The sequence below is a fragment of the Salvia splendens genome, chromosome 5 (genome assembly GCF_004379255.2).
Source record: "Salvia splendens isolate huo1 chromosome 5, SspV2, whole genome shotgun sequence".
NCBI lineage: Eukaryota > Viridiplantae > Streptophyta > Magnoliopsida > Lamiales > Lamiaceae > Salvia > Salvia splendens.
This window is the reverse complement of record NC_056036.1, coordinates 22,243,556-22,315,000: the sequence shown is the minus strand read 5'-3', so window position 1 is coordinate 22,315,000 and position 71,445 is coordinate 22,243,556. Positions and strand designations below refer to the sequence as shown.

At 38.9% G+C, this 71,445-nt stretch overlaps 4 protein-coding genes, 1 long non-coding RNA gene and 1 pseudogene across 8 annotated transcripts; 3 read left to right on the top strand and 3 right to left on the bottom strand.

Annotated features, from left to right (window-relative positions):
• Positions 1-10,876: 10,876 nt before the first annotated feature.
• Positions 10,877-11,820, bottom strand: LOC121803973 (annotated as a pseudogene).
• A 9,073-nt stretch (positions 11,821-20,893) lies between these two features.
• LOC121802312 (pyruvate dehydrogenase E1 component subunit alpha-3, chloroplastic-like) lies at positions 20,894-23,880 on the top strand. Its single transcript, XM_042201946.1, has 3 exons — positions 20,894-21,299; positions 22,091-22,868; positions 23,333-23,880. Exons 1-3 carry the CDS (start codon positions 21,057-21,059, stop codon positions 23,608-23,610), a joined length of 1,299 nt encoding a protein of 432 aa, XP_042057880.1. The 5' UTR covers positions 20,894-21,056; the 3' UTR covers positions 23,611-23,880.
• Positions 23,881-24,960: 1,080 nt separating this feature from the next.
• On the top strand, positions 24,961-28,686 carry LOC121802263. Of its 2 annotated transcripts, XR_006050757.1 has the most exons (6): positions 24,963-25,755; positions 26,486-26,599; positions 26,954-27,478; positions 27,579-27,804; positions 27,919-28,360; positions 28,461-28,686. It is a non-coding gene; the product is annotated as an uncharacterized LOC121802263 (long non-coding RNA). The 2 variants fall into 2 exon arrangements; XR_006050756.1 differs by having other exon boundaries at positions 24,961-25,755; positions 27,579-28,360.
• A 23,328-nt stretch (positions 28,687-52,014) lies between these two features.
• LOC121805076 (eukaryotic translation initiation factor 3 subunit C-like) lies at positions 52,015-56,054 on the top strand. 2 transcript variants are annotated; one of them, XM_042204833.1, is made up of 4 exons: positions 52,015-52,088; positions 52,327-52,393; positions 52,812-54,578; positions 54,876-56,054. In XM_042204833.1, the coding sequence occupies exons 2-4, from the start codon at positions 52,370-52,372 to the stop codon at positions 55,830-55,832; spliced, it is 2,748 nt and encodes a 915-aa protein (XP_042060767.1). In that variant the 5' UTR covers positions 52,015-52,088; positions 52,327-52,369; the 3' UTR covers positions 55,833-56,054. The 2 variants fall into 2 exon arrangements, with proteins under 2 accessions (XP_042060767.1, XP_042060766.1); XM_042204832.1 differs by lacking the exon at positions 52,015-52,088 and adding an exon at positions 52,114-52,248.
• Positions 56,055-56,893: 839 nt separating this feature from the next.
• LOC121802262 (U3 small nucleolar ribonucleoprotein protein MPP10-like) lies at positions 56,894-62,057 on the bottom strand. 2 transcript variants are annotated; one of them, XM_042201888.1, is made up of 14 exons: positions 61,354-62,057; positions 61,185-61,234; positions 60,484-60,607; positions 60,214-60,303; positions 59,880-59,990; positions 59,578-59,715; positions 58,836-58,904; positions 58,715-58,756; positions 58,505-58,573; positions 58,216-58,287; positions 58,082-58,135; positions 57,862-58,003; positions 57,418-57,480; positions 56,894-57,290 (listed from the first exon to the last, which is right to left on the bottom strand). In XM_042201888.1, the coding sequence occupies exons 1-14, from the start codon at positions 61,987-61,989 to the stop codon at positions 57,277-57,279; spliced, it is 1,674 nt and encodes a 557-aa protein (XP_042057822.1). In that variant the 5' UTR covers positions 61,990-62,057; the 3' UTR covers positions 56,894-57,276. The 2 variants fall into 2 exon arrangements, with proteins under 2 accessions (XP_042057822.1, XP_042057821.1); XM_042201887.1 differs by having other exon boundaries at positions 56,894-57,296; positions 61,354-62,056.
• Positions 62,058-66,965: 4,908 nt separating this feature from the next.
• LOC121802563 (cytochrome P450 71A1-like) lies at positions 66,966-69,507 on the bottom strand. The gene is made up of 2 exons (XM_042202249.1): positions 68,491-69,507; positions 66,966-67,648 (listed from the first exon to the last, which is right to left on the bottom strand). Exons 1-2 carry the CDS (start codon positions 69,376-69,378, stop codon positions 67,043-67,045), a joined length of 1,494 nt encoding a protein of 497 aa, XP_042058183.1. The 5' UTR covers positions 69,379-69,507; the 3' UTR covers positions 66,966-67,042.
• Positions 69,508-71,445: the final 1,938 nt, after the last annotated feature.

Sequence of the window (71,445 nt, the reverse complement as noted above, 5' to 3'; positions counted from 1 at the left end):
GATTCCCAAAGCTAGCAGTTTAAGAACCTCCTTCAGAACTTCCTCTCTCTTATTAGGATTCAACTTTCTCTGTTGCTTACCGTGGGCCTTGACACCTTCTTCTAGATGAATATGATGCATGCAGAGATCAGGACTGATGCCCACTAGGTCTGACAAAGTCCACCCTATAGCCTTCTGATTTCTTCTTAACACTTCCAGCAATTCCTCTTCTTGTTTCTCGGTCAACCAGCTGTTGATGATTACTAGAAGTGTCTCTTCATCTCCCAGATAAGTATACTTCAAATCTGTAGGCAATGTCTTCAACTCCTTCTTAGGTGAGATCGCCTCTTGAGGTAGTGGGTTCTTTTCCATGTTCTCTGCTGCAAGTTCTCCAAAATCAGGCAATTTCTCCAGACTGCTCAGTTGGGCGAGGTCACTTGATCTAGTAGAATTTGGTTTCTGACAAAACCCCATTATTGCATTATTTATCTCCTCATCAGTCAAGTTCTGTGTCATCATTGTCTCGCACCACTCAGCGACTTCCCCTTTAATTGAGTCGCTCAGTTCAGCAGCTGCAAGCTGCTCCTGTAAAAGTTCAGTCTCAAGAAATTCTTGGACTAAATTACATCCAAGGAATGCAGATTTTCAGTATCCAATGGTTTCTTCATAGCTTCATCAATATTGAAAGTGAATTTCTCCCCATGACAGTTAAAGCAAATTGTACCATCGCTTACATCAATTATAGTTTTTGCAGTCCGCAAGAATGGTCTCCCCAATAATACTCCACTTGACTCAACGGCTTCAGACTCATTCATACGAATCACATACAAATCTGCAGGGTAGAGGAAATCATGTACCTCCACTATCACATTCTCCAATACTCCTTCGGGATTGATGCATGACCTATCTGCGAGCTGAATGACCATTTGTATCCACTAATCTGACTCTAGTCAATCTCTTGTAAACTAAGTAAGGCAGCACATTAATGGAAGCTCCCAGATCACACATGGCATGCTCAATTTTAACATCTCCGATGATGATGGGTAGCGTGAACATCCTGGGATCAGTCCTCTTGGAAGGAAGTCTTTTCTTCTGGATTACAGCCGACACACTTTCTCCGATCACAATCTTCCCATCAGCCTTAGGTTTTCCAGCTATGAAGTTTTTGATAAACCTGCTAAACAGGGGTAGCTTCAGTGCTTGTAGAAAAGGCAGATTGATCTCAAGCTTGCCAAAAATCTCCATGAAGTCGGTCGGATCCTCCTTCTGGCTCTTGACCTCCCCTCTATAAGGGTATGGTTTAGTACGCTTGACCGCATTGCTAGATCCTTCATTGGAGGTTTCACCCTCACGCCTTTTTGTTTCTTCAACTGGCTCATCCTCTTCTTGATCAATAGGTAGAGGGTCAACTAACTGAGGCAGTAGTTTTCCCGCCTCATTCAGAGGATTCTCTTCATGGTTCTCTCTTCCATTTCCTTCCGGGATTAGCTCTTCGCTTCTTCTTTCTGCCCTTCCCAAGGGTTCAACATAATCTTTCCCTGATCGCAGAGTGATTTTGCTAATGTTGGCTCTGTCAGGCATTTTTACAGTTGCAGGGATCCGACCATCATGTCCACGTATCTCATTCAACGTTATGGCCATCTGAGAGAGCTGTTTAGTAAGCATATCCATAGCCTGACCCTGAAAAAAAAACTTTTGTTTAAGCAGGGCAGGAAATGATGTAACCTGACCCTGCAGTAGAAAGAATAGAGAAATAAGGCCAAAATGGCCAAGGGGTATTGTTAAGTTTTGGAAAGTCTAAAAGTGTAATAGGGAGACTGCTCCACTTTTGTTCCTAAGCTCACATGTCCTTAGTCGTTTTTCAAGATTGTTATAAACTTAGGACCCATGGGACCCTACCTATCTACATCATAACCCCTAGCCCCATTACAACCTTAATAAAAGACCTTAAGGAACTAGTCTGTGCTTATGAAACTCAAGCATCAGTGGTATGGCAAAATGAATAAGAGAATGGTCCTAACATCTTTGGTGAGAAATGAGTTACCTAGTAAATGCAACAATTGGCTGGAGTAGGGGCTATATTGACAAACTGATATCCTAATCAGTCTGAACCAAAGGGGAGGGAGGAATTTGAGACTGCAAAATATTTGGAATGACCTTAAGCATGTGGGGAATATTGCTGGAAGTTGAGCCAATTTCAAACATGGAGAAGTAATTTTTGTTTTAAGTGTTGTTTTTTAGTCAGTTATGTGAATATCTCTGAGTCTGTTTGTTTTTAGGAGTCAGTCAGGGACCCATGCATGTAACTTGCCCTGTTCTTGTTGTTCTTTCATACTTGAGGACAAGCATGGTTTAAGTGTGAGCAGTTTGATAGGGCTCGTTACAAGCATGGTTTTATAGAGTTTATTACACTAACATGGCTGATAATGTGCGAAAAGAATGGTGAAATTGAGTGTGCAGGGGCTATAAAGTGTAGAAGCGGCAAGTGCGGGATCAACTTGATCAACTCGGGAAAAGAGCAAAAAATTGACTAGAAATGAAGCTAAGTTGATCAGTTGCGAAGTCTGCGTAGCCGACAAGTTAATCAAGTGGAGTTCACCACAAGAAGTGATGAGTCAGAGGAGAGAGAAGAAAATATGCCATCTCAAGGGGATAAATGTCAAGATAGGATGGGCTTGCCCTATGGATTTTGGCCTAACATTGTCCTATAATATGGAGAGAGTGCACACAAGAGTGAGAGAGCATCATCACCTTCAGTCACCTCATTTTCTCTTTAGTTTCAAGTATGGAGTAGGAAGTTAGCTAGTTGTAGCAGGAGTCGCCGTTTCCACCTCAGTGTTCATCTCTTCTTCCTCGTCTAGGAAGGAGGGACCCGGATCTGCGTAGAAGCTTTCGTAGTCTAATTGGAGTATCCGAGAAGTAGCCACCCCGGTCGTTACTAGATCTGGACTGTACTCGGGAGGGCCATCTAATACAAGCTCATAAGAGGAGGAAGATCAGAACCCGTTTGTATTGAGTTCAATTTTACGTTCATTAAATTGTGTAGAAGTGATTGTGTATAAATTGTTTTCCATAATACCACGACAGATATAATAACCATCTTTCTTAATAACGCAATTGTCATTAAAAGAAATCGAATATCCATCAAAAATTAATTTAGAAACTGAAATTAAATTTCTTCTAAAAGAACTAAAAGAAGGTATCAACAAAACATTATTCAAAATCAAAATTCTATCACTACTAAAACGCAAATAAACGTCTCCCACTACAACGGCCGCCATGTTTGTAGCGTCGCCTAGCTGGACCTCGATCTCACGATCATATAGACGCCTTGTCACCTGCATTAAGTCAGGATCAAAACATATATGATCAGTAGCTCCTGTGTCAATAACCCAAGTATGAGATGATATTGAGGCCAAACATGACTCGACAACTAGAGCTTGGTGCCTACCTGTCGCCTTGGCCCTTTTAGGGCAGTCTGGCTTCCAATGCCCCTTCTCTCCACACTTGAAACACTTTCCTGTTTGCTTCTAGTTTGGCTTCCTCTTCTTCTTTCCCTTAGCATCCTTAGCAGCGACATGGTTCGTCACTTTCTTCCTTCGTGCACCAGGCCTAGGGCCAGAGGAACGATGTGTCGAACTAACCATCGTTGTCTTAGGTTGGATCATCAGATCCTCCACCGACTGAAGTTCAGTCAACAATTCAGCCAAGGTGTAGTTCCTTTTGTTCATCTCAAAGTTGAGCTTAAACTACTGAAAGCTAGGGGGTAGACTTTGAAGGATGATAGTCACTTGGGACTCGGGATCGATCGTCCCTCCCAAAACCTCAATTTGATTGAGGTGGCTCATCATCTCGAGGACGTGGTCTCGCACAGAAGAGCCTTCCTTCATAGTCTTCGTCATGATACTCCGAAAGACTTGAGACATATTCGTTCGATTCTGAGTACCAAAAAGATTCATGAGATTTTATATAATCTCGGCGGCAGTCGCCATGGCAGCATGCTAATGCTGTTGACATGGAGGCCAACATATAACACTTAGCCATCTCATTTTCCTTATGCCACGGTTTACGGTTATCTCGTATTGCCTGCGCGGCATTAGCAGCCGGCACTAGAGGCCGTGGAGTAGTGAGCACAAACTTGTACTCATCAGCCGTGAGAACGATGTCCAAATTTCGTTTCCATCCTATGACATTTTGGCCCTCGAGTTTGTTTTCTTTAAGAATTGCAGATAGAGGATTGAGTGACATTGTGACGGTTTAGGTTGCACTGCAAAACAGAAGATTTACTATTTGTCATAAACTTATGTAATGAAATTGAAGAGATAAATCATAGAACTTTTCAAAATATTACAACTGTAAAAATTAAAATTTTGTACCCTCAAGCAGATGTCAATACGCATTAAAATTTGAACATTTTTACTGGACACAACACCGACGAATAGTCCAGACACCGCAGCACGACATGGCCGCCAAATTTTTCCTAAGCACGACCATCAGATTTAGCATTACAAAATCTCGTTTCTATAACACACTCCCATAACAATGCTCATGAGTTGATAACAAGCCAAGCTATCTCGCAAATTCTGTTTGGACTTCTGAAACTCGTAATTCTTAGGATTATTGTCCGCACAGCAAGAGTGGCGATAATATTGGAAACTACTTTCTAGTCCATACTATTCACATTTGAGAAGTCCGCGTATACGAACACGCTATTTCTTAAGATTATTGTCCCCATAGCATGGGTGGCGATAATATTCAGAAAATGGCTTCATAAGTTGTGGACCAATCGATGGAGACCATATTGATACGCCCAGATTTTGCACGGTTTTAAGGCCATTATTTAGTCCGTTTTGAATATCAAAGTTGCATTACATGTCTATTATTTGCATATTTTATATATTTTGGTATTTTGACATGTTTTGTTAGAAATATGCATATTTGATCTTAAAAATGTAGTCAAAACGCGAAGTTAGAAATCTGGAGTTTCTGGGAGCGACCAGCGACCGCCGCAACACTTCCGGCGACCGCCATATCTGTAGCGGTCCGTTTCGGAAAATTTGTGCATAGAATGAAGACACGCCTAGTGACCACCGGGCAAGGCGTGGCGACCTCCACCCAAGAGTCAGAAGCCTAGGATCAATGCATGGCGACAGGTGGCCAAGGTGCAGCGGTCCGCCACATAAGAGTGGCGAGCAGATTTGCCCTAATTTTCTCTCAAAGATTTACCATATTTTACAACGTTTTTCCTTATTTGAGAAGGGGCGATTTTTCCCCTATAAATACCCCTCAAGCTTCATCATTAGATATCCTCTTTTTGCAACATATTTCCTAGAGATTAAAAGTTAGAGTGCTTAATTGTGCAAGGAGTTGAAGAAGGATTCAAGAGCATCAAAGCTACAAGGATTCAACCTTTGGGTTTTATTTCCTTTAGTTTTATGTTCCAATTATTTTCCCTTCAATATATGTCTTTAGATTATTCTATCATGTGTAACTAAATTTATAGGATTCTAGGGATGTGTTAGTAACAACTTTGGTTATACAATTCCTTTTCTATTTCATATCCATTTTGTTCTTACTTTGTTTCTTCCTTAATTTATTGGATAATGCTTCACGTTTGAGTGATACATTCTGTGATGATTTAATATAACTTGCTACATAATCGTGAAAGGAGGTTGGCGAGTTAGATCCACTTAATAGACACTAGAATTAGCTTCCTTTAAAACGGCACTATTAATTGAGAGTGAGGATTGACAACCCTAATGTTTGTAACCAACATTTGCATCGCATGAACATAAACTAGGTGACTCGTTCTATCAAAGTAAGAACTGTGCTAGGCTATTGTAGTTGGAATTTGTATAACCATAACTGTGAATACACATCCCTGGAATTCCCTTATCTCTATACTTGTATCTTTGTGATTTATCTGCAATTAGTTGTTTATTGCTTTCAAATTGTTCTGTGTTTTCAAAAATTCAAAAAAATCTTTCGGTTCTCCAAATAGTAATGAGTTTTAGTAGAAGATAGTCAGTTTGTGTCTATTTTCCCCATAATCGATATCCAGTACTAACCTTTAGCTATACTATACCTACTTTGTATACTTGAAGGTATTTATAGTGCTAATAAAAAGTGCATCACATATACAAAACATAGTTTGTAATTATGGCTTAGATATTTTAGTTATGGTTTTTCATTAATTATCCTTAGCCTTAAGGCAGAAAAAGGTTTAATTAAATTCTGTTGGCATTTAATTGACTGGATAATTAAAACTTTTATTATCTTTTAATATCTTATTCAAGGAAGATATATATCAATTACTAAAGTTAAATCCATATTCATGCCTTCTATAAGATGTATCTAAAATAAATTAAATTATTTATATCTTGGACTGTCATGAATAATTAAACTTAAATTAATTTCCTTATCCAAGATTAGGAAGAGAATAATCTTATTATTTAATGTATTTCTACATATCTATCCTTATTAGGATTCTAGATATATATAATAATTAAGAAACTATTAAATTATTCTTGTGCATATCATCTAGGAGTAAATAAATATATTTATTTCTATAGATATAGTCAATAATCAAAATATTCCTAAGATCTAGGGAAATCATCCCAAAATATTTTATTTCCATTAAATAATAATATTTTAACGATTTATTTTAATTTCCAGAATTAAATTATCATAAAATAATATTTCATCGTTATCTTGTCGACCGAGGTTCGCACGATCAACGACGACAAAAATCATCGGTGAAGAGCTCTCCGGAACGACAGTAGGCCGTCCAGCTTTTGTCTCCCTTTCCGGTGTAAGTCACCGTTCAACTCGACGATGCGCATGGCAACATTCGCTCCCTCCGTTGTCGTCGCCCAGTGCAGCCTGCGCAACGCAACTCTGGGCGACTTCCCTCTGCCGCCGGCGACGTCGCCTGAACCTGTAGCAACCGCACATGGTGGTGCTGCTCTCGGTTTAGCGTCACAAGACCTAGGGTTCGACTAGAGTTAGGGTTCCATTTTTAGGGTTAAGGTTTCCCGACGGCAACTCCTGCCGTTTCCCTCGTCGATGACATCACTGCCGGAGACACACCGGTATCACGATCATAAATGCGGCAAGCCCTCTTCTAGTATTAACGTCGCCGCATGTTCGATGTCTCGTGCTCCCACTGATCGGCGATAGTTTCCGTAGAAATCCAGAATCGGTGACGTCGCCGCGTGATCACTTCCTTGCTCCCCCTACATCGACATCCCTTCTTCGATTACATGTCGCGCGATCTGTCTTGGCGCAAGCGCCGACTGATCGCTCGTCTCATATACTCAAATAATTCAAGTTCTTTGATTCGATAGTTCATGAGTTCATCATGCATAAAATAATAACAATTAAATACAAGAACATGCTTTGAAATAAAAAAAAATGCATGCATACATGAATTTCGCGAAATTTAAATCCAAATAATCAGAGCCAAAGACTGGCTCTGATACCAATTGAAGGGGTTGGCAGCGGAAGCGTGCATACAAATAAATCAGATAAAGAAAGCGATCTATTTAGCAGATTATTTAGATCATGTATCATGCTCATAACTCAAATAAATTATGCTTTAAGAATAATTGAAACCTAAAACATGCTTTTCTACGGATTTTTACCTTGATGATTATCCAAAGAATCGAAAATAGATAGTGTCTTCTCCACGTGAAGATCTTGAGTACTAAACCACGGATCTTCTGACTGGTTCCCAGACTGTATATTGATATCAGGGTGGGCTGGTCTCACAAGAATACTAGGACTTAAATAAAGATGACATAAACTGATCTCACTGAGGAGAGCTGGAGAGAATTTTCGTCCTCTTCAGAGAAGGAGAGGGGGAAGAAATTTTTATGAATAAAATTGTGTTATTTTTGTCTCCTTTATTCTCCTATTTATATTAAGTCACATATTGGGCCCAGACAGGGATCTATGGAAGGTTTTGGATATGACCTCCCCCAATTAGCTTTTTACTAATTAAGTTGAACCCACAATTTAATATGAGCTTATATTGGAATATTACAAGCAGCCACTACAGAAGTAATATTACACTGCCCATCCAAATCTGAAATTATAAGTAATCCAGGTTTCCATTGTTTGTCATTTATTTCCCGCTCTTAAGATAGAAACATCCATTAATTAATTAGTGTCTGCTATAGACTTAATTAATTAACATCTTATTTAATTCCAAGAGTGGACTCAGCAAGAAACGCTTAATTATTATTCATACAGTGATCAAACTCTAACTAGCTAGGTTCCGAATAATAAAGCCTTATTTCGAGCTCCTCTTGAGGACGTTATCAAACGAGACTCACCTCGCGCACGATTCAACATAATAGAAATCCTAGCACCGCTAGATATTATTCACCACTACCCAATGTACCAGGATTATTGGGTTGCGAAAAACCCGCACCATTTGGTAAGTCAAAGTAGTGCATAATCAATACCGTATGCTCAATGCTAACGTACATTGATTAAGAAACTAATAATTATCATGACCTCGTATTTAAGTAGATAGCATAAAGACTTGTCTTGCTGTTAGATCCAATTCAGTGCTCTACCACACAAATGTCATCTTATTTCAGTAAGACTTAGAAATATACGGACTGACTTTGCAACCTTTTACGATAGGTTGTCTAAGCCTATTTGGGTTGTGAAATTCTTATTTTTCTTTGTTCAGAACTGACCGTGTTACCTTAAAGTGGACGACACCCACAACCGGTTTACTAAAACAATGACTTAGACTTTGTTAAGTTACTTATACATTTAAACATGCAATAAACATCCATTAAATGTAAAACATAACAACATTATGACAAAAATAATCTTTTTTATACCTTGGAAAATAAAATAAGAGTTTTTACTGTATTCAATCACTCGAAAGGTGATTTCTAGTATACAAACTCTAACAGATCCTCCTCTCCTTCAGATCTTGTATTTGATGGTGCCCTTGTGTTCAACCCAGATCTGGTGATGAACGGATTGGCTACTTCTCTGATTCTCCAATTGGACTCTGTATCTCTCCAGTTGGTTGTGTTATTCCAGCGCCCGAAATTCAGGCCTCGGTGCATAAACTGAAAACGAAAATAAAAGAATTAAAAATATGTAGACCAAGTATCTCAAACACATGCACATATAACGCCATCCATCCCCGACAACAGCGCCATTTCAAAGTCGCTTAGGTCTCAAAATCTAAAGTTCGTATGCAGATCAAATAAAGCACATAGAGTTCACGTACTTGATCAAGTTAAACAGCCAATGGATCAAGCAAGCTACTATCTAGTCGTTGGTTATGCAAACGGAGAGACTTAGGGCTTTCAAGTCCTTAACCCACAATACTATAAACTAGTAAAGGGAAGTAAAGTTGAATCCCTCAGGGACAGAGGCGTGTCGAGTTGTATTCGGGACATTGGAGGGGTTTGGCTGCGGCCACGCTTTCCAGTGGGTTAAGTTGAGATTCAACAGCTAACTGATCAACTCGCTAAAGTAAACGGATCAACTAACTAGACAAACTTCAAAACTAAGGAACATGCTGGATTGATCAACTAAACCAAGGATGAGCCGGTACTTCTATAAAAAGTAACTCGGGACCACTGAGACAATAAAGCACACTACTAAAAGCTGAAAAAAAAAAGGTGATAGGTACTGCTACTCTAACGAACTACGACCTTCTTCGCTAAGCAACTAAATGAAACAACTACGGCGGATTTAAACAGAAGAGCTAACATGAAAACAGGAAACAGACAAATTAAAACACTGATCCATGCAAATCGAATAGAAATAAAGCAGATCTATAGCATCTATCCTAATCTCATGCAAGTTGACGAACTAAAACTCAGATCTAACTACGAGAAATTGAAAACAGAACGGCTAACAATTATCAGAACAAAATCTAACTCAGAAATCATCAACTCCAAACCAGCATGCATCGCAAACTCCATCTCAAACTCAAATCTAAATTTAAACAACTAAACGATGCAGATCTAACTTAATCTCAAAACAGAACTAAATCTGAATAAGAGAAACGAAATCAGAGAACATCAGATCCAAAACAACTTGTATTAAAAATTCCATTTCAAGAAACGATCTTCAATAACCAAAACAAAAACAGAATTTTGAGCTAAGATGCAAAGATCGATCAACAAACGGAAGATAGCTAGCGTTACTAAAAGTAAAACATCAAAAAACAACTAAGATTCGGAAAGGATAAACTGAAAACAAAGTAACAATGGTTTAACACCTCGGGGTGTAAAGAAAACACAAACAATGAAAAGGCTTTTGGCAGATCTAGCTCTCTCCTCCCTTGATGAGGAAGAAGAGAGGAATGTAGTGGTAGAATGTCGATTCCAGCGGTTCCTAGCTTCCTTGCTCCATGTTATGAACTTAAGTGTGAAGTGTATTGATGATGATTTTTCGTCCCTCTCTAGTGTGCCTTCTCTCCACTATTTATAGGATGGCCTTAGACACAAATCCCTAAGGTAAGCTCATCCTAACTTGACATTAATGCCCTTGAGATGGCCTCTTCCTATCTCTCTCCTATGACTCATCATCTCATGTCTTCACGTGGTGAACTCCACTTGATCAACTTGTTGGCTAACCAGACTCCGTTGTTTGTCCCCAACTGATCAACTTGTCTTCGGCTCTGGCCATTTTTCGCTTCTTTTCCGAGTTGATCAAGTTGTTCTTGCAATCTATTGCTTCAACACTTTTTAGCTCCTGCACACTTAAATTCACTACTTTTTCGTACATTATCAACCCGGTTAGTGTAATAAACCCCTATAAAACCATGCTTGTAACTAGCCCTATCGGCCTCCACTCATTTTCTACTTTTCTTTAATGTTCAATTCGATAATCAGATGTATAATGTGAAAATAGATCATAACTTGAGCTCATCACAAGCAACGATGACGACGGGCTTTGAAAACCTTCTGTTGACCGATCCAACTTTCCCGATCTCCTTAACAAGTACATAGCCCTGGACGACCTGCCCAAACACGACGTGATGACCGTTTAGCCACTTAGTCTAGGCGGCGTAGATGAAGAATTGAGATCCAAGGGGGTTCGGGCTGGCGTTGGCCATGGAGAGTATGTCGGAGTTGGTGTGTTTCTTCAAGAAGTTTTCATCTTTAAAATTCTCGTTGTACATCGACTTATGTCGAAGCTGCTGATACCATTCTTAGTGGTATAGTCGCTGCCCTGGCACATGAAGTTGGGGATCACGCGGTGGATCGACGATCCATTGTGGTGGAGGGGCTTTCCGGAGCTCTCGGAATTGTCGCCAGTACACGGAGCGCGGAAGTTCTCAGCACGATGTCGGCGAACAGCTCCATCACGATCCGATCAGCCCGCTCGCCACCGATATCTATATCGAAGTAAACCTTAGGATTTCCTGTTAGTTTCTTTTTTTTGTTTTGTTGTGAAATTTTGTGAGCAGGTTCACCGTGATATAGGTTTTTCAGAGAGTATGTGATAGGCTTATGACCATCAGATCATGCCACCTCCTGTCAAGATCGTACGAGGTATAGGATCACGTGAGCATAGATGAAAGAAAATATCTTCCGCCACTCATTATCTCATTTTTCTTTAATGTCCAATTCCAAATCAGATCTACTATGTGACAACAGATCATAACTTGAGTTCATCACAAGCAACGATGACGAACAACCTTCTGTTGACAGATCCAACTTTCTCGATCTCCTTAACAACCTCATAACCGTGGACGACCTGCCCAAACACGACGTGCTTCCCGTCAAGCCACTTAGTCTTGGCGATGCAGATGAAGAATTGAGATCCATTGGGGTTCGGGCCGGCGTTGGCCATGGAGAGTATGCTGTGGCCGGTGTTTCTTCAAGATGTTTTCATCTTTAAAATTCCCATTGTAGATCGATTTTTTGTGGATTCCATTCTTAGTGGTGTAGTCGCTGCCCTGGCACATGGAGTTGGGGATCACGCGGTGGGTCGACGATCCTTTGTATTGGAGGGGCTTTCCAGAGCTATCGCACTTCTCGCATGTACATAGAGCGTGGACGTTCTCAGTTGTTCTCGGCACGATTCCGGCGAACAGCTCATTACTATCCGGTCGGCCCGCTCGCTGCCAGTTTCCATATCGAATTAAACCTTAGGATTTCTCATTAGTTTAGTTGAGACTTAGGGTTTTCAGAGAGTATGTGATAGGCTTATGATTGTCGGATCATGCCACCTATCAAGATCATATGCGGTGTAGGATCACCTGAGCATACACAAAACAAAATTATACGTCACTGTAATCATTTACTTGAGGGTGTTTCTATAAGCAGATTTATGTGCCAGCTTTAGATTTTTATTATGAAACTCTAATTCTAATTGTTGTTTACTACTGTATTCATTCAAAAATTGTGGACAAAACTTCTCCACCGATAATGTTGTATGGGCGGTATATTATGGTTCTTTTATTGGTAATTGTAGAGCGAAATAAACTTTTGCAATTTGATTTTCATGTACACAGACTAATTATTAGAAATTTCAGATTAAATTTGTTGATTTTCTGAATTTGGAATGGAGTACAAGTTTTTCTAAATAAAAGATTTTTGTCTTTTTTTCCCTTTTTCTCTGCATTTTCTTATTAGTTCTCTTCTTTTTTTTGGGTGAATCAAAGAATGGAATATAAATAACAAAGAAGTACAAGTATACTCAGGCATACCCGAGGGGATACACACCAACAAGCCTAAGCTAGTTGGCCGAGGGGGGAAGATACTCTTGGGGCGTGGGCTCCCAAGGTTAAGAAAAGACATGGTACTAAGTCCAAAATGAACAAGGATTATCAATAATGTTACAACGTTACCCCATAGTGCCTTATTCCTCGGTCGGCCTCCGGTGATTCACCCTTTGTCCCTGAGCCGCCGCACACTACAAAAACGGAAGTGGGCCTCATTAAAACCTCTCGGGGCCAAAAACCCCAAAGGAGATAAAAAGTCCCCGAGAGGAAAAAGAGTACCCCGGTAGGTGCAGCGGCTCGAGCAATCGTTAAGTGTTTCGAACATGTCGGTAAAGCCCATCGTCTCCCGGCTCTAGACTCCAAGGTGCTCCTCGACCGTCTCGTGCGGGAACATGGAGTAGAGTGTAGCATAAGTGATCCACTTTTTCTGGAAGATCAGGTGCTTCGGCTCAAAGGTAGCTCCATCAAAGATTACGACGTTCCTAGCTCTCCACATCAAGCTGATCGTGGCTATAAGGGCCAGGCTCCTTGCCTTACGGATCACCGTTACACCACTGCGCTCCTTTAGGAACCACTTGATCGCGCTCGGTATGGATGTAATCGGCCTTCTCATGCCAACCCATGTCTTGATCATACGCCAAACTTCTCTAGTCTTGGTACACTTGAAGAAGAGGTGGTCCACTGATTCCGTTCCTGTGGTGCATAGTGGACATCGTTGGTCAATCTCAGTGTCTCTGCAGCCGAGCCTGTCCCTCGTCGGTAGTCGGTTCCAAAGCGCCTGCCAGGTCGTGAATGAATACTTTGGAGGGATAAAATCCTTCCAAATGAACCTGTGCCAAAGTCTCCGTTCCCCTTTAGGCCTGAACCAATCATAGGCCTCGACGGTTCCTTTTGATGTATACCACTTCTCCCACTGCATCTCGACTTCTCTTTGTTGTCGATCACCTAGCATCTCGTCCCGAATCTCAATCAATCTCTTGAACAGTGGAGAGTCTCGGGACTTCACACTCCACTCCCATATCGACTTGCCCTTTATGAACTCGGTATGAATCCACTTAATCCAAAGGGAGTCTTTCTTAACGTGAATGTTCCAAAGGTAACGACCTAGGAGTGCTTTGTTCCAGGCCCCAAGGTCCCGGAGGCCGAGCCCTCCTTCTTCCTTGGGCACGCAAAGGTCCTTCCACGCCACCGCTCCGTACTTTGTTCCCCAGAGAAATTCCCGGCAGATTGCAATCACCCGGTCTCTCACATTTGCTGGCAACGGGAAGACTTGTAGCCAGTAGCACTCGACACCCTGCAAAACAGACCGTACGAGTTCAGTTTTACCGGCATACGAAAGGTTCTTACCCGTCCACTTCTTAGTGAGTGAGGCGATCTTCTCGATGAGGGGGGAGTAATGCATGATGTTTAGCTTCTTTAAATGTAGGGGCACCCCTAGGTATCTCACTGGGAGTGACCCAAGTGGGAAACCAAAGATGCCCTTAATCTCGTCCAAGTCCCTCCTAGCTAACTTTCCTCCCTCAAAGATGTTGGATTTGCCCTTATTGATCTATAGTCCCGAGCAGTTTGAGAATTCCTCCATTGTGTTTGCTAGGATCTCCATAGACATGTAATCGCCCCTGCCAAACAACATAAGATCATCAACAAATGCAAGGTGCGAAATAAACTTTTGCAATTTGATTTTCATGTACACAGACTAATTATTAGAAATTTCAGATTAAATTTGTTGATTTTCTGAATTTGGAATGGAGTACAAGTTTTTCTAAATAAAAGATTTTTGTCTTTTTTTCCCTTTTTCTCTTCATTTTCTTATTAGTTCTCTTCTTTTTGTTTTTATGGGTTGTGACTAAGCTATACTTCCTCCAGTCTCTATTAAATGTTCCATATTAGACCGATGCAGGTTTACAGAAATTATTTGACTTTGTAAAGAAATGTGAGTGTAGAAAGTTAGTGGAATGTGGACTCCACTTTTATATATTATTCTCTCTGTCCCAACTAAGTTGAGTCATTTTATTTTTTGACAAAATACAAAACATCCTATCATCTTACTTTATTCTGTCATCTACTTTACTCTCTTTATATCTCCTGCTTTTCAACACAATTTCTTAATCTATGTTCCCAAATAACAAAAAAGGCCTTTCACTTCTCCAAATTTATGATATGTAATCAATTACTCCCTCCGTTTCATGTTAATAGAGGCATTTCTTTTTCGGCACGGAATATAAGAATAGTGTGTTAAGTGGATGGTGAATAAAATAAGAGGAAGGAACACTTTTTGCCAAAAATAGAAATGACTCAATTATCTTGGAACTTCCCAAATTAGCAAATTACTCTATTAACATGGAATGTAGGCAGTATTTCAATTTATTCTTATATATATTTAAAAACATTACAGTGGAATTTTTGTCATTTACCCTAAAACTCCCCTTTTATATATGTATAGATAGATATATATTCATATGATTAAATAACGATCTTTCTTATAGTATACTGAATTTGTAAAACATTTTCGAACCATTCTCTAAAGAGTAAAGTACTATTTTGATCCTAAAATATGGCCAAAATACGATGTTGGTCCAGAACATCCACTTTTTTGAAAATCAGTTCCTAAACAAATGAAAATGTCGTTGATTTGATCTTTTTTTACGGTTCCATCAGTTTTTTACGGTCAATCGTGTAGTAGCAAAATTTAACCAAATTAACCTTAATCTGAGATTATTAGTCACTTAATTATTGTGACATCCCTAACCCAAATCATACATTAAGTATATACTTAATTTTTATTGTCTTTGAATTGTATTATTATTATTATTATTGTTATTATTATTATTATTGCAAGTGAGTATTATACTTTTTATAAAGTTAAAATGTATATAATATATACATGTAGGATTAGTATTTGTAAAGTATACAAAATATTCGGAATAAAGTTAAATAGTAGAAAAATATAGTACATGTTAATATCATGTACGTGTGGAATAAGAATAGCCAAATTGTAGTAGGCTATATTTATACATGCGAATGCGTGTCAATTTTTAAATCACTATCTTTGGCAGCACTTATTTGTATATTCCAGTTACTTGATATCTTTATTTGATTAATATTCTAATATTATTGCATGACTCAGATTTCCTCCTAATTAAGATGATGTACACGTAAATGAATAGAAAGATATTAGAATTTCCTCCTAATTAAGATGATGTCCACGTAAATGAATAGAAAGATATTAGAATGGTAACTAGATCGTTCCATCAACTTATTTCATCTATATTTTATTATAAAATTAAAATATATATAAGTGAGACTCATATTTCACTAACCTATTCAATCCACTTTCTTTTACATTTCTTAAAACTCGTGTCATAACAAAATAGGACTCCTATTGCGGGACGAAGGGAGTATCACTTATAATTAGGTATTTATAAGTCACACTTTTGATTTTACAAATGTTACGTGATTAATTGTTATGTGTTATATTGAAGTGGATATTTGGATTATATGGTGAAATGTGATGTGAATATATGATTGGTGGAAGGGATATATTTATATATTCTATTGGAATTGTTTGACAGCATATAGTAAGGATATGTAAATGATATAACTGATATGTTTTACATATGGTATTGAAAGTTCTTGAATTATATGATTAAAGGGGATCTGTGACGATCTTGCCTTGGATATGGAATTATAGAGGGACCTCCGGGTCAAATACAAAGGACCTACGGGTCGAACTACAAAGGGACCTACGAGTCAAATACAGAGGGACCTATGAGTCAAATTACAAAAGGACCTTCGGTAATCCTGAGCAGATATCAAGCTTGATCCGTCATAAAATAATAAAAAGGAACAGAGAGGCATATGCATATGGATATGAAATTAATTATGTTATATGTTGTGTCTTAATTCTGATTATATGTGTTGATTAAAAGAATATGCTTGATGTTTGTATATTGTGAAATTAAAGGCCGAAATTATATACACTGAGTGATGGCTCATATACACCACTAATATTTCCGGATAACATATCAGTGATGTTTTGTTGACGTGATTTATGCAAACCCCACATATTATCGTGATCGGCGGCTGGCACAGTTTGGCAACATTCTTCTCATCATAGTTTTGCATATAGATAAATCTATAACATATAGAATGGTGAGAGAGTCCCATTATAGTTCAAATTGTTTTGAAAGGTGTACCAATAATGTTGGTTGATTTTTGAACTTATATGATATGGGCATTTTACGTATTTGATACGGGGGTTAATTAATTTAAAAATTTAGATTTATTTTATCAAAAGAAAAGAAGGGTTGTGACGTGACAATTATTTTCTAATTATATTGCTAAATAACTCAATTTTTAATATTTGATTTTAATACAAAATCTTCCAACAAACATAAAAATCAATCTCTCTCTTTTAATATTAAAACTGACTCTTCATTTCAGAAAAAACCATACGTCGATCCCTCTCTTCTCTCTCGTCACTCTCCTAAGAAACCCTAATTCCAACGGCGTTGGTTGCCATGAGTTGGCAGTCATCGAACCCATACATTCGTTCCACCGACGATCTCGTCGATGTGGGAACCGCATATGTGAGGAAGAGGAAGTCCACCCACCCCAGCCGCCATCCGCCTAAAAATGAAGCCAAAGAAGGTCCGTCAGCGAACCTTAGTTCTGACAGGCTCGATTCTTCGAAGCACAACTAAGATGGCCTATGACAACATGTTTTTTGGTTGTAAGTCGACACTGGGTGTGGTTAAATGTTCATGACCAATTTGAAATGATAATGAATATGAAGGACTGAAGGGGTTGGCAGCGGAAGGCGTGCAGGGAATGGATCACATAATATTTATTTAGCAGATTATTTAGACAAATTCTATTCGCGTAATTCTCACATGTATCATGCTCATAACTTGAATTCAAACATGCTTTAACGCAATTATCACCTAAAACATGCTTACTACGGAGTTAGCCAATTTATCTCGTTGATTCTCCAAAGAATCGAAGATAGCTAGCGCCTTCTCCACTTGAAGATCTTGAGTACTAAACCACGGATCTTCTGACTGGTTCTCGGACTGAGTGTGGACTGATCTCACCAAAATACTAGGACTTAAATAAAGAAGACGAAATTCACCCACGGAGGAGAACTGAAAATCGTCCCTCTTTCAAACAGGGAGGGGGACGAATATTCTACGATGAAAATAAGTTTATTTTCCATCTCCTTTATTCTCCTATTTACATTAAGTCACATATTGGGCTCAATCAGGGATCTATGGAAGAATTTGGATATGGTCTCCCCCAATTAGCTTCTTACTAATTAAATTGAACCCACAATTTAATATAAGCTTATATTGGAATATTACTAGCAGCCACTATAGAAGTAATATTGCACTGCCCATCCAAATCCGAAATTACAAGTATTCTGGGTTTCTATTTGTTTGTCATTTATTTTCCGTGCTTAAAATAGAAACGTCCATTAATTAATTAATGTCTGTTATGGACTTAATTAATTAATATATTATTATCTCCAAGAGTGGACTTAGCAAAAAACGCTTATTTATTATTTATAGAGTAATCAAACTCCAACTAGCTAGGTTACGAATAATAAAACCTTGTTTCGAGTTCCTCTTGTGAACGTTATCAAACGAGACTCACCTCGCGCACGATTCAATATAATAGCAATCCTAGAACCGCTAGATATTAATCACCACTACCCACTATATCAGGATTCTTGGGTTGTGAAAAATTCGCACCATTTGATAAGTCAAAGTAGGGATGTCAATCGGGCCGGCCCATCGGGTTTCGGGCCGGCCCTACTCGGGTTGCGGGTCAATCGGGTGCGGGCTAATCGGGTTGTGAATTCTTTCGGGTTGTAAAAGTTCAACCCTAACCCTAAAAGCTCGGGTTTCGGGTTAGCCCAGCGGGTTAATCGGGTTGCTAGCGATAAGATTAACATGCAATCAATCCAATAAATAACGATGAAATTTAGTTATATTCATAAAATGTAAAATATTTAATTATGATACATTTGAGATATATGGTCAAACTCAATCATAAACATGATCAAATACTAATATTTGAGATATTTCGAGAAATTTTAATACATGTTGTAGAAATTTAAATATTTTTTAAGTGAATTTGAAGTTTTTAATTTATTTATCAATTATTATATTAATAAAAATTCAATATATAATTTGTATATTTAATATAAAATTGAAAGTTATTTTTTTAGTTATCTATATTATAAAATTAATCAATAAAATGTCGAATTATTAGTAAAAAATAGAATAATAGAAATTTTATCGGGTTTTCGGGCCAACCCATCGGGTTTTCGGGTCTAGCCCTAACGGGTCGCGGGTTAATCGGGTGCGGGCTAATCGGGTTTTAATTTTATCGGGCTAGAAATTTCCAGCCCTAACCCTATAAATTTGGCGGGCTATTCGGGTCAGCCCACGGGTTACGGGCTACATTGACATCCCTAAGTCAAAGTAGTGCATAATCAATATCGTATGCTCAATGCTAACATACATTGATTAAGAAATTAATTATCAAGACTTCGTCTTTCAGTAGATAGCATAAAGACTCGTCTTGCTGTTAGATCCAATTCAGTGCTATACCACACCAATGTCATCTTATTTTAGTAAGGCTTAGAAATATGCGGACTGACATTGCAACCTTTCACGATAGGTAGTCTAGGCTAGGGCTGGCAATTTTCGACACGACACGATAATCTGACACGAATCCGCACGAAATTATTGGGTTGGGGTCAAGTCTTATTGGATCCGTGTCCTTATCGGGTTGACCCATTAAGAACCCGATAATTTCGGGTTGGGTTCGGGTCGGATGCGGGTCGGATACGGGTAACCCATTAAGAAATAATATTATTATTTTTATTATTATTTAAAAAAATTTATATTACTTTAATTTTTTTATTTCTTATAAATTCAGTTTAAATAGTATAAAATTAAAAAAATATATATTACTTTAATTTTAATTGTGTAAATTAGGTTTAAAATTAAGTTTAATCGTGTAATATTAGGTTTTAATCGTGTAATATCAGGTTCGGGTTGTTATCGTGTTGTGTCAACCCATATTATATCGTGTCGATAACGGGTTCGTGTCGGGTGCGGGTCGTGTTCAGATTTGAAGGTAGCAGGTCGGGTTCGTGTTCGGATTTACAGTCTCCTTAACAGGTCGGGTTCAGGTTAGGCCTTATTGGGTTGGGTCATTATCAGGTTGACCCGATAACGACCCAATCCGCACGATTTGCCAGCCCTAGTCTAGGCCTATCTAGGTTGTGAAATTCTTATTTTTCTTTGTTCAGAACTGACCGTGTTACCTTAAAGTGGACGACGCCCACAACCGGTCTACTAAATTAAAGACTTAGACTTTGTTACGTTGCTCATACATTTAAATATGCAATAAACATTCATTAAATGTAAAACATAACAACATTATGTCAAAATAATCTGTTGCATCCATTGGAAAATAGAATATAGAGTTTTACAGTATTCAATCACTCGAAAGACGATTCCTAGTATACAAACTCTAACAAGGACTACTTTGTCATGTAATTTGTTGTTCATTTATTGACTAAATTTGATGTTAGTTTATTTACGCCTCATTTAGTGTTCTTGTTCGTGGGGAAGAAAGAGAGGAAGAAATAAAGATGAAGTTTTAATAATAAGAAAGAGAGAGAAATCGATTTTTATAGTACTCATTTTTGGTATTTTATTTAACATTTTAATGTATTTCTAGGAATATAATAAAAAATAAAAATTAGCTACAGTTTTGTTTTCGGCTAATTGGGTCAAATTTTCGCTAATTGACGGTTGACCATCAGAAATTGACGGAACCGTAAAACAAGAACCAAATCGACCGCATTTTCGTATATTTAGAAGCTGATTTTCAAAAAACTAATATTTTGGACTAATATAGTATTTTGGCCATATATTTAGGATCAAAATAGTACTCCATATGTTCCATAGTAGATATCACACTTAGGGATTGACACGGAATTTTAGTAGGTGTTTTGTGTGTTAAGTAAAAAGAGAAAATAATATATTTATATTAATGTTAGAATAAATTTTTTCTAAAAATATAAATATAATACCTTTTATGAGACAAACTAAAAAGGAAAGTGTGAAATTTTTCATTTAACCATAAAATAATTTTTTCATCCCATGAGGTGACGATAGTCCCCAACGTAACCATTCTCGATCTCTCCGCCATCCATCCTATATTAATATCTACCGATCGATTCATTCATTCATTCATTCTTTCTCCTTAATCTCTCTACAGATTTCAGCGGTAATCACAGATCTTTTGGGGTCTTTCACCGTTGCATTGCGCTCTCGCGGCAAAAATGGCAAAAATCATTCACAACCCTCTCGTGCTCAGCTCCTCCAGATCTGCTGAAAAGTCTGAATCTTGCTGCAAATTATCCGGACCCACCTCGTTTATGAGCTCCAAATTTCTCGGAAACAAGTTACTCTCTACTAACTCCGCGACTTCGCCTGCTACCCGCCGATCCGCCGCCGTCGTCGCAGTTTCCTCCGATGTTGTTAAGGAGAAAAAGCTCAAGTCCAGCTCCTCCCTCGCTAATCTCGTAAATTTTCGATTTTCCCTTTACATTGCTGTGTGAATTTTGCAATAGATACTGTAATTCATCAATGTAGTGTAATAAAATATGAAAATTAGTCGTGAATCTAATATCTGCGCAGGGCTCGTGTTCTTTATTGATTAGAGTATTTATGTTTGTTTTTCTGTTGTTGGATTAGTTAACCTAATGTGATTGCCATTGATTGTGCTAGTGCTCTTATAAATAGAGTCTCTGACTGAAAGAACATCCGTTTAATTTTTATTTTATGTTATTTTATTTTAGGGTATTGGTGCCTAATGTCACGAAACTTTTCAAAAGTTTGTTTTTTTCACACGAACTTTAAACTGACTTATAAAATCACCAACTTATATAGTTGTTGCATTTTTATTACCGTCAACAAAATCCGACTACATTAAAATGAGATAGATAATCATATGTGCATTCTAGGGACTTTGTAATCACATAACTATCATTTTTCAGTGATAACCATATCCGACGTGTTGTGATGGTAAGTGAAATGTAGTTGGATTTTTTTCGCCGGTGATAAAAATGCATCAACTATATCAGTTCGTGATATTATATGCCTAGTTTAAAGTTCGTGTGAAAAAACCAAATTTTAGAAAGTATTACGCAACAATACCCCTTTATTTTATTATGGTTGGTGTTATTTGTTTACATGAGATTGATTATGAATAAATCAGTCCCGTGTATCTTGTGTAAAGAAACATTGGAGGTATTTCGAGGAAATTTGTTTTTCTTTGTATGCACAGAGATAATGTAAGTATGTGTTGATGCAGCTGATCACAAAAGAAGAGGGATTGGTATTGTATGAGGACATGATTCTGGGAAGAGCCTTTGAGGATATGTGTGCCCAGATGTACTACAGAGGCAAAATGTTTGGTTTTGTCCATTTGTACAACGGTCAGGAGGCCGTGTCGACTGGCTTTATCAAGCTCTTGAAGCAGGAGGATTGTGTGGTCAGTACTTACCGTGATCACGTACATGCATTGAGCAAAGGTGTGCCTGCCCGCCAGGTTATGAGCGAGCTCTTTGGCAAGACCACCGGTTGCTGCAGGGGCCAGGGTGGCTCAATGCACATGTTCTCCAAGGAGCACAACGTTCTCGGTGGATTTGCTTTCATTGGTGAAGGAATTCCTGTTGCAACGGGGGCTGCCTTTACTAGCAAGTACAAGAGAGAAGTCCTGAAGGAGGATTGTGATGAGGTGACTTTGGCATTTTTTGGAGACGGAACCTGCAATAACGGCCAGTTCTTTGAATGCTTGAACATGGCTGCGTTGTGGAAGCTTCCCATTGTGTTTGTTGTTGAGAACAACTTGTGGGCTATTGGGATGTCCCATTTGAGGTCCACCTCAGATCCTCAGATATGGAAGAAAGGTCCGGCATTTGGAATGCCTGGTGTTCATGTTGATGGTATGGATGTTTTGAAGGTAAGGGAGGTTGCACAGGAGGCTATTGGTAGGGCTAGAAGAGGTGAGGGTCCGACTTTAGTTGAGTGCGAGACCTATAGGTTCAGAGGACACTCGTTGGCTGATCCTGATGAGCTACGTGACCCTGGTGAGCATTTTGGAATATTCTCAACTCTCATCCTAATTGTATTGTTCTACATTATTCATCTCAATATTGGTGTGCTTTAGAAAATCAATTGAGTAATCCTTGACATTCGAGTGCATCTAACTGGAAGAATTTCATTTGTTCCAAACATGGTGTATGAGAATTAGTTAGAAACATGTAATCTTCAAGTAAATGAACAATCTGATCAGATGAAAAGCAATGTGTTTAACTAAATATGGTAGAATAAAGCCTTCACTTGATATTGAAGTGGTTATACTTGCTTATTCTTTTGATCCGTTGTTCATCCCTGATAACTGATGCTTATACGTGACGGTCGCTGACCATCAGTAGATTCTGTAAACACTGCTGCATCCTAGTCGAATATCGTCACAGTCACGAGATAAAGTTTAGATCCTCTTGCATCGTCAAACATCCAACCTATGACTAATATTTGTGTATCTTGACAGCTGAGAAGGCTCATTATGCCACAAGAGACCCCATCACCTCATTGAAAAAGTATCTGTTCGAAAACAACTTGGCCAATGAAGCAGAGCTGAAGGCCATAGACAAGAAGATTGATGAAATCATCGAAGACTCTGTTGAGTTTGCTGACGAGAGCCCAGTTCCAGCACGCAATCAACTGCTGGAAAACGTGTTTGCTGATCCGAGGGGATTTGGGATTGGACCCGATGGCAAGTACCGATGTGAGGATCCTAAATTTACACAAGGAACTGCTCAGGTGTAGCCTCAAAGTGTATGTGGAAATCAGCAGCCATAACTGATAGGGGGAACAAGCTTAGTCTTATATGTGCTAGTGTTTTGGGGGATCTTGTTGCCAAGGCAGTTTCAGTATTACAATTCTGTTTCTTTTTCTTTTTGTGGATCTAAAATATGGTTGTTTGTGGGAACCTATTTGAGTTAGCGGTTGAGTTATTCTTTGGTGTATAAACAAGGAACTTGACGTATATTCTTTACTTTCACTGGTTTGAATGCAAAATTACTAATAGTGGAGTTATCTGGTGAGTAGGTATGCGTGGTGTATAAAACAACTAAACTTAATAATTTTAAAGAGTAACTATCAATACATGGTAGGTAACTAATATCACATTTAAACAAATAAGAAAATATTTAAATTATTGTACACTTTTCGTTCCAAGGAAGATGAGCAGTTTTTTAAGATATCTGGTGAGTAGCTATATTCATTGGGATGAAGGAGTGTAACTTACGGTACATATATGAAAATACAAAACCTCATGTTATATTATAAATAAGATAAGTTATTTAATTTTGTATAAATAAGTTGACAAAATTGACGTTTGGAATCTTAAAATAAAACATATAATTCAATTTTAGTCTATAAAAATACTCTCATAAATGGAAGACATGGATTTTAATAATAAATAAATAAAAACTTCTTTTATGCGGTTCCTGGAATCCTGCCTCATCTACATGCCTCAACCTTATGTGTCAGGTTTTCATATCTAGTTTCTCAGTTAAAATAACTAAAAAATATATTTTTTATAATAAAGAGAAGAGTAATAAAATTGATTTTGCTAATAATATTATAATATATTTATTTATTTAAAGAATTATTTTCTATTCTAGATTTTTAATGATAAAGAGTACATCATTAAATTTAATTTTAAATGATGTTATATGACATATTTACATTTATGGAATTAAAGAAATAATTTCTATTCTTTTGAACCTATAATCCATCGGATACAAGTCCATCAACCAAACCAACTGAGCTATCAATTCATATTGTAAATGTCTCGTGTATAAAATACATATTGGTAGAGTTCAAATGGGTGAGGAGCCCAAGGGCCTCCCTTGGCCCACCCTAGCGTCGTCCTGCTCTCCGGCTTCATTTGGGTTTAGGGTTTTGGCTTCATTACAGTGTGACCATCATTCATAACTTGCATTTTGCCACTTGAAAAGGAGAAATTGAACCCCTTCTTCTCAAACAACCTAAGAGATACTCTCTCCGTCCGTCATTATGAGTCCCGGTTTACTTTTACTATAAATGATAGATAGACTCAACTTTTCACTAACTCATTCCACTCACATTCTATTATAAAACTAATATATAAAAATGGGTTCCACATTCCACTATCTTTTCTCTCCACTTTCATTTACATTTCTTAAAATCAGTACCGAACTCAAATGAGACTCCTAATAATGGACGGAAGGAATACTTAGATTTCTCTTGACTATGATTATATCTTACAACAAAGAGCACCTTGATGGATCCATCAGACATCTTCATCCTTATGTTCCCAATCCCTTTACTTGGCCGATTTGATTATTTCCCAACAATACAAAAACATCAGATTGTTCACGATTCGCAAACCATTGCTTGTTGGATGTCATATGGAAGCTACATCCTGAATCCATTATCCAATGATCCATAATCCCTCTATGCAACATTCAGTCAACGACTCAACAACCTCAATTTCTTGAGTGATATTTGCGAAGTCAGGAGCCTTCTCACTTTTATCCTGTTTCATCTTCCACACATAATAGTCCTTCAAGTGCCCCGGCTTCTTATACCAGTGACAACTCCTAGTTTATTTTGACTAGTTTTCTTTTAGTTGGGACCAATTTTGAGAAGCCCAAAAAAAATCAATTATTTATTTCAAATTTGTAGTCAACTACTTGGTCAAATATATTTCTCCAAACTCCATCACCAAACGATTTCTCCATATCTCCACTCCCTAAAATCTCTCCTACAAACCAAATCTCCACAAAATTTATTTTATATCTCAACCACTCCAAATCAGTTTCATATCTACAAATTATATGTATAGATATATATATAATCATCCCCACACGTCTCCCACTTTTCATTCCTTCCTGCAATTTCAAGATCTTTCTCCCTTCCAAAAAGGTATATCCTCTGTTATTTATGAAATCTTCCATGGCATATACATTCACGGTAGTCCACCAATTAAATTTCTGCAATTTGTTGAATGACACTTTTCTCCCAAAGTTTCGATCTTTAAGGTGTTAGAAACTGCCTTTTGTTTGCTCTTCAATCCAATTCTTGGAAACCCACTAATAATTGGAATCGGACAATGTGAATTTAATAAAAAGTTAAGAATGGGAAAAAGGGGAGAGAGAGCTTACCTGTTGAGACAGAGAGAGAGAGCTGTGACTGGGGTATGATTTTTGTGTTTCTGTGAAGTGAGATTTAGAGAGAAAGCTTGAGTTTTAGAGAGACAGAGAGTGTGACGATTTGATAAGTAGTTTACTGTTTTGAATTGAGGAGTTCAGTGATGCTTGGGAGTATTCATGTTCAATTCCCTTTTTAAATTGTTAGTCTTTTTTTTTATTCTGTGATGGATAGGGAGTAGACGTATAGTGTTTTGTGGTGTGCAAAATTAGGGCTTGTTCTGTTTGTCATATAGAGGCATTTAAATTATGTACCTATGCATATCATGTGTTATGTTTGGCATATACCATTAATGCACGGCCCTACAAATGGGCTTTGGCCCGTTGCTTTTTGGCCATTTTATGGCGTTAGTGTATCGGGGTGAAGCCCTACGATACGTATTAGGCTTTTGAGGGTAAACCAATAATATAATTTGAATTGGCTAAAATACCCCTTAAATGCTCAGATCACGCGTAGAAAATTGGGAGAATTGTAACATAACATTCCCAAACCACCACAAGCCCTTTGAACAAATCTGTGCAGAAGAAACCGACACTCCCACCACAACGAGAGATTTCAGGTGAGTCTGTTCTTTTTTTGTGTTTGCATTGAAATTTTTTTGCTATTTTTGAAATGTTCACAGTGTGTAATTTTGAATTTGTAATTTTCCCATCTAATTGATTATTTTGAATTTGTAATTTTGAATCCAATCGATTCCCAAATATAGTGTGAGAAATATACTATAATCTGTTCAACTTGTTGTGTGAATTAAATTAATATTGATGTTGCATCGTGCAATTTGTGATGTAGAGAATTCACATATTTGTAATTTTTAATTGAATAATGAAAGATTAGTTGAATAGAAACTAAGCTTCCTTTATTTGAATAATGAAAGATTAGTTGGAATTGAAACTTAGTTGTATTTTTTTCACAGATGAGGAAACATAAGATGCAAAATGCTTATGTCAGGCAAATGGTTGAGGACATAATGTGGACTCACACGGTGGCGCGAATTTGTATCCTGTACATGATTATTAGCAAAGTTTCGAAGAAAATGAGGCGAGCTGAATTTGCGTTGGCTTACGACATTCTGAATCGAGTACCCAACCAGATTCAACGTTTAAACAGACTGGTTGGGGTAACTGACACAGATTGTCTAGTTAATTGTAGGATGGACCGGAATACGTTTGGAAGGTTGTGCTCATTGTTTACAAAGTTGGGAATGTTACGCGTCCGGAGGTTCGTAGGGATAGAAGAGCAATTTGCCATTTTTCTAGGTGTCATAGCACATCACAAGAAAAACCGTATGGTTCGATTTGATCATTGGCGATCAGGGAAAACAGTTTCATTCTACGTTCATGAGGTCCTTGCAGCAGTATTAAAGCTGCATTCCTTGTTCTTGGTCAAACCCGAGCCTATTCGCGAAGATTGTGTAGATTGGCGATGGAAATGTTTTCAGGTATGCTTTTTATTTCAGTAGCCAAGACTATTCTTTTTGGAATAAACTATATATTCAGCATTTCACTACGTGAGTGTGTGGCTTCTTCTTGTGCATACAGGGGTGTCTTGGTGCTCTTTATGGCACCTACATTGACGTTTTAGTACTAAACGTGGACAAACCACGGTTTAGGAATAGGAAGGGTCAGTTAACAACCAACACTTAAGCCGCTTGCGACAGGCACATGCGTTTCACATACATATTACCCGGCTGGGAGGGATCAGCTGGCGATGCTCGAGTGCTTCGCGATGCCGTCACTCGTCCTCATGGGCTGCGAGTCCCAATAGGTACATTCACTAGTTTTGAATAAGTTACAATATTCAGCAACATATATCAGTTAGAATGGAAAATTTATATTTGGTTAGTTTTACTAAACAAATGTTGAGTTTTGTCTGGTTTAGGTAATTATTATTTGTGTGATAATGGATATGCGAATAGTGAAGGTTTTCTAACCCCTTACAAGGGGGTGAGGTATCACCTCCAAGAGTGGGGTCCTGATGCGCAAATTCCACAAAATGCTGTAGAGCTCTTCAACATGCGTCATACCAAAGATAGGAATGTAATTGAGAGAGCATTCGCGGCCGGTGGGGTATTTTGCGCAGTGTCTGCTTCTATCCCCTCAAAGTTCAAATAAATTTAATTATAGCATGCTTCCTTCTCCATAACTACGTTCGGTCTGAGATGCCAATTGACCCACTCGATGACCTTTTGGACTGCATGCCCGAGAGTCAAGGGGCTGAACCCGAGGGAGATCAACGGGACATTGAATACGTTGACTATGTTGAGGCAACGTCATCTTGGAATCAGCGTCGCGATGATCTGGCAAACTCGATGTGGGCTGAAGTGAGTAACTACATGCAAATCTGTTCTTTTTTTACATGTTGTTTCGATTAAATGGTTTCATATACCAGCGTAGATTCATTGGTTGTTTCCATTGTCACAGCGCATATCCACAATGCAGTGATTGCTTCTGCGAGGTGCAAGATGGACAGATGCTAGCAATAGATTTCGTGTTTGGCAATATCATGTGGGAATATCAAGCTTTATCAAATGTTTTCTCTAGTAATCGTAAGACTTGTGCACCATGATTCTCTCTATGTCTTGGTCATCTAAATATGTCATTAATCTTAACTGACATTTGTGTTTTATAACAATTTCATTTTGGAACCCTTGAGGGAGTATTCATGTTTTTGTTAGTATAGTCGTTGTTTTTGGGTCATAGATAGAATATTTGACTCCAACATATATAAATTTGTATGAAACAAAAAAAAATCTGCACGCTGAAACTACATACTGAAATACATTCTGATTTGGGTACAATTTGTCCAAACTTTATACAACTCAATGAAGCTATCCAAATCATCATAATGAAATACGGGCAAAGGTTGGTTTTAAAGCTTGGACAATTATTTAAAAGTTACATAGGTTCCAAAACTAAAAAGTGACCCGAAATTTCGTGACTTCATCCGGTAACATCATTTCGTAAGCTTTCAAACAAATTGCCATATGAAATGATGTTGAACCCTACAAAAATAAACTTTCTCTTTTATTAAATTCTGGGATAGCTATATGTACCTTGCGAACTCGGCACATCAGCGGAAGTGAACCTTGAACGCATGTAGTCAGACATGTTTTCCTAGACAAAGTGAAAATAGCTTCTATGGAATGCGAGGTGAGAGTGGAGCGCTGAAATGGAAGAGATGCGGAAACTTGGAAATATATGTATTCCAATTTAGGGTTGGGTACAGGGTTGTAATTTATGTACATGCCTGAGGGTAATAAGGGCAAAACATATATTGTGGTATTTGATTTACAGCAAACCAAACAAATGATATATATCACTTGTGCTTCATATAGTGCAACCAAACAGCTGTATCGAATAGCCCAACATCCAATTTGTGACTTTTTTTATCTGGCCTCTCCTTATCTAGATCTGAAACTATTGGACAAACATAACAAGTCCTTAAGGTAAATGGTAGGTGGATTCATGACAGTCGGAGGGTGCAAGCGTCGGTGGAAATTAATTTTTATTAAATTAGTAAATGATTTACGGTTGAATGTAGGGACAGCCCAATTACCCCAAAACCCTAAAATAAAAATAATAGTAGCACTATTCTTATATGTTTTGTTGAATTTAATCAAAAGAATGTGCAATTGGAATGAACTTCGACACTTAAATTTTAATCATTAAATGGAAATTTATTCAAAACTGAATAAATATTATGTATATATAAAATACTTTTGTTAGTTTTGCTTTTGTGTTTTCAAGATCAGAGAGGAGTTGGGAATATACTAGTACATATATATACATGGTTGGGTAGGGAGTATTATGTTTTTCCTGTTTCTTTTATTTAGTTGCATATGATTGTTTGGGCCAAATAATTGATTCCTATGAGATTTCTGTTTTTGGCTACGTGATTTAAATTGATGAGTGTCCCTTGTATGTAAGAGTAAAGCCGACGGACGGAAGTATAATTTTGTTGATGATGTTTCGTTTAATTGAGGAATCTATTTTTTTTTGACGAAAGAATGAAGGATAATTTGAGCACACGCACGTAGGATGCATGCATTACTTTTAAATTAAATTACTTTGCAAAGTCTAATTTTGCATATCTTGATATTTAAAAGGGGTGATTTTGCATGCTATTTGAGAACGAAAAGGATTAGCAAGTGAAGGAGTTAAGCGAACGAGGTGGACTTTCTTTTTAAATAAGGGTTATGCCCTAAGTATATTTATTATGTGAAAATGATGTGAATATTTGTCATGCCGTGTTTTGTTTTATTCTATGGAACCTATCTGATGTGGCTTTTGCCATCAATGCATAATCGAATTCGGGTCTGACTAGGGAGTGAGTCCCTACTCAGGCTAGTGTACACCCACCTATGGAGATCGCGCGCCATCTTTCGAGTTGGCCGGTCTAGTGACTTGGGATGTGGCCACATTCCTTGTCATCAATGGATCAAATATGATAGACATCTATGGGAAAATTACTGCAGTCGATTTTTACAATGGAAATGATTTAGTGTCTTGGGCGATTTCTAAAGTTAAAACCCCAAGGTCACTCAATGGTGGCATGATAAATACTTTTTATAAAATGTTTTCGGCATGAGTCCACTGAGTGCATCAAGTACTCAGCCCTGCATTTCTTTTTTAAAAATGTGCAGGTTGAGCGTGCCGGGTGCGGTGGGTGTTGAGCAAGACCGTTGAAGAAATTTAAGTGTGTAGAATGTGTCATGTCTTCACACGTGGCATATTTCTTTTCTCAAATGCTTTCGCTAAGTAGTTGTCCTTCTTTTGAGTTCTTGTATTCTGAGATAATATTCATTTTTGAGTTGTTGATTGTTGAGAAACTCTGATTTTATTCGAGCTATTCCCATTTGTTTCGAGCTTTGGTCGATTTGTGTTGTTTTCCCCTTTCTTCCCCACTTCTTTAATCCTCCCCTAGTCGCGATCAACCGTGTTTTCTATCCTTAGAATCTATCCTTAGAAAATGCGAGCGTGACAAGTGACAACTCTTGGTTTATTTTGACTAATTTTCTTTTGCAGCGTGAACCTACTCTACCACCAGTATTTTTCTTGAATTGTTTCTTGGCCCTTGACTTGACATTCAAACTCTCTCCAGCATGGTCAGGTGTTTTAGTATTCATTCTTTGCCTTTAAAGTTAACTGGACCTCCTTAAAGGATATAGTGTTCCCCTGCCAAATAGCATGACATCCTTGAGATGGTCATATGATTTAGGCAATGCATCTAACAGCATAATCACCTTATCTTCATCCTCTATTTTAACACAATTGTTTTCTAAATCATAAACTGATTTGTTGAACTCTTCCAGCTGCTTCGCAATGCCCTTACCCTCAAAAAAGTTATTAGAATACAACTTTTGTCTCATGTAGATTGCTCGAGTTTCGACAAAACCCCCGAGGCAGTGGTCTCTTTCAATATTTTGCGCAAGACTCTATCACCCAAGTATAACATGATGGGCTTTGGCATTGAGCTCAACCATCTTGGCTTCGTTCTTCTCCTCCTTCAACTCATCAGCGGATTTGATGGCGTCGACAAGTCCCTCCTGAATCAGGACTGCCCTCATCTTAATTCTCCACAAACCGAAGTCATTTTTTCCATTGAACTCCTCCATCTCAAATCTGTAATTCGCCATTGCACCGATCGTATCAAGCAAAACTTCAATTCCCACATACGGCGCCAATTTGTAATTCAAATGATTAAAAACAATGGCAAAAACTTGTAATGCAACGAATAAATATGGAAAAGACAAAACGAGATTTACGTAGTTCGGCGTAAGGCCTACATCCATGAGAAGATAATCCAAAACTTGATTCAAAGAATCCAAGACACACAAATCATTCAACAAGAACAACACTTAGGCTCACTAACTCATACTCATAACATTCGCAACTTCAATACGCCTCACAAAGATAGTATCTTCTCTCCCTTGATTGATTCCTCATCTGTTTGTTGATATTGTTATAAACCTCGGCTTCATGAGGCTGAAACTAGAAAAACAAATCAGCTGAGCCATTTGAACTCCAACGGTTATATTAACCAACTTTATTAAATATAAAATTGTAGATAAGTTTCTCTATTTTTATCTATGTCAGGTTTGATATACTGAAAAGCATGTTTCGAGTACGAACAGAATCTTGCTTGTATACGAAAAACTCTACAAACCACTTTTAACCCGATTCAGTATTATTCGAGCAGTTTGCACGAATAGAATCAATATATTATTACATTGTGTTTGCTGGTGCATTTATAAAATGTTGTGTAAACACTATAAGAAGCAAACAAAGTCTAAGCCTTTGTTTTAGTAGACCGGTTGTGGGCGTTGTCCACTTTAAGGTAACACGGTCAGTTCTGAACAAAGAAAAAGAATAATTTCACAACCAAGATAGGCTTAGACTACATATCGTGAAAGGTTGCAATGTCAGCCCGCATATTTCTAAGCCTTACCGAAATAAGATGATATTGATGTGGTATAGCACTGATCGACACTGAACGGATCTAACAACAAGACATGTCTTTATGCTATCTACTGAAAGACGAGGTCTTGATAAATATTTATTTCTTAATCAATATATATTAGCATTGAGCATATGGTATTGATTATGCACTACTTTGACTTATCAAATGGTGTGGGTTTTTCGCAACCCAATAATCCTGATATATTGGGTAGTGGTGATTAATATCTAGCAGTGCTAGGATTGCTATTATGTTGAATCGTGCGCGAGGTGAGTCTCATTTGATAATGTCCTCAAGAGGAGCTAGAACAAGGTTTTATTATTCGGAAACTAGCCAGTTGGAATTTAATTATTCCATGAATAATAAATAAGCGTTTCATGCTAAGTACACTTTAAAATTAATAAGATGTTAATTAATTAAGTCCATAGCATACATTAATTAATTAATGGATATTTATATCTTAAGCGCGTGAAATGAACGACAAAACAGAAACCCGGATTGCTTGTAATTTCAGATTTGGATGGGCATGGCAATATTATTTCTGTAGTGGCTACTAATAATATTCCAATATAAGCTTGTATTAAATTGTGGGTTCAATTTAATTAGTAAAAAGCTAATTGGGTGAGGCCATATCCAAAACCTTCCATAGATCCCTGACTGGGACCAATACGTAACTATTATAAATAGAAGAATAAAGGAGACAGAAAATACAATTATTTTTCATTAAAAATTTCCGTCCCCTCTCTAATTAGATTAGGATTATTTTTTTTCAGGTTTCCTCCGTAAAATTTTTCTGTCTTCTTTATTCGAGTCCTAGTATTTTGATAAGATCAGCCCACATTGATTTCGAAATACAGTTCGGGAACCAGTTAGAAGATTCGTGGTCTAGTATTGAAGATCATCACGTGGAGAAGGCGCAAGTAATCGGCGATTCTTTGGAGAATCAAATCGGTAACTTTAAACCGAAGAAATCATGTTTTAGGATTTACATTCTTTAAGCATGAATTATTTGCGTTGTAGCGTGCAATTCCGTGTTAACATTTTTTTTAACACCTTCATGGTGGAGGGTTCGTGGGTCCCTCGTCCCTATATTTCAAAATGCATGATGTACAGAATGAGGCCACACCCGAAAGTGATGTGCCTACACAAATTACAAGAGTAGTATGCGGTCCGATCCCACATGGTCCGGACCTCATCCTACTCCCACCAAAATTACATTCAAAACGAAAAAACATGTCGTTCTTCTTTCCCTTCTTTTCTTTCCTCATTTACATTCAGGCAAGACATAAAGTCACTCAGGGATGTAGACACCAAATCACTGACGCTATTCTTCAACATCGTTAGCAATTCCGATATTGGGGATGCCCATGCGTTCCATCCGGATCATGGCTCGGAGGAGCCTCGGGGCTGATTGGTCACAAAATTTGACAGCACTATCCATTTCAAGACCTTGCTTGGCTAGAAAGGCAGCCGCCTTGTTACCTTCCTGATGATCATAAGTAAAGCGGGTTTGGCATTGCCTTTGCGCAAGGAAGATGCGCGCCATCGTATGTCTCGAGCTAGCCGACCCCAGATCCTTTGAGTTGATGAGGGAGATGGCTTGAGCAGCGTCTGACTCCACCCAGGTGGGGAGGCCGAATTCGATAGCCCTCTACAGGCCCTTGAGGATGTTCATGAGGTCTGTTTCCAGACCGGGAGAGGCGTTTACAGGGTCGACAAAGGCTGACTTTAGCCTGCCGAGGTGATCTCGGAAAATTTGGCTGCCGGCTATCGCTCCCGTGATGGGATTGGCCACACAGTTCGTGTTTAACTTGATCCAAGGGGCATCCGAGGGTCTCCATTTAATTGGTATCGCCACAGGAAGAGGGCACCTTCTATCTTCCCTTGTCGGAGGGACAATTGCCATCGTGACGCCTCTCCATTGGGTTGGACCGATCTTACCATTGCTCATAAGGTTCCGGAGATGCATCTGAATCTGCCAAATAACGTTAGAAGGCTTGAACCTAATGTCACAGTGGCGGTGCGCTCAGCCGAAAGGAACCACAGAATAAGACACGGGATGACTCTGCTCATATGTGTTTTGGATGTTTGTCCACATCTTCTGCTCCATATTTCAAGTCTATCCGGGATTGTGTCATTGCAGTGGAGGGTGTCCGAGCGCCCGGGGAACCAGGAGTCAAATTCATTCCAGATTGTAACTGCACCTTCCCCATGAACGAAGAGGTGCAGCAAGGACTCGATCCCGGGGTGGTTAACACAGCAGTTACATTTCGAGGTGAGTTCGATATTTCTCCATTGTAGCTTTATGTCCACCGGGATGCGGTTGGAGAGAAGCCTCCACAAAAAGATGGATATCGAGGTGGACAAGCCCGCATTCCAAATTTCTTCAAGCGCTGGGACAATAGGCCGGTGTGATCTGATAGTGTCCTAGGCGGAGGAGAGGGAGAAGTTTCCTCTGTTCGAGAGGGTCCACCTCGGGGCGTCCCGAGAGCCTTCCAAAATCGGGTTATTCAAAATATCATCAACAATCGACGACGGCATGCCAACCTGATAATGCAGTTGCTGCAGTTTTGCCAGGTCCCAGCCGTCGTTACGCCAAAAATCACAAACACGCTCAGTTGGTGAACCCTTGTGGTCGAGACAGAGCATTCTTAGCGATGAGTCACCGAGCCAAACGTCATCCCAGAAAAAGATATGTCCATCCCCAATCACCCACCTGATGTGTGGGTGAGTTTGCGGTCGTGCCTTGGTAAGCCTTCTCCACGTAGGGCTGCATCTGCCTGAGGTATGGCTTGAGATTGGAGAGGATTTCCAGCAGTATTTAGAATTGAGGTAGGCCGCCCAAAGGGAGTTGTTTTCCCTAAATCTCCACCAAAGCTTGATGTTGAAGGCACGAAGCACCTCTTTGAAACGCCTAATCCCGAGGCACCCTTCTACCGTGGGGAGGCACACCTGATCCCAGCTAATCCAGTGCGTTTTCTTTTTCTCATTTGTAGACCCCCAAAAGAATCTGGCCAGCATTTGATCAAGGAGCTTGAGGGCAGCGTTGGCCGGTTCGATTCCTTGGAAGACGTGAATTGGAATAGCCTCAAGAGTACTTTTAATGAGGGTAAGTCTACCCCCGAAAGAGAGGTGCCGGTGAGCCCATCCACTGATTTTCCTAGCTATCTTTTTTCGAATGAAAAGAAACATATCGGTCCGTTTGGCCCCTTGGTAAATTGGTACCCCAAGGTATAAAAATGGGAACATACCTTTAGAGAAGCCTCTCTCCTGCTGGATCATTGCTCTTGGCAATACTGATTTGCTGCCCAGAGATGGCTTCATAATTCGCGAGGCAGAGTCGGAGTTCCCTAAGTGAGCTAGCGTCCGCCTGGGTGAAAATAATGATATCATCCGCGTAGGCGAGACGACTGAACACCATTTCTTTCCTCCCCATAATGAGTTTATCCATCGCTCTAGAAAGATACTCCGCCACAATCATGAACAAAGCCGGCGAGATGGGATCGCCATGTCTGAGCCCACGAGTGGATTTAAAGAAACCGGCGGGGGCACCATTAATTTGAACAGAGAACCAGCAATACCCAATGCATCTTTCGACTAGGCTGAGCCTAGCCTCCGGGAAGCCCATGCGACGAAGGACGCTGATAAAAAACGGCCATTGAACCCTTTCATAGGCTTTGGCCATGTCGATTTTAATGGCAACGTTCGACGCTGGGGAGCATCTAGCAAGTTCATGGAACATTTCTTGTGCAAGGAGTACATTGTCATGGAGTAGACGTCCTTTAACGAAGCCGCTTTGATTCGGCGAAATGATCATCGGTAGCAGGGGAGTGAGTCTGGCCGTGATAATCTTGGTGATAATTTTATTTGTAATGTTACAAAGGCTTATTGGTCTGTATTCCGACCAAGTAACTGGATTCTGCTTTTTCGGGAGGAGCGCGATAGAGGTGGCTGTGAAGTTTCTAGGGAGGAAAGCGCCTTGGAAGACTTGGCTGATGGCGTCGATTAGCTCCCTCCCAAGGATTTGCCAGCAGACTTGGAAGAAAGTAGCCGTGAAGCCATCAGGGCCTGGTGTGCTATCTACCAAGATGTCAAAGACTACCTTTCGAACTTCGTCAATGTCCGGTGGCACAGTCAATTCATCAAGGTTGAGCGCGGTAGGGAGCTGTGGAACGATCTCAAGGTCTGGTTCATCCAGCCTCAATTGGGCTGGGGCAAGCAGCCCTTGAAAGAACTGCACCGCCGAGGTCTTGATATCCTCATCCTCGACAATCTCCCTGCCGTTGTCCTCAATTCTATGGATTCGGAGACGGAGCCTCTTTTGTCTCACTCAACTTTGATAAAATCTTGTATTCTTGTCCCCGTCTGAGAGCCACCGAAGTGCTGCCTTTTGCCTCCAAAAGTCAGCCTCCATCTTAAGCAAGAGGATATACCTTGTGATTTGAAGGTTCACTGAAGCTCTGTTATCTGGGGATTGATTCGTCTTGAAGTTCATCTGAGCTTCCGCGATCTGTTGCTCTGTTTCCTTAATGTTCGCATGAATATTTCCGAACTCGACCTTGTTCCACTCTTTGAGTGTTTTCTTGATTCTACATAGCTTGATCTAGAGGTTGAGAAGACCGCTCGCTCCTGTCTCTTTGTTCCACTCATTTCGGATGACCTCCAAGAAGTTCGGATGACGGCACCACATATTCTGAAAGCGGAATGCTCTTCCTTTAATCGGGGTGACCTGTGTCTTGCATCTCATGAGGATCGGCCCATGATCAGAGGATACTCTCGGGAGGTTTGTGACCCTTGTAGTCTCGAAAACGCTCGCCCAACTCTCGCTAATGAGGACTCTGTCCAGCTTCTCAAAAAGTCCATTTTTTGCCCAAGTGAACTCTGCTCCGTCTGTGTTTGGCTCCAGGAGCCCACAGTCTTCGATCATCTCTGCAAAGTCAATCATTTCCGGTTGTCTGTTGGTGTCGCTACCCCTTCTGTCCCTCAGGTGCAAGATCGTGTTGAAGTCTCCCCCAACCACCCATGGCGTTTCATTCGAGTTTTCAGCAGCTTCCCTAAGCTTTCTCCAAAGGGGAAGTCTATCCCCTCTTGAGCATTTGGCATAAATGGCTGAGATCAAAATAGGGCAGGGGCAATTCGTAGTCGTAAGGTATCCATGGAGCATCTGCTGATCATCTGCAATGATTTCGAATGTGGCACCCTGCTCTGTGAAAATCTAAATTTTTCCATTAACGTTTGACCCTCGGAAACACAGCCCCAGCAGCCTCGAGTACAAGTCCGTGTCCGGTTGAGTCATCGGTTCCAAAATTGCAAGAAAGCCAACATTATAAACATCAATCATTCTTTTAAGAACGTTTAGGGTAGGCGAATTAACAACCCCCCTTGCGTTCAAGAACAGAAAATTAACTGGCATATTAACAGATTTGAGTCTTACCCGAGGGGGGAGACGACCTCCTCTGGTATTCAATCTGTTGGATCATTTCATTGGTCAATGACGGCTTGGCGTTGGCACGATCCTGTTCCTTGTGGTCAGGTTCCTCATGGACCGTAATCTCCATGCCCGCCGCTTCATCATCTTCAAACACCTCTGTGTTGAAAGTCCCATCTTCCATGAGTTTATAGTATTTATTCATTGATAGGATTTGTTTGTGCATGGTCGTGTCTGAGGGGTCCTCCTGTCTACAGCAGGCTCTTTTGTGCTTTTCGCCATGCCGTATCGGGCTGTTTTGTGCTTTATGTCTTTCCGCGACAGAGTACTCTGTTACTTCCTCAAGATTTCGCCGCCTCTCCCGCTCGGGTGAGAAGCTACCTCGCCGCCTCCACTCCTTGCGGTAACCCTTAAGCTGGAATCTCGGGTCCTGGCTTGGTTCTCCTCCCCAAGGTTTCCCCATAATATCCGGCAATTGTGTCGAGTTCGTGATGCTCAAGCTGGGGGTGCTTTGTTTTTGGCTTTTGTTGCTGGCATTTTGAAGAATTTCTATGATCTCCTCCATCGGTTGGACGGTATTCATGGGCGCGACACTTCTATCTTGATGACACCCTCGGGGTGGGACATTATGATAGTTTCTCTTCATTGGTCTTCCCTTTTTCTGGCTGGCATAGCAAACCTCTTGCGAGTGTCCTACATGTTTACACTCCGAGCAGTATGAGGGGATTTTGTCCCATTTAATGGACTGGATGGTTTCTCGCCCACAGATGTCAAGGATGATCTCTTCTGGTGGAGGTTTTGTGATGTCAATTTCAATGCACATTTGAACGAAGGAGAGCCGAGACTTGTTTGTTGTCGCCTTGTCAATCTAGATCGGTGTACCGAGAAGTTTACCGATTGCGAACAGGGCCACGGTATCGAAGAGGTGGATGGGGAGCGCAATGAGGTTACACCAGATGGTCGCGATTGGTGATTCGCAGAAGACATCAAAGTCCGGAGACCATTTAAAGACGCGCATCGGGTGGCGGTCGACGTACCATATTGGAGTTCCCTTCGGGCCGCTGAGCATTTGAGCGTAGTCCGCGACGTCCTCGAATTGTATTAGAATGTGCTTTGCATTGATAAACTTCCAAGTGACGCTCCTGTTAAACTTCATATTATTCATTGCTTTTTGGATTTGGTTCGCCGCCGGGATAGAGTGGGAGAATTTGCCCACAATAGCGTTCCCTAATTATCTGCGAGTTGCCGAGTCTCGGAGCCTGAGAAATAGATGGTTGGCACTCCATTGTTGACGCTTGGGATTCCGATACTCCTGATCTTGTCGGGGTTCAAAACTAAGTGGCTCGTTTGGGTTGGCCTTTTCTCGTACTATATCTGCCATGGACTTTTGGACATGCTTCTCCTTTATCATTGCGGTTTCGAGAGTTGTGTTAAAAGTATCAGGGTGCGGGGACTTAGGTGGCACAGCGGGGGGGGCGTCTATAGCGGTGATTGTGCCGGAGGGGTTCCCCTATTCTGTGAGCTTTTTCCATTCCCATGCTGACTAATCCGAGGCATGCAGCCCTCTCGATTCAAAGGAGTTGCATAATTTTCTAATCCTTCCTTACTCGAGCGGTGGGAATTCTTCAAGGTACGGGGCAAAGACGGCCTTTGGCTTAATTAGAGTGACCTTGACAGCATGGTTTGTCACATCCAAAGAGGGTTTGACACGTGTCTGGGGTTGGACAGCAAGGCACGCTTCCATCGCGCGAGGGGCGAGCAACGGCAGGGCAGTGGTGCAGTCGAGGGAGTCCGCTAGGTCCGGGGCGGCCAGGTGTAGGATAGGCTCCTCGTGTACAAGCTTTGTTCTCCAGCAAGTAGGATGTCACGTGAATAGTTAGAGGAGAAAGGGACCAATTGTCTTTCCAAAAGTTGGTTTGTAGTATTACCCAAACTGGGAAAGTTGACCAGACAACCGTTGGCCAAATTTGTTGTTACCTTAGGGACTAGGTCCTTATCCCTGCAGCTCCTTTTTGTTTCATTCGCCAGCTCCACGGTGGACGCCTCCACCGCCACCGCCTTCTCATGGTAATCCGGCGTGTTTTGCAGATGCGTTTCGCCCGGGCCATTGGGGTCAACCAGAACAACTGTGAGGGCTTGGCCTTCATCTGCGTCGTCTCCTTTTGAATTGTTCACCATGTCCATGTCTGGCTCCTCCGTCGCCGTTATCGTTTCAAGACGTTCAGGTGATTTCTTCTCAGTGACATGCGCCGGCTCATTCCGGTTTCCACCCTGCTCCTCGCCATTTCCTTTCTTCATCTGACCTCCCTCTTCCACTCCTTTTTTCTGCCACCTTGTTGAGCTCCTCCAGTAGATTTCGTTTATTTTTGGGGTCCGCCCCTTTCTCCCCTGTTTCATCGCCGGTGGCCGAACGTTTGAAACTCAGTTTGACGTTCGGCGAGGGGGTGAGGATGAATCTCTTTTTGCCGGTCCCCTTCATGGTGGGTCTTGGCGACGATTTCCGCCGTCTTAATCGGTACCGGATCCCTTTTTTCCTTCCTTTTTAACGGCACCCACGCCGGGGGTATTTTCTTCAACAGCTGAGAAATGAACCTTATCGCTCGCTCCATCGCCCATCTTGGGCTCCTCCATGACCACCAAATGTCCCCTGCAGATAGTCGTTGACTCCTATGGCCCAGCCGCAAGGATGGTGCGGTTTCCACCGTCGCGGAAGGACGCCGGTGACTGTCGAAAGTGTACGCTTTTACGCAATTTTGTGTTAACATGTGAATTGATTAATCCCATAATCTGTCAAATGGATCATATGTCTGATTTATTTGTTTTGTACAAGTCTTCCGCTGTGCCCAATCTATTCATTAGTTCCACAACCAACAATATCTATGATAATTCCTCCTGAAACACCTAAGTTCGCACAAATACAAACAAAATATGAATTTAAATTAACATGTGCAACACAATGATATTAATCAAAGTAATTGGCCTTAAATAATACTCGTCTTCGTGAAATACTAACCGATAATAAAGTTTTCTATTGTCTAGTGGATGGAAAAATCCACAAAAAATCCTCACTGGGGCGCGGTCACCTAAAATAGAGCATATATACTTAAATTGAAATATGAGTTATAAACACCCAAACATAATATTCACTAGTCTAAAAATACCAAATGACAGTACAAATTGGTATGCCTAATTAATGATTTTTAACACTTGAATCCTCTCATGTATATGAAAAAATATTGAGTAATCTAGACGTACCAAAAGACAATATGAGTTGATCTGGTTAATCAATAGTTTTTTACTATATCTATAATGAAATATTCATATATTTATTATAAGAAAGGACAATATTTCGTAGTTATTCATATTTATGGTGGAATATTCATATATTCAGAACTACAAAACATTTTCATCTATCAAGATATAAAAAAGTTTATTTATAATGAATATATGAAAATTACACTTGAAATATGTTCTTTTAATTTGTATGTACATACATAAGAAAGATGCCAAAATTTGAGGAAAGTTTCTGAATTTTAGAATAATTCATATCTATTACTCCCTCCATCTCATTTAGGAGTTCTATTTGAGTTCGGTACATATTTTAAGAAATGTAAAGGGAAGTTGGTGAAAAAAAAAGTGAAATGTGAGTCCTACTTTTATATATTAGTTTTATAATATAATGTGAATGGAAAAAGGTTAGTAGAATGTAGACATATTACCATTTATGGAATATTTCAATCGAAACTCCTAAAGTGGGACACCCAAATATGGTTAATTGAGACTACTAAAGTGGAACGGAGGGAGTAATTTTTATGTGCTCCTTTATGGATCTACTTGTCAAAAATTATTGATTCAACACACTAACTCAAAATGACATTTGATCTATTTAGACTAGTCAATATTTCTCTTTGGGGTCTGCTTTTTGCTACTCCCTCCGTCCCCCATTAATTGTCCACTTTTGTCATTTTCGCCCGTCCCCCATTAAGTGTCCACTTTCACTTTTACCATAAATGGTAAGTAGGCTTCATATTCCACTAACTTATTCTACTCACATTTTATTATCGAACCAATAAATATAAGTGAGACTCATATTTCACTAACTTTTTCAACCCACTTTTCTTTATATTTCTTAAAATCAGTGCCGGAACCAAAGTAGACAATTAATGGGGACGGATGGAGTATGTTTTAGTCAATATAATAAGTACTAAATAAAAAACTTTAGTGTGATTGATGCACCCTATTATTGTGTATGAATAATAGTCATTTAAATCATGAAATTTGCTCAAATTCTAATTCATCTTATAGTTTTTGTAATTTAAATGATTATTATCCTTATTACATAGTATTATTAATTGGAAAACTAGGTACATTTATACAATAACCGACCGTAATACTACCCAAAAGAAGAACGGAGATAAAACTACAATAAACTGAATTGAAATGACAAATCAAAAACTATAAACTCTATAGATGTACGTCGATTCAAGGAGTCCTCTTTTCACAAGACGAGATACACCATGTTAGTGCTCTCGGATTGGCGTATTGTCCCCAAAGATAAAAACAACTTCGTCTCTGAAGTAGCAACGCCGGTGGGAACAGAGCTCCGACGAACTGGATGATGGTGAGGGCAGAGCTTCTACAAAAAACTTTACAGAAAGAGGGAGAGAGCTACGTAAATGAAAATGCACGGAGTCGCTGCCTATTTATAGGCACAGTCCAATGCATGTGGAGGTTGCTGGTCAACACAAACATTAAGTCTGTCGTCATGGTTGGACTTTAATCGTCGGGGTTACAAGTTGTTATGGGTGCCAGAGCCAGAGCTAGAGGTTGAACTTGGACGGGCGTATCGGGACACGCTGCTCGTCTAGATTTGTTCATGACATGGACATCTACGTGTCAACCATGTTTGCTTCGTTGTGTCACGTTAGCGTAGTCGGCACGTTAGCATAAACATTGAATCTCTTTAGCACTTTCTCAACATACATAATGAGATTGTGTCAAGACGATTCCATCGAATTTTTTTTGTAATTCTCATTCAAAGAATTACATCGGCTAGACTCATGTCCTTCATGTCAAAGTTTCTCTTTAACATATTTTTATTTCATTAATCACTCGGGTGTTACTACCATGATTAACATGTCATCATCATAGAGACACACTATTACATATTCGTTATCAGTGTTCTTAATGTAGACACACATGTCACATTCGTTTATTTCAAGTGTTATTGCAATGATGCTTGTTTCAATCTATTTAAGGACTTAACTAGTTCGCAAACCTTTTCTCTTGTCCGAGTACTACAAACCCTTCAGGTTATTCCATATAGATTTCTCTTATCGATATTGGTTCTTCATCCAACATGATAGCAATATAGTCAGGACCAAGGTTTTTGGTGTTCCGATTCTACTACCACGTCTTTGTCTTACATCCTTTGGATCATGCCTACATTACAGACGAGATTCTAGCTCTACATCTACTGATCTGGAACTAGTGGTTTCATCTTTAATTCTAGTATCAGAATTGGATTCAACATTATCTTTGTCTTTACAAAGAAAAGTATTACCAAAATACAACAAATCGATGTGCACTACTGTTAAGTGCATACCTTGTTAGGTTTGGTATACTGAAAAGCATGTTTCGAGCACGAATAGAATCTTGCTTGTATTCAAAAACTCTACAATCCACTTTTAACCCGATTCAAAATTATTCGAGCAGTTTCGCACGAATAGAATCAACAATATTATTACATTGTGTTTCCTTGTGCATTTATAAGATGTTTTACAAACATTTAAATGCATAACAAGCAAACAAAGCCTAAGTCTTTTGCTTAGTAGACTGGTTATGGGCATCGTCCACTTTAAGGTAACTACAGTCGGTTCTATGTGATACGCTCGGATTTTGCATTGTTTTAAGGCCTTTATTTGGTCCGTTTTTAATCTCAAAATCAGAATTCATGTCCATATTTTGCATATTTTATCTATTTTGGTATTTTGACGTGTTTTGTGAGAAATATGCATATTTGAACTTAAAAAGACAGCAAAAAGTCGAAGTTAGAAATATGGACCTTTCGAGAAGCCCAGCGGTCCGCTGCAACCCATACAGCGGCCGTTGGGGCCCAACAACCGCTGAGCCAGTAGCGGTCCACTCCGGAGAAAGATGTACTGAAATGAAGAACATGCCCAGCGACCGCTGGGGTGTGCGCAGCGACCGCTCCGAATGATCCAGAAGCTATGGGACGATTTCCAGCGACCGCTGGGATGAAGTGTAGCGACCGCTATCCATGAGGCAGAGGCTACGGATCACCATGTACCGACCGCTGGCCAAGGTGCAGCGGCCCACTGGAAAATGCGGCGCACAGGAATTGACCTACTTTCTCCCCAAAATTTACCAAACTTAGCCACTTTTTTCCTTATTTACTGATACTCAAATTTTCCCCTATAAATACCCCCTCAAACTTCTTCATTAAGGATTCTTTTTTTGCCATTTAATTTTAGAGCATAAATTTGAGAGTTCTTCATTGTGCAAGAGGTTGAAGAAGGAATGAAGAGAAGATCAAGGCTACAAGGATTCTACCTTTGGGTTTTATTTGCTTTAGTTCTTATGTTCTCATTGTTTTCCCTACAATCTATGTTTTTAGATTATTCTATCATGTGTATCTAAATTCATAGGATTCTAGGGATGTGTTAGTAATGACTTTGGTTACACAATTTCATTTTCTATTTAATATCTGTTTTGTTTTACTTCGTTTCTTCCCTAAGTTGTTGGATAATGCTTCACTTTGAGTGACACATTCGGTGATGAATTAATATAATTTTCTACATAATCTTGAGAGGAGGTTGGCAAGTTAGGCCCACTTAGTAAACATTATAATTAGCTTCCATTAAAACAACACTGTTAATTGAGAGTGAAGGCTTTATAAGGGTCTTAGGAGCTTTTGGGAGTTACGGATCTAGGTTTGACAACCCTAGTGTTGGTAATTTACGTTTGTACTGCATGGGCAAAACTTATGTGACTCGTTTTATCGAAGTATAAACTGTGCTAGGGTATTGTAGTTGGAATTTGTATAACCATAACTGTGAACGCGCATCCCTCGAATTCTCTTAACTCTAATATTTAACCTCTTTATTTACTTGCAATTAGTTGTTTAATTTACTTTCAAACTGTTTTTAGTTTTCAAAATTCCAAAACTTTCGGTATTCCAAATAGTGAAAGAAGCTCAGTAGAAGGTAGTCAATTTATGATCGTTTTCCCTGTGTTCGATATCCGGTACTGACCTTTAGCTATACTATATATACTCTGTATACTTGCAAGTTTATTTAGTGCTAATAAAGAGTGAATCAAGTTTTTTGGTGAGTTGCCGGGGAAAACATTCACTACGTGATTGATATCTTCGAACGGACGAATTTGCTACTTTGGATTTTAATTGTTTTCTGTTTTTAATCAATAGTTTGTTTTTGTTTCTGTGTCTTTCAGGTTGTGTATGCGAACGCGTTCTGGGAAGAACATCTTAGAGCCGCTCGATCTCGAACTTGAAAAGACGCGTAGGAAAATAAGAAGTGATTGAAACACAATGGAGGATGAAACTAAAGTTGAGTTGGAAAAGATGCAGGTCTTAGTAAAGCAGTTGGTGGATGAAAACACTGCCCGTGAGAAGCAAGAAAAGAAAAATACGGAGATCGTACCTGTTATGCATATGTTTAATCACGGGAACATGATTACTTTTCCCGAAGCCCCTCGTGTAGATGCTAATAATTTTGAACTGCGAATACCCCTTATACAAAGGGTTGAGCAACATCCTTTTGCAGGAAGGGCTACAGAAGATGCAAACCGCCACCTCTCGAAGTTCGTGGAGATTGCAAACACTCTAAAACTAAATGGTGTCGACGACGACGCCATTAGGGTAAGACTCATTCCCTTTTCGTTAATTGATTCTGCTAAATAGTGGTTTGAGTGTCTGCCTACAGAGCAAGTCTCCACGTGGAAAGATATAGTGGCAGCATTCCTTGATAAGTACTATCCGTCGGGCACCATTCTGAAGTTGAAGAGTGAGATCTTCTAGTTCATTCAAGGCCACGACATACCTCTTTACGAGGTCGTAGCTCGTTTCAAAGGCCTCCTCCGCAAGTGCCCCAATCACGGTTTCACCGTGGACCATCAGGTAGGCATACTTTATAATAGTTTTAATGAACAAATATGTGCTACGTTGGATTCAGGGGCCAACGGAGGGTTTCTGCGGAAGAGTGGACCGGAAGCCTTTGCAGTGATAGAGGAGTTTGCTACTAACAACAAAGGGTGGCCAAAGGAGAGACATAGCTCGCGAAGGGAAGCAGCCATCAACGAGGCCGAAGATAGTTCTTTTGCTAAGGAGTTGGCCGAGCTAAGAATGCAGGTTGATCAAATGGACACATCAAGAAGAGAGGATCCGGTTCCACCAACCTCCTTCATCGCGGTCACCAAACCCGACTCTCATCCCGCTCCTACCGAGGATTTCAACTATGTGCAACAAGGAGGCGGTCCCAATATGCCCTACAATAACAACAATTATTGCCCAGGCCAGGGGGCAGTAATTTCAATAATTATAATGGGAACCGTCCTCATCCCAACTTTTCTTATTCTAACAACAATTTCTTGCAACCCCCTGCAGGATTTAATGTGAGAAAAGGTGGGGTAGTTGAGCCTATAAAGAAGGAGGAAAAGTACGACCAAGGGATCATGAAAATTTTAGAAGTGCTAGTGCAAGATAGAAAGACCAATGACACCAAGATTGAGACCGTTGAAGCGAGGTTGAACAACCTCGAGGCCGAAATCAACACTATTGCCACCACCGTCACCAATATCAAGAATCAAATGGACCAAGTCCAACAAAAGATAGAGGAGGAAAAGGCAAAGGCGGCAGCACGAGTGGCCGACATCAACAAAAAGTGGGTTGTAAAATAGAAAACGGAGGCAGTCAGCACCTCGGAAACGAGTTCTGGAGTCTACCCGACGCCAAGCGGACCCCTGCACGCACCGCAGCGGGCCGCTCCCAAACAGGCAGAAGCACCCGCCAAAGATGGTCTCGTGCGGCACAATGGGATTGTACTCCCTTTCAAGCCAAAGAGGAAGTTTAAGCTTGAAGAGCAGTTTAAGCATTTCCTAAATATGGTTTGTAATGTTCATACTAACATCTCTCTCGTTGACTCGTTGCAAGAAATACCTAGGTACGCTAAGCTACTAAGGGAGGCCGTGATGAAGAAGAAGAGGCTTACCAAAGCCGACCTTAAATTGTGTAGCACCCCGAATTTTTGCGACTTATTTTTGTTTATTAATGTGGATGTTGATTGGGAAATTCATTTATGGAATTTGATTTCTATGTGATTGAGTTAACGATGTGAAATTTAGTTGTTGTGAGTTATGTGGAATAATGTGATTTATTTTCCAATGAGTGAATTAAATTAAATGGGATCATGCATATTTGTTCTAGCCATTTTATTGAAATTTTCGGCCCTCCTATTTATTGGAAATAATATTTTCTCTCTTCGATTTAATTAATTGTTTTGGGATATTTATCCAAATTAAATCCAAACCAAATTATCCCTAAATTATTCTACATGATTTTTGACCTTTGCCCCATTCCTTGAAATTTTTGAAATCCCCCTATTATTTTATGAGATGAATTATTTTGTAGATTTAATTGGTACTTTATTTATTTCCTTCCTTGAATTAAAATCCAATTAAATCTCTCCATATCCAATTTTAATTAGGATTTTTTAAATGTAATATGATTACTTTTTGTGTTTAATTTTCGTTTTGTGTTCATTGAAAATTTTCGCAGGATTTGGACTCTCCCTAGCGACCGCTGCAGAGCTCGCAGCGGCCCGCTGGCACTCGCTGGAACATTCTGACTCGTCGCCACGACTGCTGGAGGGCCCCCAGCGACCGCTACCCAAATGTAGTTTTCCAGCCGCAATTTTTCGAATTTTTCGAATTTTTGCCCCATCCAACCACTACGCGAAAATTTCAAGGTACGTTTTCTTTTTAGTAGTTTACTCACGTCCCGACCGACTCTACAAACTTATTTTACACTTTGTTGTAAATAAGTTTGGGGGGATGAAGTGGTGGACCGTGAGTTTAGGTTTTTTGTTTTAGATTTTTAGTTTAAGTTTTTGTTTTAAAAACCTGAAGGTGAATCCATCTCATGAACATAACATGAAGAACTTAGAAAAACTCATGTTTAGGGACACATTAGACCGAGTTGCCAATAATATGAAGTTCCTTTCATCTTTGATTAAGTATGGTTTGACGTCTTGATATGATGCTTTGGTGAAAAGGTGCATAATTAGTGAATTGCTTGTTCGCCTTGAATCATGCTTATACCTTGTGAGATTTGAGCCTAAATTCTTTCTTGTGTGATTTATCTGTATGCATGTATATGTTTCTAGAACTTGCTCCTAGTCTACCTAAGTTTACATAATGTTTAAGTTGACGAAGGAGGATGTTAGACCATCTTTTCTTAGCTACTTTTATACCTAAAAATTTTCGACCCTCTTAAATTATTCCCTTTGGAGCCAATTTTGAGCCTTTAAGCCTATTCTTTGGAAGCCAAATAAATGGGGACAATTCCTTAGGTTAGTATAGTTTTTATTATCTTTTGAAAATGAATAAGGAGGAAAGTTGTAAAAAGTAGTGTGCTTTTAAAGATAGAAAAGTGCAAGTTGTGAAATAGTGAAAATTCAAAATGTGTGCTTGATCTAGAAAGGATGCTTATGAAAAAAAAGAATGAAAGATTGTGAAAAGAAAACAAATTAAAGGATTGGAAAGTGAGTTGAAGGAGAAAATTAAGTGTTAAAAGTGTTTTGGGATTTTAGAAAAGTGGAGTCATTTTAACTCTACTTGGGATATCTTTATGTTTAAGTCACTTTTTAGCCAAATATTCCTCACCTACCAAAGAGCCTACATTACACCAAAAAAAATAAATACCTTTCGGATTTTTTATGCTTAATCACATCTAGTAGATGAGAGATTAGACTTTGAGCAAGCTTATGGTAAACTTTGAATGATGCATGATTTGAGTGCTTATACACATTATCTTTATACACTTTGAGAGTGAGAGATAAATCACTTCCCATCTTTGGAAGTTTGCCACATGAAAGCGCATGATTTCAAGGTGTTCTACGAGTTAGTAATGAAAGTTCACTAATAAGCCTTGCTTGATTTGATTGATTTAATTTATAATTTGTCTATCTTTTACATACTTTGAGGCAACGAAGAAGTCTAGTCCTTGTGCATTCTGTGCGTCTATTTTGTGTCTTTATTGATTTGTTTGAGGACAAACAAAAATGTAAATTTAGGGGAACTGATACACTTGGATTTTGCACTGTTTTAAGGTCTTTATTTGGTCCGTTTTTAATGTCAAAATCACAATTCATGTCCATATTTTGCATATTTTATCTATTTTTGTATTTTTGAGGTGTTTTGTGAGAAATGTGCATATTTGAGCCTAAAAAGACAGCAAAAAGTAGAAGTTTGAAATCTGAAGCTTTCGAGAAGCTCAGCGGTCCGCTGCAACCCTTACAGCGGCCGCTGGGGCCCAACGACCGCTGAGCCAGTAGCGGTCCGCTCCGGAGAAAGATGTGCTGAAACGAAGAACACGCCCAGCGACCGCTCCGAATGATCCAGAAGCTACGGGATGATTTCCAGAATTACTCGCAATTTGGGGTTGGATGGGAGGTCAATATTATATTACTGTAGTGGCTGATTATAATATTCTGTTTGTGCTTGAATTAAATTGGGGTGCAATTTTATTAAATGACAAACACGCAAAGCTTAGTCCAACCTCCATTGATCTCTAATCTGGTCCATCATAACTTTATATAAAGATGACTAGACAGAAGACATGATGATGAATCACTCATGATTTTCGAAATTCCTACATGGAGATTTTCGAATCTTCTCTCTTTTTCTGAGAGTAGCTTTTGTCTTATTTCCAGTCTAGTCCTTTCAGTTTTGATAATGTTTGCCCACCCAAATATCATAACTTGAGTTTGGGAAAAGATTAGAAGATTTGTGGTTGAGTTTCGAAGATCATCGTGGAGAAGGCGCAAGCAATCGATGATTCTTTGGAGAATCTAATCGGTAACCCTAAACCGTATAATTCATGTTTTAGGATTTATATTCTCTAGTAGAGCAATCCACCGTCTAAGAGAATCTAATTGCACAAAATAGACATCCATTATTATATAAAGTGGCGTTATATTACTACTATTAAATATGGAATACATTTATATAATATCCGTGCAATATACTAGTACATATATATGTATATTGACCTCTTAATATAATAGAAGTAATATTTTACACATAAAAAAAATAATCATATTACTATACTTTTCATGTCAAGAAAAAAAACATTATTCCTTGATGTACTAGTTTGAGAATTTATTGGTGAGACCTTTTTTTATTATTTTATATTTATATATACATATACGAAAACATGATACAAATAAAAATTGTGACTATAACTTATAATTTGTTATCGTACCCTTAAGTAAATAATTATAATTTTTAATATTTTTTATGTATTTTTAATAGCTTTCAATATATTTCTTGATTTTTTACATGGTAATAAGAAAATATTAAATATTATAATTGATTACTTAATATTCTAACAAAATATATAAGCATAATTTTTATTTGTATAAAATTTTTGTATATATATAAATATAAAATAAGAAAAAAAATCTCGATAATAAAATTTTAAAATATTACTACTATTAAAGAGTTAGTAATATAATTTTTTTCTTGACATGAAAGACAATGTAATATGATTACTTTTTTAATGAAATATTATTACTTTAAAAAGTTATTAATTGATGTTTAATTGATACGGTTATCGGATATGGAGAGAATGGGTAGCGGGTAATGGATAATTTCCATTTCGACCCGCTATCCGCCGGGTATCGGATACCCATTACCCGACGATAACGAGAAACAGGGCGGGATCAGGTAGTGTGTTTTAGAGGTTTGCGGGTAGCAGGTTTACCCATTAATCTCGATAATGCGGGTAATGGATAATTTCCATTTCGACCTGCTATCCGCCGGGTATCGGATACCCATTACCCGACGATAATGGGAAACAAGGCGGGATCGGGTAGTGTGTTTTAGAGGTTTGCGGGTAGCAGGTATACCCATTAATCTCGATAATACCCAATATTATTAGTATTAGTCATATATCATCTTTTAATAGTTTATAGAAACTAAGAGTTCTTTTGAAACATTTTTATATTCTAACGAAAATACAATTGAAAACTCACCGGAAGCTATAGAGTGTTTCTTCACTTTCAATCTCAATCTATTCAAAGCTTACCATCGATATTAATACATTAAATTAGGGAACATTGTCGGATATTAAGGTTTTCAAACTTTCGATTTGGGTTTAGGGTCGGGTACGGGTACCCGCAATGTCGGGTACGGGATACCCAACACGGGTATCGGGTAATCCTGATATGTTGCGGGGCGGGTATTAGGACAATAAATTTGGCTAAAATCGGGTACGGGTACCCGACTTGTCGGGTGCTGGTACCCACTGGTAACCCGTTTCACCACCCCTAGTTGGGACAAACAAAAATGAAAAGTGTGTCACTTAGTTGGAACGGAGGGAGGGAATAAGTCTTTACAACCAATTTTAGGATAATTATTACTCTTAATTAATCATTTGCTTTCATCTCATAGCTCCTTTATATAGCTCACAATTGTGACAAACTTTAATCAATTATTTTCCACTTACCAAGAATCGATTTATAAAAAATGAATATACCACGATCATTACTTCAAATATAGATCAACTATATCATTTAATTAATTTTAATTCACAAAATTAAATATTTCATCACATTTATAACTTAGTCATAACCTTTGACCAATCACGATTCCAACAATATTTAAATAAACCAATGAAAAAAAATGCTATAGAATATTTTCCTAAAATGATTTAAAATAAAATTCTCTTCCTCATTTGGTGGATTAAAAATAAAGCCCAGCCCACAATATTCCTTCTCACCGCCATATGCGGCCCAATATAGGCCCATATTGAATTTAAAGAAAGAGCAGACGTTTAGGGTTCCATACCCCATCTCTTACGCTTCTTCTCTCCTTCGCAGCAATTTCAATCTCCCTTATTCGATAGGTAAGTTTGTGTTCGGTCGTCTGTATAATTTTCATCTGACTGAAAAAAATTCGCAGGGTTTTCCGCTTTCCTTGAACAAGATAAAAGTTATGTTCTTTGTTTGCATCTTGTTTGAGAATTTTTAGATCTCAATTAATCGGTTTTACTTCCTCAATATATGGTAGATTTTGTGTTTTAAGCATTTTTTTTATCGTATTATCGATTTTCATTATTTCTGATGTTTATAATTTCATTGCAGGTATTTAAGGAGTTTCTGAGTCGTTTGCTGTTGGATTGAGACAATGGCGTCGAGATTTTGGACTCAGGTTAGCAATGAATCTAATGGATTTTTTTTTGTTCATTTTCTAAGCATCGTTCTCGATAACCAATCTCTATTTTGCCTTGATATGTTTGAATATTGTTTACGATTTAGTTCTTTCTGATACTCATTTGTTGTAGGAATCCCTGTTTATAGTTTTTGTTCCTCTCAAGACTGATTATTTCAAATCATACTCGGATTATCAATCAACTTTGATCTTTTTAATTGATTCCTGGATATTTTGGTCCAGTTTTGATAATTTATTGCATTTTAAATTTTGTTTAACTGAATGTTTAAACTGAGGGATATGCTCCTAGTCCAATAAATTGTATTTCCGTCAAACTACTGCTCTTGTATATTTGAAAACTTGATTTTACATAGTAGTAGTTATGAATTGAACGTTTCCCTTTTTTTTGGAAATGTAGGGTGATAGTGACACTGAGGAGGAGGAGAGTGACTACGATGAGCAGGAAGACAATGTCGCAGTGGAAACAACCACCGCGACCGCTGCTAGCAGATATTACTCTGGCAATGCTAGTGATAGTGATGATTCTGATGGGCAAAAGCGTGTTGTTCGCCGTGTCAAAGACAAGAGGTTTGATGAGTTGTCTGCTACTGTTGATCAGATGAAAAATGCCATGAAAATCAATGACTGGGTGAGTCTCCAAGAAAGCTTTGAGAAGATTAATAAGCAATTGGGCAAGGTCATGAGGGTGACTGAGTCCGATAAGCCACCAAATCTGTACATTAAGGCTCTTGTGATGTTGGAGGACTTCTTGAACCAGGCCTTGGCCAATAAGGAGGCGAAGAAGAAAATGAGTAGTAGTAATGCAAAGGCCTTGAATTCAATGAAGCAGAAGTTGAAGAAGAACAATAAGCTCTATGAGGATATGATCAATCAGTGTAGGGAGAAGCCTGAACTTTTTGAAGAAAAAGTTGAGGAGCAAGAATCCGAGGATCCGCAAAGTGACGTTACTACGGATCCGGAAAGTCTGGAATCAGAGGAGAGTGACGATGAAGAGGAAACTGGAAATGATGCAGAGACTGGTTCTGGATGGGAGAAGATGTTGAGCAAGAAAGATAAAATGATGGATAAGCAGTTCAAAGATCCTAGCCAAATTACTTGGGACACGGTGAACAAGAAGTTTAAGGAGATTGTTGCTGCCAGGGGTAAGAAGGGTACTGGGAAAATGGAGTTAGTTGAGCAGCTCACTTTCTTGACTAGGGTTGCCAAGACCCCTGCTCAGAAGCTTGAGATATTATTCAGTGTTGTCTCTGCACAGTTTGATGTCAATCCAAGTCTGAGCGGTCACATGCCCATCAATGTGTGGAAACAATGTGTGCAGAATATGCTTGCAATACTGGATATTTTAACGCAGTACTCTAACATTGTGGTAGATGATATGGTAGAACCTGATGAGAACGAAACCCAAAAGGGAGCTGACTTCAGTGGTACAATAAGGATCTGGGGTAATTTGGTAGCTTTCCTGGAAAAGGTGGATGTTGAATACTTTAAGAGCCTTCAGGTTATCGATCCACACACACGTGAGTATGTTGAGAGACTCAAGGATGAGCCTGTGTTTTTAGTCTTAGCTCAAAATGTGCAGGAGTATTTGGAAAAGGCTGGGGATACCAAGGGTGCATCAAAGGTGGCTCTTAAACGAGTTGAACTTGTTTATTATAAACCTCAGGAGGTTTATGATGCTATGAGGAAATTGGCTGAGCTGGACAGTGGAGAAGCTGAGTCTGGAGAAGAAAAAGTTCAGGAAATTAGGGGACCGACAGCTTTTGTTGCAACTCCTGAGCTGGTTCCTCGTAAGCCTACTTTTCCGGAGAATAGCCGTGCCCTGATAGACATACTTGTTTCACTTATTTACAAGTATGGTGATGAACGGACTAAGGCACGTGCTATGCTCTGTGATATATATCATCATGCCATATTCGATGAATTCTCAACATCGCGTGACTTGCTGCTTATGAGTCACCTTCAAGATAATGTCCAGCACATGGATATATCCACACAAATACTTTTCAACAGAGCCATGTCACAGCTTGGTTTATGTGCCTTCAGGGCGGGTCATGTTCTCGAGGCCCACAGTTGCCTCTCAGAACTGTATTCTGCTGGCAGGGTGAAGGAATTGTTAGCACAGGGGGTTTCTCAGAGCAGATATCACGAGAAGACTCCGGAGCAGGTATATTTTTCTGGTTACTTTAATTTTATTTTATTTCATTTCATTTCATTTCATGTTGAAGATTTAAAGCTTGCTACTTTTGAAACTCCATATTCTCAAAGTTATCTGATGGAAGTGAATTAAATATCAGTTTCCCCCTTTTGTTACTTCGTTTTTGTGCTATTAATCTACATCGATTTTTTTTTATCTGAAGTTATAAGTGGAAAAGTGTCATTTTTGTTGTCTTTGGAATTCGTTGAGTCCTTGAGATTGTTTGTAAGCTCTCATTCTGGCCTCTAAGATTCTAGAAATTTACAGGAGCGGCTGGAGAGAAGGCGCCAGATGCCTTACCACATGCATATAAATCTCGAGTTTCTTGAAGCTGTACATCTGATTTGTGCAATGTTACTGGAGGTCCCCAACATGGCAGCCAATGTGCATGATGCCAAACGTAAGGTCATAAGCAAGAATTTCAGGAGGTTGCTTGAGATGAGTGAGCGACAAACCTTCACGGGCCCGCCTGAAAATGTCAGAGACCATGTAATGGCTGCTACTCGGGCTCTCAGGCAAGGAGATTTTGACAAGGCATTTACTGTAATCAAATCCCTCGATGTGTGGAGATTGCTGCGCAACAAAGATTCGGTTCTTGAGATGCTCAAGGCTAAGATCAAGGAAGAGGCACTGAGGACCTACCTCTTCACATACTCCTCGGCATATGATTCCCTAAGTCTGGACCACTTGTCTAAGATGTTTGATCTTTCGGATGCAGAGACGCGTAGCATTGTTAGCAAGATGATGATCAATGAGGAGCTACACGCCAGTTGGGACCAGCCAACAGGGTGCATTGTCTTCCATGATGTTGAGCACACTCGATTGCAAGCTCTTGCTTTCCACTTGACAGAGAAACTTTCTGTGCTTGCAGAAACTAATGAGAGGGCCATGGAGGCCCGCTTTGGTGGTGGCGGGATGGAGGGTCTTCCTCTTAGGAGGAAAGATGGTCAAGATTATGCAGGAGCAGCAGCTTCCGGCGGTGGCGGTGTTAGGTGGCAAGAGTTTTCATTTAATCAGAACCGGCAAGGGAGCAGCGGTGGCAGAGGAGGCTATACTATTAGTGGTAGGGCATCGGCTCCAGGGTTCGCTAGCAGTGGTTTCTCTCGGGATCGGCAAGCTCGTTCGGGGCGGGCTTACCACACAGGCTCTGGTGCTAGGGGTGGCCAGTCTGATGGGTCGGCAAGAATGGTTAATCTGAACAGAGGGGTTCGAACTCAGGTTTAGTGTAGCCGATTTCCATCTCATAATTTAAATTTTGGTCTTTTCTCGATAAATCGACGACTGTTTTACAGTGCCTAACACTATTTGCTGTCTTGGTTCTTACTCATATCAGATTTTGCTATCTAATTGTTTATGGATACGTGTCTTTGTAATAGATGCTGTTGAACTTGCTACTTTGGCTTATGTTTTATCGAGCAAGTTTATATGATTCCAATTTTTTATTAATTGTTCTAAACTCGGTTGACAATTGTCATTATAGCATATTGAGGTTAAATTTAGATTCTATCCTTGGTCTTGTAGAATGATTATCGAAGCAAACACACTTTCTCCATAGCGCTTTTGACCATGCAAACTTTTTGACCTTGCAGTAACTTTGATTTTTAAAAAGATCAACAGAAAGAAGATTATAAATTATTGTAATTTGATTTTTTCCAAGGGTTAGATTTACGGTTGTGTTAGTAAACCAGACAAAATACGAATTGTCAACTGTGAAATTTGTACTTCCAACGTCACAAATTCACAATATCAACACATACATATATTAACCTTTTTCTTTCTCTCACAAACACACGGGACAAAAAACAGAAGAGGAACACCAGATTTTGGTCGATTTCAATAAACATTTGTTGGGATTCCACAAAATCATTTTACTGATTAATAATCCTGCAAAATTAGCAATCACGTAAAACCTTGATTGATGGTCTAAATAACACGTTCATTATCCACGACATTAGAAAATCATATGCTACTATTATTAACTATTGTTGGAGCTGTGGACTCTTTAACAGATATTCAAGACTTGGAGGACTAAAGTGCAAATAACAGAAATTTGAAATTCTGTTACAACGGCTAGTCGAAAGCCGGTTTTGGGAGAGAGATGAAAAGGGGAGTTGAGCTTGTTCAGCTCATAACCGCAATCAAACACTCTTAGCTCCACACAGTAGATGAGTGGATAATTGAACCACAAATCCAGCTGAGTTTCTGGGATTGAGAGTTAGATTTCTCTTGCTACTTTGGTTGATTGTATAAAAGATATGGCTATTTTCTCATGGACGTAAGCTACATTGGCCGAACAACGTAAATAAATTTCAAATTGCGATGCTTCATGCTCAAAACATCGCAAATAAATTGAGCAGAAGCTAATGAAGCTGAATCAAGATTACCAATCGACTAATATCATTACATATTGCTCCCTAATCGGATAACAACAGTCTATTTCTTGTGTATAAATTTGACAAAAATGGAAGGTTGAAGTGTGTTTAAGAAGCTCATGTATGGCAAGCGGAGATCAACACACCTCCAATTGTGTGATTATTCCGCGTATATATTCCTCCGCTTCACTGCCAGTTTCTTTCTTCTTCCACTTGCATAATTGAGGCCGCGGGAATATTAGAAGACGACCGGGCGCGGACTGCACTCGGGCTAGTTTCATTCAAAGTGTCATTCATCACTCCCCGGTCCCTGCATCTTCAAGCAGAACAAAACCAAGGCAAATCAGTTTTTTTACCCTCGAGTATTTCACATTTATGTTGCTAAAACAAAATGCGAAAGTCCAGGGACCAAAATGAAATGGATATAACAAAATTACCATTCTCGGGTTTCTTCAATGTGCTCAGCTGTGTCTTTACTGCCATTCGTTTGACAGACTCAGCTGTAATTGATTCAAAATTCAGAGGAAAAGCATATTAGAGACGACAGAAGGTGCAGAGTGTTGTGCTACACTAAAATATACTACTTCAAAAATAGAAACTATTTTCATTTAGGGCCGTCCCTTAAAAAGAGAAAATTTTGAATCTTTCTATTTTTGGACGTGGGCTCCACAATCCACTACCACTACTTCCACTTCCTTTCCTCTTCCTCTCTCTTACTTTACCCATTTTTCTTTTCCCCTCTCTTACTTTACCAATTGTGCATTAAAACTCGTGCCGAGTCAAAAGTTACTATTTTTCGAATACGGGGGTAGTAATGGAGATGATGGGCTAGTTTACGCAGTAAAACTAACAGTATAATCACACTCGAATCAACATTTTACCTTTAAACTGTCTTTTCTTCTTTGCCCTTCTCCTCTTTCTATCTGCCTTTGTTAGCTCAGTTTCTTCTTTAATGTCGCCTTTACCAGAAAATACTTCTTCCGGAGCTAGCATAGCTGCATCAGACACAGCCAGGGGTGCAACCTACAGACAGAAAATGTTTACAACAGATATGCTGCATAGAATAATTAATAAAACTAATGATCTAAGCCCCAATTGTACCTCTTCCATTGCCAGAGCAGGGACATTTGCTTGTATGGACATGTCTTCAATAACCTGTTCAGAATGATGAAATAACTTTAATAATCGATAAGGTGCTTCAGGATGATGCGGAAAAAAAATGCAAGAAACGTTACCGGTTTTGGACAGAAATGGAAATGGGATAGAGCATCCAACTTCAGGCAGAGAGTCTTGAATAGCATACTTGCCTGAGAATGTAAACAAAGCTGACTATCAGATAGAGTCAACCTAGTTTCTGTGCAACTATTGAAAGATCATTGCATGTGGCGTGGATGGAGAAAAGAAAAACCCGATTACCAATGGAAGGAGTTTGTGTAAGCAATACAGTGTAAAAAGAACATAACTTTTATATAAAGTCAGGTAAACAACAAAGGACGGCAGAGGAGATATAAATGTTAAACGCACTTCTTTCTTTTGTTCATCTGAGAAAGACAACGCAGTAGACACGAAGCCAGTCTTCTGAGCATACTCGTCCTGCATTAAAAGGAGGGAAGTTGCTTAGGTTGGGAAGAAAAGCTTCAAATTCAACAGGTCAGGACTTGTCATAGATTGCAAAGAGACTAATAACAAAAAAAACATATAGAATTCAGATCGTATTCCATTTAAAAGACTCACCTCATAAAGTTCAGCAAGGCCCTTTTTGCTCTTATTTTCATCCTGAAACATTGAAATTGATTAATATTGCATGACTTAACAAGAGAAAAAAATGTAGAGATTCAGAATTTCCGATAATTACCATTTCTTTTCTCTCTTTTGGTGCTTTGCTTAATAAAGTAGGTGGCCTTTGGACATCATCAAATTGTCCCTACACATGGCATCGAGCATAATATTAGTTATATCCCTAACAATGAAACAGAATGAAAGAGCTTGATGATATAAACATAGTTTATCACAAATAACATGACAAATATCCATTCGGAGAGAAATAGTAAGTACTCCTGAAACAGTGATAAATCCTGGCAACCATCAAAATCAGAACAATGACAAAAAAATTAAAACGTCTACAAGCACAAAGCCAATGTCTATCCAGATATGCCTCTCCCTTCAGAGAAGGACTATCTACAGAGTACATATGATGAAGTTGGATTTTTAAAATAGGGGATAAATGCAGTAAACCACCAACTCCAGAGCTCCAACTCTTGTAGAGGGGGGGGGTGTTAAAAAGAAGCTAAAAGTTTGAAGATTAACCCCCAAAATATGCTATGAGTCTGCAGCTGTGGACAAACAGGTATCTGGGGTTATGTACTTTCCTTCTCCTTTAGATCGAAGGTTTTTTCATGCATTTACTAAGACTGATAGGCTGGGAGGAAGAAGTTGGGTGTTCTCCTTGGTCTGTCTTAACCAGTCAGTCACATGAATTCATATATTATAATATACAATAGCAGATATGATTGATTCTGTTTATAAACATAAATAAAAGCAGTTTCTAATGCATAAGAACCAATGAAAAGTAAGATGCAGCATGGATGCCGACATACCTCAATTATACGTTTCATAATTAGTTCTTCAAGAGATGCAGTGTTCTCCACTGTTGTAACAGGAGGAGGTCTCACATTTTGGTCAAAATCCATATCGACTTCCAAAGCACTATTTTTTGGTCTTTTAGCAGCATTAACCTGCCATTAGACAACAAAATTAACATACATGAAAACCAAGTCTGGTAGGTATATGATCTTGCCACCAACAGCTTGACAAGCCCTCTAAATCACAGCAAGAACTGGGAACAGTGGCACCAGGTAAACAACATTGAAAAAAAAATTTGAAAGTCGAAATACATTACCTCCCCCTGCATTGTCCATGTCTTTGGTTCCAAGTTCGCTCTTTCCATTTCTTCTATCTCAGCACGGAGTTTCTCTAGCTCTTTTTCATGGGTAGAAAGACTTTGTTTTGTCTGTAAGATTAGATTCGAGGAACAAGAAAAGGAAAGATCAAGATATGAATTGATTCAGAATAAGGGAAGAGCATACCAAACATATACAGTAAATTATAATTTCTCCTGATTCTACCACAACGATGAGAAACAATCCAAAAGGGGATGAAGCTGCATTTACTGAGAAACAGGTACTGACCAATATATCTAAGAAAAAAAAACTATCAAAGTAGGTAAAATTCACCTTGCCCTGAATATTTGCCTTTTCCAGCTCTTCTACCTTAGCACGTAGTTGCCCCAACTCTTTTCCATGGGTAGGAGGACTTTGTTCATTCTGTAATTACATGAAACAAGAATATTAAACGGCAAGGATATCAATGGATGCAAATAAAAGGGATAAGCGAAGCAAACAGTTTCAGTTAGATAATTAGGAAATATCTTGTCCTCACTCCTTCACACAGATGTGAAGCAATCCGAGAAGGAAGGAAGTGGCTGTAAGGATAATATAGATAACCTGGTCCCTATCATCATCATCCTCTGGTTCGTCCATATCCATGTCTTCTGATTCTGATTCATCTTCATACTTTGGTTTTTTCTTCTGGCTGGTTTTCTTTTTAGAAGTAAAGAAGTCGTCATACCTTAACCCACAAGCAGATAGATTGTGCATTATTAGGCATACACAAATCAAAGGAAAATAGATTGATTAATCATTTTACTACTGTAAAACACAGAATGCATAACAAGGAACAGCTTTTCTTGAAAATAAGGCATTCACACTTCAAAACACTCTCCCTGTGTATGAATAATAGAACCTCATTATTGCATATCTAAACAACATGGCACCTAAAAGCTTAAATTTTTTAAAACTTTCAACCTTCATCAAGTTGCATTGAAGTAGTAGTATCGTAGGGAACAACGATATGTCAAATAATAAATCCATCCAGCGACAATGGCAGGCATAATCAAGTTGTTAATGACCATGAAATCATCTGCAGAACACAGCTAGATGATTTTGAGATATACATATTTCATGTGTGAGAAAATCCATCTGTTCTGGCTTCATAAATCCCCATAGTCTTTATGTAGCTCATTTAAGATCCATTTATTTCATTTCCATCATCTTCTTTCAATATTTATTTCATTCTACACTAATGAAATCGAACGCAATATAATTGAAATAAAAGGTAGTGAAAGCAAGAATAGTAGCAACCAGACCTTGCATTCTCCAGGTCACTCTCATCATCTCCGAGCCCCATAAGTCCAAGCTGTAATAGGCATCACGAAAGTGAACATTAGCTCGACTACATCCCATAAGCAATTACATAATAATCGAAAATACAACAGATCATTTAGCACAACCAATATGTTGTTTTGCAACTTATACCTCATCATCCTCCTCTTCATCGCCTTCTTCGTTTTCATCTTCCTCGTCCTCGTCTGCAATTTTGGCTCTCTTCCTCTTATCCTTCTTCTCTTTCGTTAGACCATATTCCCTCTCCTCGTCTTCAACCAAATACTCCTCCAGTTCCTTTATCTTTAGAAATTTATCCTCTACTCCCTCCACATTTTCACCATTGTCATCCTCTTCGTCGTCATCCTCCTCGTCCCCATCCTCATCGTCATCATCATCATCATCAAAATCCTCACTTTCACTCTCGTTACTTTGTCCAATTTCAAGCAAATTGTCTTCTTTTACAACATCTCTGTCCGAATTGAATTGCTTTTCGATTTCAGATGGACTCTTCTCGAAATTCCTGAGATGGCGGCGGAGGGAGGAGAGGAGAGGCTGGGATTGGAGGTCAATTTGCTGCCATATCTGCTCTGCATCGAAGCCTTGCGTTGAGAGGCGAGTCAACAGAGGTTTAGGGACATAAGGATTGAGGGAAGCAAACAAGGTCTCCGAGGCTAAACGAGCCAAATTCGAGAGCTCATGAGATGGCGTTAAGTAGAGCGGTGCCTCAGTAGATGCGAGCCTGTTAAGAGCCTCCAAACCAGCTCCGCCGTCAGCGGCTGAGGCCATGGTGCCGGTCGATGGCAATGGTGGACACAGTTAACGGCTAGGGTTTATGTGACCAAATAAAACTGAAATACTAAGAAGAGTAATAAGTACCATAAATTATACAATTCCATTTCAAAAATGTATACTTAAAAAAATATATACGATCCCACTTTTGATTAGAGCATCTCTAGTGATTCTGGACATTCAATAGCCCTCCCATAGCCTTGTCACTGTCACATCATCAGCACTAAAATCCTCATCCCACATCATCTGGACATGCAACTGGACATGCAATAGCCCTCTCATAGCCTATCCACATCACTAATAACAATTATATAATTTAATTTACAATCGTAGCAACATACGGAATTTAATTTACGAGACAAATACAGGAAAATTGAATAATACTATTAAAATTTTAAAAAGTACAATAATTTAAAAAAAAGTACATTAATTTTTAAAAAATACAAAATTAAAAAGTACAATAAAAAATTACATAAAAAATCACTTCTCGCCGCCGTCCTCGCCTCCGTCGTCGCCCAGCCCTTCGTCGTCGTCGTCGCCGCCGCCGCCTCCGTCGCCACCAACGCCGTGGCCACTCCCGCCGGTATCCCTCTGCAACCCCTCCAATTCTTCACGCATGCTCCGAAGCAATACGCGAAGATAAGCCTTCTCCTCGGGGTCCACCGCCGTCCGGAAGTCAGCTAACGTCTTCACCATTTGAGCGCGCGTTTGTTGACGTGCGAAAAATTTGAGCTCCTCCCCGGTGTGCGGTCTCCCTTCAGGGCAAAAAGTCTAGTAGGCTGCGGCTATCTTGGCCCACAAGTTGACGATCCTCTGGTTGTTTGAAACGAGAGGATCATCGCAGACACTCACCCACGCCTTGGCCACCGCAACGTTCTCCGCATCCGTCCACTTCCTCCGGACCCCGGCTATCCTCACCCGGCTGCGACGACTCGCCAACCTTCTTGGCCTTGCCCTTCTTCTTAGGGGCGCTCCGACCCCACCCTACTCCCCGGCTTTGAATGGGAGTTTCCGGAACCTCGTTAATATCAAAACCCAACTCCTCTAAGGAGAAGGTCTCATACTGCGTGTACTGTGCATCCGTTGGGGTCGATGTGTGCGAAGAACCAGTGGGAAAATCAAAAGTCGGCCGATAGACCTTTCCCCCCCCCCCCGGGCGTCCCCTACGGCGGTGGCATCATCTGCTGCGTCGGTGGCTGCATCCCGGGTGCCCACCCCGGCATCATCTGCATAGGGGGTTGCATCGGCGGTAGTACCCCCTGCCAAGCCGGCACACTTCCCCCCGCGGCCATCGGTGGCATCATCTGCTGCCACGGGTACATGTTGTAGTACCCGGTCATCGGAGGCCAACCACCTCCCACGGGAGCCGGGAGAGTCTGAGACCCTCCCCCGAGAGTCGGGGGAGTCTGAGACCCGGTCGTCACTGGAGTACCTTCGTAGTTGTTCTTCATTTCTCGTTGTTGATCTTGTACAGAAATTAAGATAGAGAGAGTACTCGTTAAAACAAGTGGTGTGAATGAAAATGATGTTCAAAGCGCGTATATATAGTGTTTCGAAAAATTAAAAAAAAATTAAAAATCTGACGCCGATCCGGGGCCTACAATGGCGCCGTGAGGATCGGCGTGAGAATCGGCGTCAGCCCAAGAATCGGCGTGCGCACGCCGATTTCGCAGACGCCGCTCGCAATGGTTCGGCGTCAGCACCGGCGTCCGCGAAAAATCGGCATGCCGGTGACGACGTCGCCATTGGAGATGCTCTTAGCACTAACATATTTTTGTAAGTGTGCGATGCAATTTTACGAAATGTGCTTTAAATTTCTATTTATTAATAATTTATCTATTAAAAAAATATTTCTTCCATTCCATAAAAATATGTGCATTTTCTTCGTCCCACAAAAATATATGTATTCTATTTTTAAAAAGTTATCCCAATTTATTACTCATATGCATCAATTTATTTACAACTTATACCACTATTAAATACTATTAAGTACTCCCTCTGTCCGCGAATAAGAGTCTTATTTTTTCATTTTAGCATGTCCGCGAATAAGAGTCCGGTTCACTTTTACTATAAATGGTAATATGGTCTCACGTTCCACTAACTTATTCTACTCACATTTCATTTAAAACTAATATATATATAGAAGTAAGACTCTTATTCCACTAACTTTTTTCCACCCACTTTTATTAACATTTCTTAAAACTCGTGCTGCCCATAAATGAGACTCCTAATGGTGAACGGAGGGAGTATTAATAATGTAGGTCTCACTATCTACTAACATTACTTTAACTACCATTCTCATCTTCTCTTTTACTTTATTAATTTTTGTCTTAGAGTGTCCAAACTATTGCGGACACTCTTAATTCTCATGCCATATTAATTGCTAATATTTTTATACCGATCACTAAAATACCTAGACCTTCTCTCGGAATATTTAGACTGTAGGTCATTAAATAGTTAATCCCTAGCACGTAACTCCTACTATGAGTTCATAAGATCTATATTCTCACATGAAATCTCAAGTTCTCTTTACTACTCCATTTGTTCCTAATAACTTGTCACCATTTGACTTAATACGGGTTTTAAAAAATATAATAAAAAGTGAGTTGAAAAAGTTAGTGGTATGTAGATCCACTTTTATACATTAGTTTTATGATAAAATGTGAGTGAGAATGAGTTAGTGGAATATGAGGTCTACTACCAAAAGTGGTAAAAGTGAAAAGTGACAAATTTTTAGGGACAGACGAAAATAGAAATAAGTGACAAATTTTCAGGGACGGAGGGAATATATTAACTAAGGGTGGGTGGGTTGTACGATATATCGTATCAAAAAAGCATATGTTGTATCATATTGAAAATATCGGTATGAGAAAATTACTCATGTAACGCCTCATTCCTATTGAACTAAAGACACTACTAAAATATACTCCCTCCATCCCAAGGAAGATGAACCCTTCCTTGGGCGGCACGAGATTTTATGCAACATTATTTTGTGTGTTAGGTGGAGAGAGTAAAGTAAGAGAGGGGAATAAAGTAGAGATAAAAGTGTTTCCATTTTTGGTAATGAGTCATCTTGGTTGGGAAAAACCAAAAAGGAAAGTGGGTCATCTTCAATGGGACGGAGGAAGTACTAAAAAACCTGTAAAATATTTTTATTTTTAAAATAAATCAAAAATAATTTGATCAAACTAGAATAGAAAATAAAATGACCATCAATATAGCTTAGTTCATGTATGTATTTTACAAATACAGTAACATTTTGCCTATAGATGGGAATTAAAAAATATATATAACTAAAGTACTAGAGTATTTATAAACCATGATTATCCATTTTTTATATAAAACATGATTATCCCAATTCTTTTCTAATCACCCTAATTAATATTTTCGTAATCCTTATCTCTTTAATTAAACGTGGAGTTCATTGTGCGGAACGCACTTAAGGTAAAGTTTTGTTTTTTAATAAATTGTACCTACGTATTAATATCAATAAGTAACAAGCATGTTCGTACATGTGCGAGCACTTAGTTGAATTATGCCAAAGAACAAATTTAATTGGTGGAAATTGCCAATGACAATCTGCAAGCTGATAGTATTAAAATAAGTTTTATTTTGTTCGGGAAAAACATGTTTATTGGGACTTTGTAGAAAATAAATCATTGGAGTCTCTATACAGTGCTAGTTGAGATTAACTCGTATGCGTGGCAACTTTCTTCATGTTGTTTTTTCCTTCTCCTTGATTATATATTTTCATTTAAAATTATTGTTATTAGCTATGGAATCCTACATCAAATTGTGAACTTTACAAAAGAATACTATATCTGATTTTGGTATAGAGTTCTATTTTAGCACTTAATTATAATAATCACTAAAAAAATTTCGTCGTAGCACTGCTTACCAATTGGAAAATTAGGAATTACCGATGAAAATTTTCAACGGTAAAATTGTTGTTTTAGAAGTGATAATAACATTCATCTTAAGCTTCAATTAACGGATTAACGTAGTAACATTAATTCTAGATTTATTATATTAATCCCCGTCACACATGAATATACATTCATTCATTTTTAGACCGTCCCACAAGAATATCCATTTTCTAATTTTGGAAACTCTCTTCTCTCTAATGAGTTTGGACTCATTCTTCACTAAAAATATTTTAATTTCTTATTCTCTCAATCTCTCTCTTACGTTACCAATTATGTATTAAAACTCATGCCGAACCCAAACATATTTTTTGAGGACGGAGGGAATATAAGTAATTTTGTTTTGGGATATTGGTCCTTAAATTGCAAACTTTGGTCCAATTATGATATTTCCATAAAATTTTAAAACGGCCTGAAAGATCATAAACTTTACATTCTGTGTATTACACCACCCGTCCCTTAAAAATAGAAACTATTTCCTATTTTACCCGTCCCCCAAAAATAGAAGCTTTCTATTTAATGAAATTTCTTTCTCTCCAATGAGACGAGATTCAATTTCTACTAACACACTTTTATTTCTGTCTCTTTCTTACTTTTCCAATTTTGCATTAAAACTCGTGCCGTTTCAAAAATTCCTAGTTTTAGGGGACGGGGGGAATATTTCACATCGCGACTCAAAAAAGATATTTTCGGCGAAAACTTATTCTACGTTGACAAGCCGTGGAACGTTTGTAATAATTTAGATCATTATAAAGTTCTTGCCAAGTAGGATAAAAAACCACATAGAAAGCTAAGTTGATTTAGTTGTGGCAAATAGGATAAATAAGCTATGAATTAACCTGACGTGGAAAATAATACACGAAAAGTAAAGTCTTTGATACTTTTTTACCACTTTTGAAATTTGTGAAAAATACAAAACTTGGGTCAAGGAGACCAATATCCCTTTTTTATTTTTATAATTAATTAATATATCACGTACGAGAAATATTTTATAGGCAATTGGTTATGGTAGCAAATTTATGACACATCATTTAGGAGCAAGTTGTAGAATTGAAATCAATGAAGGGATTGTGGGATTAATACATTAACCACGGGTGAACAATTGCAACAAGTGATACACAAGACATCTAAATATGATATTGTTTAGGCATGAGGATAATTGAATTTTTCTTGTGCATAATGAGTCCAGGTAACACATGAGTGTCAAGTTGAATTCCAGGAGGCATTTCCCAATCAAAAGAGTAGAGCAAATTTGCAATAGCAAGCCCCACATTGGCAAGCCCCATATGCATGCCAGGGCAAATTCTTCTCCCTGCTCCAAATGGAATCGCTCCAAAGTCTTTTCCTTTGACGTCCATATCGTTACCAATGAACCTTTCAGGCAAGAATTCGTTTGGGTTAAGCTTCCAGTAGTCGGGATCTCTTGCAACCGCCCACACGTTCACATAAACTGTAGTTTTGGGCTGAATTTGATAGCCATCTAGCACACATGCTGCAGTTGTTTCTCTTGCTAAGAGCATCGGAACCGGAGTGTAGAAGCGGAAAGTTTCATTTATGACTGCTTTTAGATAGGTTAGTTTTGGCAGGTCTTCTTCGTCAACCTTTCCGTTGTCGCCGACGACATTCCTAATTTCTGATTGCACTTTCTCCATGATGCGTGGCTCCTTCATCAATGCAGTCATCACCCAAACTATTGTGGCTGCACTTGAGTCTGATCCACCGAGGAATAAGTTCTGCATGGAACCATATATATGTCAATGAAATAATAATACCAATACTTCTTCCATTCCATCTTAGTTGAGGATTCATAATAAAATTAAGAAATTACTACTCCCTCCGTCCGCCGAAACCTGCCATTTTTTTTCTTTTAGGGCGTCCGCCGTATAAACAGACATTTATCTTTTTTCCACTTTTTAGTAAGTGGGATCCATATCCACGAGCTCATTTCACTTACGTTCTACTATAAAATTAATAATAAGAATGTGCCATATTTCATTAACTTTTTTACTCCTCTTCTTTATAAAGTCAAACAATTTTCTTAAAATCCGCACCGAGTCAAAATGCGTCTTTAATTGGTGGATGCAATGAGTAATATTTAGAGTTTAAGTGGAGAAAGAATAAAGTTTTTGAAAGAAAACGACCTAAGCGAGTCACTTCTTTCAACACAAAATTTAAGAAATTGATGTTTAAAAAAGTTGACGAGTAGATAATAAAGTAAGAGAGATAATTTTTTGCTTAAAATGGAAATGACTCACTTATGGTGGGACAACCAAAAAGGAAAGTGACTCGCTTATAGTGGGACGAAGGGAGTATATAAGAATTGAATTCACCTTCCACTAACTTTTTTACTCATTTTCTTATAAAATCAAATAATTTTCTTAAAATCCGCAACGAGTCAAAATATGTATTCCATTGGTGGATGCATGGAGTAATATTTAGAGTTTAGGTGGAGAAGGAAAAGTTTTTGCCGAAAAAGAAAATGACTTAACCAGCCCTGCCCTGCCCTTGTACAATACAATAAGGAATATATATGATTAAACTATAGCAGAATGGTGTGAGTAATAGTAGATCTTACCATCAGTAGTGCCTTAACCCGATCCCAATTGGGTTTTCCAGAGTCGAGTTCAAACTTGATTTGCATACCGAGAATATGATCCTGGTCGTCCATCTGGGCCCGTCCACGGCCCAGATGGTCATCGATGAGCTCCTGGTAGAACGCGTCCAGCTTCTCAAACGCACAATCCAGCCGTTTCGTCAATCCAGACACCCTATCCACCCAACTCAGCGCCGGAAAATAATCCGACACAAAGTAGGCCGTGAGCAGCGTTCCGAGCTCCGTCAGCAGGTCCTTGAATCTCATCAGCTCCGTCCCTTGCTCATCGTATCTCTTCCCGAAACCGATCCTGCATATCAGAGTCGTCGTCAGCCCCATCGCCGCCTTGCTCAAGTCGACAGCCCGCGACGGCAAAGATGAAGCGCATCGCGCGATCTCCGCCACCATCCGGGCAACTTCGTCTTCGCGCACGCCGCGGAAGGACTGCACCTTTACCGGGCTGAGGAGGTGCGTGTTGGCGATCCGCCTCTGCTCTCTCCACTCTGCGCCGTATGGTGCAAACACCATGTCGGCCGCGTTGTAGGAGAGCCTGCGCTGCGCCACGAGCTTCGGGCGGCTGCAGAAGGCGAGGTCTTGGTTGCGGAGGACTTCTTTGGCCAGTTTTGCGGAGGAGATTACGATGGTGGGAGTGGAGCATAGGTTGAAACGGAGGATGTGGCCGTGGATATTGGAGAGTTGGGAGAGGTAGGTGTGTAGGAGCGGCGCCCGAGATAGTTGGTGGAGGTTTCCGATCAAGGGAAGGCCTGGTATGAGTGGTGGGAGATTGGGTGTTGTTGATTTTTGGTTGCGTTTGTGAATAAGGTAGAACAAGATTATGGGCAGAGCTATTGAGATCAGGAAAAGCATCATTGTGTGTGAAGAAAATTGGTGGTTAATTATGTTTTTTGATTCCGAAGCAAGACAGATATATGTAGACAAAAGAATGGAATTTTTTATATCTAAGATGGATATGAATGTGTTTTAAGTTTTTTGCATTGCATCAATATATTACGTTAATTTTATAAATGAATTGAATTCTGAATTCATCTGGTGCAAGTTGCCAATATCAGAGTTGTTGCAATAATAGTCAAGCCAATCATTTTTTCATTTATCTCTTCTTATCTCAAAGGACTTCAAAGCACTTTGACAACGATAAAATTTTTATTATAAAATTAATAAAATAAGAGAGCTGCTAATGGCATTTCCCTCTATTTTATTAATTTTCTATTCTATTCTATTCTATTCTTTCTACTTTTTTTTTCTTTTTTAGTTTTTTTCGTATACATAACACACTAAATATCAATTTCTTAAACTTCATGCTAAAACTTTCCACCTTTACTATGAGGGAACACAAGGAGTACTTTTCTAACATGTAATTTGTGATTTGTGTACGATTTGAATTCATTCAATAAACACCTAAATAGATTTTATTCTTTGAAATTGTTTGATTTTATACTCCCGCCGTCTTTTATAGTTTGTCACCATTTAACCCGTCACGGATTTTAAGAACATAATTGAAAGTGGGTTGAAAAAGTTAGTGGCATGTGAATGAGTTTCTCCTTTATAATATGTTAGTTTTATAATAAAATTGGAGTGAGAATAAGTTAGTAGAATGTGGGGTCCACTATAAAAAATAATAAAAGTGAAATGTGACAAACTTCTAGGGACGGATAAAAATGAAAATAAGTGACAAATTTTCAGGGACGGGGAGTAAGGTTTTTGCTATATAATCCATTACTCGGTTGGTATTTTGCATAAGTAAAACTAATTTCCACGACCTCTATAGACTTGGATGATTTGTCATTAATAATTTCAGGGTTAGTCTAAAAGCTTCCTCCTCTGGCAGACTAATAACATTGGTGTATCATCTGAACGGATTTAGAGTGAGAAAGTCTTTTTTATGGGGAGAGCTATAGAGATGATCAGGAGAAGCACCATTGTGTGTGAAAAAAATTGGTGGTTAATTATGTTTTTTTATTCCGAAGCAAGACAGATATATGTAGACTAAAGAATTGATTTTTTATACCTAAGTTGGAAAAATTGTTTTTTTAATCTCATCAATATATAATGTTTACTATATAAATCATTCGAATTATAAATTCATCTGGTGCAAGTTGCCAATATCCTAGTTATTCAAGAGTTGTTGCAATAGTGGTCAACTCAATAATTTACTTTTTCTTATCTTAAAGATACTGACCTTCAGGACTACATGAGTTTTTATTGTGAAATTAATAAAATAAGAAAGATAAAAAAGTACTCCCTCACACTAGAAGATTGACACGAAATTTTAGGTGACAATTGTTTTGTATGGGTTAGGTGGAGAGATAAAATAATATATATTTATATTAATGTGAGAGAGAGTTTTTTCTAAAAAAATGAAATGTGACATTTTTTTGGAACAAATTAAAAAAAAAAGTATGACATCTATTATGAGACAGATGAAATATTAGAGTATTCTTAGTAGAGAATATAACCCACTTTAGAAAAGAGCAAACATACCAAAGATAAAAGTAAACTACTCCCTCTGTCCCTAAAGTTTATCTCATTTTATCATTTTCATCCGTCCCACAAAGTTTGTCCCACTTGGAATTTTACCAAAAAAAGACATTAAATTCACCCTCAATCTATTCAATGTGGGACCCTTAATCCACTACACACCATCATTTAATACAAAGTCAAACAATTTCTTAAAACCCGTATCGGGTCAAATTGGAACAAACTTTGGAGGACGGAGGAAGTAATTTTTTTAAACAAATCAAAATGAATAAAAGGTGACTAGGAGTATTGCGTAAACAATGCTTCATTCTTATATTATTTAGAACACTAATGGTAAAAAAAAAACTTTGAACTTGTTTCAACATGACATTTTTAGGCAAAAATGTACTTGCCATTGTTGCCAAGGTGATATATGGAAAATTTGTTATTATCAAATTGTAT

Bases quoted from the DNA above. Each gene is read 5' to 3' on its own strand.
- LOC121802312 (XM_042201946.1), top strand. From the start codon at position 21,057: ATGGCAAAAATCATTCACAACCCTCTCGTGCTCAGCTCCTCCAGATCT. The intron at 21,300-22,090 runs GTAAATTTTCGA...GTGTTGATGCAG, and splicing joins GCTCCTCCCTCGCTAATCTC to CTGATCACAAAAGAAGAGGG. The intron at 22,869-23,332 runs GTGAGCATTTTG...GTATCTTGACAG, and splicing joins TGATGAGCTACGTGACCCTG to CTGAGAAGGCTCATTATGCC.
- LOC121805076 (XM_042204833.1), top strand. From the start codon at position 52,370: ATGGCGTCGAGATTTTGGACTCAG. The intron at 52,394-52,811 runs GTTAGCAATGAA...TTGGAAATGTAG, and splicing joins CGTCGAGATTTTGGACTCAG to GGTGATAGTGACACTGAGGA. The intron at 54,579-54,875 runs GTATATTTTTCT...AGAAATTTACAG, and splicing joins ACGAGAAGACTCCGGAGCAG to GAGCGGCTGGAGAGAAGGCG.
- LOC121802262 (XM_042201887.1), bottom strand. From the start codon at position 61,989: ATGGCCTCAGCCGCTGACGGCGGAGCTGGTTTGGAGGCTCTTAACAGG. The intron at 58,288-58,504 runs GTGCGTTTAACA...TTACATTCTCAG, and splicing joins CAGATGAACAAAAGAAAGAA to GCAAGTATGCTATTCAAGAC. The intron at 57,481-57,861 runs GTAAAATGTTGA...AATCAATTACAG, and splicing joins GAAGAAAAGACAGTTTAAAG to CTGAGTCTGTCAAACGAATG.
- LOC121802563 (XM_042202249.1), bottom strand. From the start codon at position 69,378: ATGATGCTTTTCCTGATCTCAATAGCTCTGCCCATAATCTTGTTCTAC. The intron at 67,649-68,490 runs GTAAGATCTACT...GGTTCCATGCAG, and splicing joins GGGTTAAGGCACTACTGATG to AACTTATTCCTCGGTGGATC.